At 39.8% G+C, this 72089-nt stretch overlaps 4 protein-coding genes across 27 annotated transcripts in view; 2 read left to right on the forward strand and 2 right to left on the reverse strand.

Annotated features, from left to right (window-relative positions):
- stum (stum, mechanosensory transduction mediator homolog) overlaps positions 1–1304 on the forward strand; it is a 13749-nt gene extending 12445 nt beyond the window's left edge. Inside the window, exon 5 of the mRNA XM_034900535.1 lies at positions 781–1304. Coding sequence (XP_034756426.1) covers positions 781–815 — 35 coding nt within the window. The 3' untranslated portion in view covers positions 816–1304. The remainder of the gene's footprint in view (positions 1–780) is intronic.
- A 5409-nt stretch (positions 1305–6713) lies between these two features.
- coq8aa (coenzyme Q8A, genome duplicate a) lies at positions 6714–25153 on the reverse strand. The gene is made up of 17 exons (XM_034900254.1): positions 24715–25153; positions 19791–19890; positions 19188–19270; positions 18806–19065; positions 18546–18711; positions 18358–18424; positions 15473–15550; positions 14231–14359; positions 13280–13365; positions 12945–13085; positions 12219–12300; positions 11928–12021; positions 10501–10642; positions 9744–9851; positions 9549–9614; positions 9139–9225; positions 6714–7476 (listed from the first exon to the last, which is right to left on the reverse strand). The coding sequence occupies exons 2-17, from the start codon at positions 19882–19884 to the stop codon at positions 7186–7188; spliced, it is 1974 nt and encodes a 657-aa protein (XP_034756145.1). The 5' UTR covers positions 19885–19890; positions 24715–25153; the 3' UTR covers positions 6714–7185.
- Positions 25154–28438: 3285 nt separating this feature from the next.
- Positions 28439–56948, reverse strand: itpkb (inositol-trisphosphate 3-kinase B). Of its 3 annotated transcripts, none has more exons than XM_034900243.1 (12): positions 56502–56948; positions 50953–51127; positions 50237–50399; positions 49285–49569; positions 47063–48022; positions 35690–35789; positions 35418–35455; positions 35118–35293; positions 33704–33908; positions 31908–32009; positions 31416–31487; positions 28439–30667 (listed from the first exon to the last, which is right to left on the reverse strand). In XM_034900243.1, exons 2-12 carry the CDS (start codon positions 50997–50999, stop codon positions 30458–30460), a joined length of 2358 nt encoding a protein of 785 aa, XP_034756134.1. In that variant the 5' UTR covers positions 51000–51127; positions 56502–56948; the 3' UTR covers positions 28439–30457. The 3 variants fall into 3 exon arrangements, with proteins under 3 accessions (XP_034756134.1, XP_034756135.1, XP_034756133.1); XM_034900244.1 differs by having other exon boundaries at positions 50237–50396; positions 50953–51139; XM_034900242.1 differs by having other exon boundaries at positions 50953–51139.
- A 7062-nt stretch (positions 56949–64010) lies between these two features.
- epb41l2 (erythrocyte membrane protein band 4.1 like 2) overlaps positions 64011–72089 on the forward strand; it is a 45568-nt gene continuing 37489 nt past the window's right edge. For 20 of the 22 annotated variants that reach the window (XM_034900656.1, XM_034900664.1, XM_034900676.1 and 17 more), the window contains exon 1: positions 65269–65496. The gene's annotated coding sequence lies outside the window, so the exon portion shown is untranslated. Of the gene's footprint in view, positions 64253–65267; positions 65497–72089 lie in introns of those variants that run through there. The other 2 variants (XM_034900657.1, XM_034900674.1) reach the window with 2 other exon arrangements.

Raw genomic sequence — 72089 nt, forward strand, 5'->3', positions numbered from 1 at the left:
TTGAAACTAACTGTTTACATGTTACATGTTTGCTCGGTAACAGTATTCTTCTTCCCTGCCTTGCTGGCGCATTGCTCAGTTTTTCTTGACGTGTAACACCCCCCCCCCCCCCCCCCCCCCCCCCCCCCCCCCCCCCCCCCCCCCCCCCCCCCCCCCCCTCCCCCCCCCACCTGATGATCAGTGGAAGCCTTGCTCCATAGTGCTGCTAGTAGTCAACAAATTTACAGAGTACCTTTAAACACACATTGTGAAGATTAATAGGAGGGATTCCTCTCCATGTTGCAGTTACAGGAGGACTTGTCCAACTACACCTGTCCGAGCCTGTTGATGCTTAGCAGAACACGATGACTGAGCCTACAACTGTGTGTTTTGTGAAGCTATTACACTTCTGTGTTTAGAAATGTTGGCTCATTAATAACAAGAGAAGTGTCTCATTTATCACTGATGGAGTTAGTTAATGGAGTTTCAAATCTATTTAAAACCATAATCCAAACCAGACTGGTGTTGTTTGACATTTGGGGGAAGCTGGGGGTGATGGCTTGCCAGCCAATGATTGAGAATTAGCTCTTAATGCTCCAGCCAAGCTCCTGTTAGCTTGTTGGCAACCTCTATGCTTTCATTTCTCTCAATTAAATGAAATGGAGAAAGGCAATTTCTTTCAAAAGTTCAAAAATGTTTAGTAAATGCATGTAGCGCCTTAAAACCCTCTTAACTGGGTCCAAAAAAGATTGTACAATCATGTCTACAAGCATCCAAAAGTCTGTCTCCTTTCTTCCTCAGGCTATAGAGACCAGGGTCTTCCTCAGGATGTCTGAGAGAAGTTGCCTATGTGTTTGCTGATGGATCACATGGACACTGGCTGCCAGTGGCATTTGTCTCTGTGATGACCTGTGGCTGTGTGTCTTTCAAATGCCGGACCAAAGAGAAGAGCAGAGACGTTCACATAAATCAGCCACACAGGGAAATAAAGAAGGAAAGAATCAGCTGACTGCTTCTGGTTGCACGCTGCTGATTGGTTGAGACCACATTTACATTTAAGTTTAAGGACAAGGAAAAAGAGACTAAATCTGTACAGTCACAAGAAAAACTGTGTTGTTGAGTAATTATAAGAGTGATCTTTTTTTATTTGATCTTTTTGATAAACACCATGACTCTGTTCAAAACCAGACTAAATGTTTCTTACATGCCAGGGTGGAGAAAAGGGAAAAGAAAGGAAGATATGTTGGCATGACTGTGTTAGAAAAATGAAGATATTTACTTATGAACTTTACTTCTGTATTTTTGCATACATAACAGGTTTTTCCTGCAGTTTTCACTGCCCCTGAATTGGCTGCAGGGGCACTTAAGGGTGGAGTTCTTCGCTAAGATAGGAATTTGTTTCACTTTAATCAACTTTCACAATGAAACATGTTCCATCTTCTCTGATGTGTTTCTGTTTACACACTATATCTGACAATTACTGAGCAATTACCTTTTTTTATCATTCAAGCCATGAATGTGGAGAAAAAACACTTTCACATGTGATCAAACTGTAAATGGATCTGACACTCAGTAGGTTTGAACTTAATTGTGGTGATAGATCAGCCTATAGTTATTGTAGCTACAATATTTTCCTTTCAGGTGATGTTTTTCTGTGATAGCAAACACAATCAGCGTCAGAGGGACATTACACATTATTAGAACATGCTTATCTAATCACCTTTCTGCCACCCTGTCTGCTCCTTATGGCCAAGATACAGTTGCTGTGATCGTATTTCACTTTGTGTCTGAGGCCCAATTGGTTGATAAGGATCATACATCCATGTAAAGTCAAAACTACACAAAGCAGATTAGATTGATATTAAAATCAGAAATATGTAGGTGTGTACAATGTGTACATATTAATGTGTACGTGAGATATTGGAAATGGAGGTTGGAGAATATATGATATGGCCTCAGTGTAACTGTGTATAACTGTGTGTAGTGTGGGAAGGTGTGTAGGTCGTAAGTAAAGATTGATTATTCTATTATGTACATGACTCTTATAAATATAAATATTTAACACAACTTGCCTTGGAACTGTCGATCCAAACAAAGCCGCTGCCATGATGCCACGTCAGCTTTCTTGTGGCTCACTTCACTGCAAAATATCAAGTCAAATATAGTAATGTATCAAGTTACAGAGCCTTTTAAAAAATAATAAAAGCTCAGCTTCAGACTCAACAGTAAAGGAAAGTGGGGCACTAATCAAAAATCCCCGTTTGTAGGACGCTCAGTTATTGATGAACAAACTGAACAAACTCTAACTCAGGCTATCTGACAATATGCTACTTAAAGTACAACTCTTCTAATATGGGACGGATTCAGCATATGATGAGTTTATGACACATTTATTATTCTGAAATCAAACATCATATTCACTGATTGTTTGGGATCCCTGTAGGTTTTAAATATCTTCATTATCTTATCCAAACGCCTTTATTTTAGTACTGTTGTATTTGGGATGACAACACCAATGTTTTTCTGTGTTTGTGTTGTACAGTGTCTGTGTGTGAGACAGATTCGGATGATGTCAGTAGTGGTGATGGTGTTGTTTGGGAATTTACAAATCTGAATCGTTGTTATTGGGACACTTTATTATTATGATGGTGTTGTGCTAGATATATTGTAGAACAAACATACTGCCATGTACAGTTTTTTTTATGCATGCATGCTTTGGTGTCAAGTCACTGTAACACACACACACACACACACACACACACAATTATAGCTTTATTCTGTGACTTTGGAACATTGGTTTTATTTGAAGTCGTTTGAGGTGACTTGCAATTAAAAAAAATGGTTTTAATCACTTGTGCCTGAATTGTGCGTGTTCTCAATTTTTTGGTCAATCAGTATTTTGAGGGATCCATGGGCAGATTATCTGGGGAAATTAAGGAATTATTGTCGCGGTTATTGTTTTTCATGGCAAAATCTCATACAAAGCCTCGAGCAGGATTCAATATCGGCACATTTCTAATGCAATTAAATTGTGTGTAAATTCATCAGACTCATTAATAATAAAAAATACACTTCTGAATGTGGCTAGAGACTATGACATGACAACTGTCAAAAGTTGTGCGAGCTGTGGTATGTTTGACATTTTTCTTTTGTTATACTTTTTTTTTTTTATTGCTTTCAAACTAGTTGCTCCTTCAGGACCTAGAGTGAACATGGAGAGCATTTCAGTGTCTCTCGAGCTCTATTGACAGATTAATCTGTTTAATCCCAATTTAATTTGCCACACGAAAAAGGTCCTTCAGTCGACCAATTTGTCTGAAAACTGATGTGACTGCTCAATGGATTGCTGTGGTCACCAGAGGGAAAAAATCCTGTGTGAATTTGATGATTCCGTGACTTTTCATCTGGCGTCACCACGTGGTTGACAAATGTAGTTTGGAGTAAGACGTCATAACTTTATTTTTGTTTGCAGGGTACATGACACAACATTTTTTTGTTAAAGGGGCTTCACTCGATATTCAGAACAATACATTTTTTTATGACTTTGAGTCTCATTTAATTTTGTGAGCTGACTGAATCACAAACACTACTACTTTCTACTGTAAGCGCTGCAATGCTCTCCCTTCTCTTCATTGCAGCCTCTATGGTTACAGGCCAGTGGTGATGCACAACGCGCTATAGGTAGTGTGTTTGGTACTGCCAGTTTGTTTTGTTTTGTCATTGTCAAAAAAATCGTGGCAGAGAATCGTGATATGATTTCTAAGCTAAAAATGGTGATTCCTCATTTTCCCGCGCAGATGTGTTGTGTTTCCTTTTAGTTTGTGTTGGCTTACTATTTTCTTTTCCCTTATGTCCCCCTGTACCTGTGTAAAGCGTCCTTGGGTTTCATTATTATTATTATTATTACGATTATTACGTCCATTGCCAAATGCTTTGGCTCGTTTAAAAGTAACAGTGATACCCGGTTTAGCTCACAATACATCCAAAGTAGGCTGTACATGCAACACATAAATGCAACAATTACTTTTTAACTTATTTTCTCATTGTAAATTAATGTTTTTCTTTCTGAGCTATATGTTATTGACAACTATAGGACCTCCCGGGAACGCCAACTCAGTAATCTACAGTCAATAAAGCCCGGTAAAGACAAGATCTTTATGCCAGCAGGTGTGGTAAAAACAATGTTGCTTTTGTCCAAAGCGGCTGCTAGACTCAAAAACAAACAAAGTTCCGTAAACCCACTTTAAAGGTTGTGAAAGTGTTTGCCTGGGCCCTCTCTCGCCACATAAGGATGTCTCAATGCTTGCTCTTTGTGCACATCGCCACTAACACTCCCTCCATCCTCTCTGTAGTGTAAACACAACCAAAGTTGAGTTGTTTCCATCTCGGCTCAGCAAGTTGCAATGTCAAAACACATTTAGCTCAAGATGTAATGCAGCGACAACACTGGAGAGAAACCCTTTCCCACCCGGGACCCAAACTGCAGTCGACATCCCAGCCTCGTTATAATCTACCGATATTCTAACTACACAATATATTTACAAGAAAGTCCCTTTTAAAGTATCTTGGGATCTGACCTCGTGGTTAAGATACTCTCTGAGATCTGGATGAGAGTCAAATGTGGTTCCTAAATACCAGTTTTAGAAAATGTATTCTGGGAAAACAGCAGATGGTATTTGACTGGAATTAATGAAATTGCATAAATCTCTTGGCAAGCTTATGCTTCCATAAGAACATTAAATCTTTGCAGTAAAAAATACATTTCATTAATGCTTTAGATCACGAAGTAAGCAGCCAATTCAGCCTTAAACATATAGTTTTACCCGGACGTGTTTCAGGTAGATAAGCACACGTCCTGCGGCTCTAGTTTTTAGACTCAAACGATCAACGTTATATAGCTTATATAATGAGCACCTATTGTCCACTGTTGCTTTGTGAAATCATTTCTCACTTACAGCTCTGCTTACCGGATATTGTTTTACTAAAGCAGAAATTACACTCCTACAGCGAGCTGAGTTTCATTGAATAATCTGGCTTGCTTTAGGCTGATAATGTTTTGTTGTTAATGTTATGTCAGTATTTCCAGAATCGATGGAGCTTCAGTCTACATGAAACAACAGCACCATGTGCTGGACACTGAGGTGAATCACACGAGACGGACACTGACGTCTTTCAGATCAGAGTAAAATGTGTTAACATGCAAAAAGTATCGTACGTATAATGGTCTACTTCGAGAAATAATAGGGGAAGGATGTGTCCATCTAAATGCACTCACGCTTAACCACTTACTTTCCTGTGCATGAGTACTATTATTTTGTGTGTGCGTGTGTGTGTTATCATTTCCCAGGCTCTCCTCCAATTTCCCCCATTGCTGGCCAAGACATTGCTAAATAAGGAAGACAAGCCCTCTCTCAGCCTCCCTCTACTGTAGTTTCTGTTTTTTTCTCTAGTCTAAACACGCATTACAACCTCTTAACCTACAGTACAGGATACATGACCAAAATCTGTGTTATATATACACTGAGATCTGTTTGTTCCCAACTACACACAATTTGATGTTTCTTCAAAGTGCTGCAGTCCTTTTGAACATGTTAAGATTACACACACACAAAACCACGCAGTGCCTCACGACAAGTATATCATAGATCAAACATTTACTCTGTTCATACAACATTTTTACTTTGAATTGAACATTTAAACCATCTTTTCACTGAGTTCTGATATGAAATATAAAGTTGAGATTTCCACTGGAAACTACAGGCACCTTGTGCAACAGATTTTTTTTTTCTCAATTTTTTCAGCTTTACACCATAGACCATAATAACTGTATTCACACAGCAGAGCAAAGTTTGACAGTCGCACACCAGCCAGGTGACGGAGGATTTAACACCCGAGAAGGTGTGAAGAGATTACACACTTGTGCGATATCAAAATGAGCTTCTTCCATCCAGGTAGTTCATTAGCATTCCTGACTAAGCACAAGTCCATGTACAGTATCTTTCTGTCAGACTTCTTACAGCAAGCAACATGGATCAATATGGTTTCATTTCTATATGTTTTCACAAACTGTAAAATCATGCTTTGAGAAAAAAAAAAAAAAAATCTGAGCTATAATGCTAACATGTTAAGAATCAACTGGAATTCACAAGCTAAATCCCAAATGGACAATGGTTGAAGACAAATCATCAGACGGGATGTAAAATGTACAGCTGAAGCTCTTTAGACTTTCATCCCCAGACCCAAACGGAGTAAAATCCCGCTTCAACCCAAGGTTCATTAACATTTACATATCCTGATAGTCATGTTAAATGTCACTTGAATCAGACTGATGGTTTGAATCCAAATTCTGCTAATAGAATGTTACCCTAAAAAGCTAAAAGCTATACAGCTAACAGCAACTGATATCTGAATTGCTACGCTGATACAGAAAATATACACAAGTTAAAAGTCAGCCTTTCTTGGGTGTAAATGCTGACAAATTCCATTTTGTCACATTTTCTACAAATGGATACGTCAACCTGAGCTTGATAACTTGGCAACATCTTAAACTATTGTCTATTGTCTAATCCAAACTGCTACATTTATTTAGCTGTCTACCTTTAGACCAATCCTTATTATTTATATCAGAAATACAATCTAATCAAACTTCCCAGACATCCTGGCCAATACTGTGTGACTCATACAGCCCATTTACTGTGTTCACTCCATTATTACGTGACTGTGTGTTTACATTTCATAAAGTTGGTACAGTTGGTTGGATTTTACAAAAGATCAACACAGCAATGCAAAACAAAAGAAAACGGAATAATAATCTTGAAAACTTCAGGAGAGATTAATTTCCAACCTTTTCACATGTTTCATGTTACAGCGGAACAACTTTATGCAAGGCTGTCTCTCTTCTTCCATCCACCTCAACCTTTCCAGTCTTTCCACTCAGGGCCATAGATAGAGTTATTTTTAATGCACTCCCGACGCCATGTTGCTGCTCCCTCTCAAACAAAGAAATGATGGCTGTAAGTACATACAAGTGCCTTTGAAAACAAAATCATCGCAGTGAGGTTCCCAAAACGGGAAAGATAACCTCGTGCTCGATGACTATTCAAGGGCATCTGCTTTGCTGTTGTGTGTGTCACCACTGGCTTGCGCTTTGCCATTGGCCCCAGGATCTGTCCATCAAATTGCCTGACACTTGGGATTGGCTAAGGCTTAGTCAGAGGGTGGTGTGCGGCCTTCCCAGTACTTCTGATATGCTTTTTGGAACATGTCCTTACATTGCAGCTTAGCATTCAGCCGGGAGCAGATGAGGAAAGAGCCGCCCATCTTACGGTGGAGTGAGTACGTCTCCTCGGGAGGGGGGGTGAGCCGGTGTTTGAGCATCACAGGGATGAGGTTGTGGATTCTCTTCGTGGTGGACTGGGAGCCAAATTCAAATGTGTCTGTGGAGGCGAAGGCCTCACCAAGGATCATCACCGCATCCACATGGGCAATTATCATTGCCTGGACACAGAAAGGAAAAAAAACATACTGCACACTTAGTTCCCACTAATGATCATGCTGTAGAGCAGAGACGGGCAACTGGAGACCCTTACTCCCACTCAGTGTGTTCAATTTCCAAACATCAATAAATTGTTAGTTTCACAGGTGTTTGGAGCAAGCGGTCCATTACATTCCAACTGTAATTATACTGTCCACCATTAGAGGGCGTTGCCTTGAAATAAAAGTGTTTTGCCAAGCAGTGACAATTCACGGCACAAATAGTAACATGAGCGGCCAAAAAAAGAAAAATGGACCAAGATGGGAAACAGATTATCTTTTTACGGAATTCAAAGGCAAACATATGTGCTTGTACTTCTCCTTAATGTTGGATGACAGAAATGTAAAGAGCCACTGACAGTTAAGTTACTATGAAGTGGACGAGGACTTATTAAAATTGGTGTTGTTGCATGACACTACAAAGGGCAAGGATGATTTTTAACGTGATTAATAGTATACGTGAGCATGGGGGCCTTGACAAGCTTTGAGCTGTTGTTAAGGATGGCGCGCCGTCACTGCAGAGAAGACACTGGATTTGCCAGGTTTACCGCGCATTCTGTGTATGCGGCTTTACATACACATGCAGTAAGAAAATAGGGAGTAAAAATGGTAAAAAAGTAAAACTACTATAAAATGAAACAGTAATAAAAATAAATAGACAGTAAGTAATTAGAAAAATGCAAATGTAATACAAAGAAAGCAAATGTGTTAAGAAATAGGCAAGGTAGAATCATAGTATGGTGTGTGAGAAAAAAATTGAAACGAGCAAAGAAGATTACTGGGCAAATTGTTACTACGCAAAGGTTAACTGAATGAAAAGTGTGATGTGGATCAACAGTAAAGGATCAGCAGTTAAACAGACTACTGTTGGAGATGTGCAGAAGGAAATGATAGTCATTTAAATGTAGGTTAGCAGTAGATTGTGGAACTTGTTAAAACGAGAAAATAGTTGTACCATTATTGAACGATGGTTTTTGTCATGGCACTAAAAGAAGGTCATATCACTCGGCAATGTGGCCGTCTTGTTTCTGTTTCAAGTTCATTCAATGAATTGCATTACTAAGTGCATTTGAATATGAAAAATACAAATGCAGGTTACATTGATATGATTATTGGTATATATTAGTTGTTTTCATTAATTTAGTAGCTACACTTGGCTAATTAAATGATAAGGGTTACAGTACTCTACTGGTGGACGTGCAATGTCACAATCTGGCCCTCAGGTAGTGAGGATAACATCTTTGTGGCCCGCTCTATCATCAATGTTACCCTTTCCTGCTGTAGTAACATGGGTCACTTTTATAAAATATTTCATATATTATATATATTATAGAGTATTTGGTACAGAACAAATGTTCTCAGATCGGTTTTACTTACTTGTGTAGCAAAACCAACAAACTTAATTTCAGACACTGACGGCTGAAATTTTAAGTGAAATCATCTAACGATGGATCAAACAACTTCAAAATCTACATCATCTCCATATATCGCTGCATATGTTGCTTTTACTACAACCACTGATGTATTTGTTTTTGAGTCTGGGTCTACTATGACCCATTTCTCCAGTGGCAATATGGTTTATGATGCAGTATATTCAGACAGACAGTCCACTAAAGAGAGATTTACCTTGGACTCATACCCGGTCAGGAACTTCATCTCAATAGATTTCTTCAGAACTCCCTCTCTGTCGCCCTCGGCAGCTGAACGGATTACCTACATCACAAACAGGTTACAATTGTTACCACCGTCACGTCAATGTCCTTCCCTCCATTTCTGTTATAATATTGTATGCATGGTAAATCAAAATCTGTATAATTGAAGTATTTTTAGTTCTGACATGACTGACGCAAGTAAGATAGTTAACTGCAAATTAAACCAGAGTACAAATGTCAAAATGTCTTTTCTGCCTAAAATCAAAACAAACAGCAAGGGTAGTGTACAGCAACTGAAGCTTTATGTTGATCTAGAATATAATATGGTCTATGAATTACGGTTAAAAATAAAATAAAAGTAAGAATGAGGCTGACAGATCTTACCTCTATGTAGGCATCAGTGAAACTCTGATCGAATCCTCTCGTGGCTCCAAAGTCCAACAGCGCCACCTAGAGACACAATCCAATGATCACTTGTAAATTGCATCACTCTCAAATCTCACTGTAAATTCCCTAGTATTATAAACTGTAATAGAGGTAACTATCGTAACGGTAGTATTGGCATTTAGACGGACTCACCCTGTGTGTCTGAGGATCATAGAAGAAGTTGGACCAGTTTGGGTCAGTCTGCATGTACCTGAACTCAAGCAGCTCTCTGAGGCACAACACCAAGATGTTCTCACAGATCTGAGACAGAAACAAACATGAGGATGTGAGGAAAACAGGGACTTGTGGGAGGAAATGAAAGGAGAGGCAGAAAAAAATGGGGTAAAAGTGGAAACAGGTGGGCTGGGAAACAAAGATATTATATTGACATCGATATATGAGACTAGATTTTGTCTCAGCTTATGGATATTGTAATATGATAGGACAACATAGGTGTTGTCTTTTCCTGGTTTTAAAGGCTGCATTACAGTAAAGTGATGTCATTTTCTGAAACTACTGGCTGTCTTATTTGCCTTTCCCCACTTAGTCATTGTATCCATATTATTGGGGATTATTTATTAAAACTCATTGTGTTAAAATTTAGTGAAAGCACCAATAATCACCTCTACGATATCGCGGCAATAGCCACATTGATGTATTTGGCAATTTTGATTTTTTTTCACATCGCTTAGCTCTACAGGTGGAGTCAGAAGCAGTTCCCCTTCCTTCCAGAGACCCATTTGTCTACGTAGTTATAGATTAGAAAGAAACTAGTTCTGTCTCCCACAAACACACACAAATCACACCATCTGAATACATTAATTAACTCTTTCCTACCCAGATAAATGCACACATTAGTCCGCTAAACCTCTATCCACCCCTTCTCTCTGTCTGGTTTGAAAATCTCTACCTCGTTCTTCAGCTCCTGTGGGAGGTTCTCAGCCTGGTCCAAGGGAAACCCGGGGACAAGCTCTGTGGTCAGGACATGGCTACTGCACAGCTCCTCTATCACCTCTGGCACATAGAAGAACGGGTTGTCCTTCAATAGCTCCCTGGTTCAGACAGACACATAAATCCAGTTTAAGTAGGCAGGTAGTCCATTTACAACACACATGCATGTGGCTGATCCCACTTTGAACCAAAAAGATGGAAATTTAACAATGCAAGGGAAAAAGCTAGTGATGAACCTGTAGATTTGAACCTGTCTTTGTAATTAAAGTGTAAAATTAGTCTCTCTACAGCTGTACTGCTTTGCTCCACATCCATTGCAATTATAATTAATTAAATCCTTAACATGAAAAAAATTAAGACTAAAAGCAGTCATATTTTCATCAGTTATAACTGAATGTGCAGTACTGTGCAAAAGTCTTAGGCAGGTTTGAAAAAAATGCTGTAAACTAAGAATGCTTTCAAAAATGTAAATGATTGTTTTTATCAATTTACAAAATGCAAAGTGAGCGGAAAAAAATAAATCTAAATTACATCAATATTTGGTGTTACTACCCTTTGCCTTCGAACCAGCATAAATTCTTTTTTGTACACTTGGAAAAAGTAGTGAAAAAAACACATCACGATTATTTCCCTTTGAAATCAAAAGATGTCCAGCAGTCAGTTGCAGTTTGCTTGCCAAAGGACTGCAGAGCGGTAAAATAATGAGTGTCTGCAGGCAACAGTGAAGCATGGTGGAGGTTCCTTGCAAGTTTGGGTCTACATTTCTGCAAATAGAGTTGGAGATTTGGTCAGGATTAATGGTGTCCTCAGTGCTGAGAAATACAGGCAGATACTTAACCATCATGCAATCCCATCAGGGAGGCGTATGATTGGCCCCAAATTTAATCTGCAGCAGGACATACAGCCAAGGTCAATAAGAACAGTCTTCAGTGTAAAGAAGAAAGAGATGTCTGGGAAGTGATGACATGGCCCCCACAGAGCCCTGATCTCAACATGAGGAGACAGATGGATTTGAAGAAGTCTACACAGAAGATCTGTGGTTAGTTGTCCAAGATGTCTGGAACAACGTACCGGCCAAGCTCCTTCAATAATTGTGTGCAAGATTCCCTAGGAGAATTGATGCTGTCTTGAAGGCAAAGGGCGGTCACACCAAATATTGATATGATTTAGATTCTTCTTCTGTTCATTCCTTGCATTTTGATAATTGATGAAATAACTATTAACACTTGAATTTTTGATAGTATTCTTAGTTTACAGCATTTTTTCATACCTGCCTAAAACCTTTTTACAGAAAGAAAAGTTGCAGTGGTGGTTAACAGTGTGGGCACTAACTTTCTGGACCGTGTCAAATATACTTTAACATACTGTATGCTACATAAGACTTACCGGAATTTCTTTGCACACTGGGCTTCTCTGATATAATCACACTCTAGTGCTAGCTCTCTTCTCATCACGTCTATCAGGTGCTCAGGAAACAGACCTACAGAGAGAAAGACACCACACACAGTATGATATACAGTGGTGTACAGAGAACAGGAGCAGATGGAGAAATGTAGAGTGAGGACACAGAGTGACGTTGAGTGCAGTTGTGCATGTGTGTTGTTTGTATAATAATTAGAAAGTGAAAAATGATTGAGTTTACATGCAGCATGCCGATTTTCGTTTTTTAATGTTTACCTTCAGGAAGGGCATTGCTCATACTCAACACTGCCATCAAGTTGTTGACATCACTGTTGATACTCTGAGCCACACCAGGGTACTGGGTACAAGCAAACAGAATAGTTTTTTTTTTTTTTTTTAAACAAGGATTATTTTTTTTGTGCAGTTTCTATCTCACTTTAAAATACTGTAATGACCCTGTGTCATGTTACGGGTAATCCAATGTTTTATGTATCTTTTTGGTACAATGTGACCCCATCTTTCACTGCGATTACAATTATTTTCTAGAAAGTATCATGAGATTATAATAATTCCACTGTATAATTAATTAACAATGACTTGTAAATCCTCCATAAAAAGAGAAAAAGAGAAAAGGAGCTGTGATAGTCCCTTTCACTCAAAAGCTGAAAAAAACCTACAACTACCAGAAAGCACTGCGACCGAGCCAGACCAATTACCCCACTGGTGGGTTACATAATGTTGAGCTCCTACATACACAGAATGGCAGCAATGTCGGAAACAGTAGGACATCCACTTCCTGTTAAACAAACTATTGTATTTTAGCCAAGTAGTGCACTAAAATGTTTATGAATAATGTAATAGTGACCAAACACGTCACAAGGTTTTTCTGCTGGCCATTGTTCATTCACATACTACAACATTATGATACAAAGTTGGCTGAATATCTGCAAAGCCCCCTTTAATTCATAATGTGCTGTGTTCCCATAAACGTTCACAGCGTACCTGGATTTTCATGGCCACCTCCCTGCCATCCTTCATCCTCGCCAGGTGAACCTGGCCAATGGACGCTGCTGCAAACGGACGCTCCTCAAACGACTCCAGCTTGTCTCTCCAGTTAGGACCCAAGTCATTGTTCAACGCTTTCTACAGACAGACACAAATAGTTGACATTTTTGCAGCTTTTCAAATTCAACTTGAAATCTTGTCATTAGAAAATGTCCATGTTATAGTTTTACACTGGTGGAATTACAGTGGGTTAATTTTAATATACTAATTAAATCATCAGTCAAAAATTTGTCAATATTAATTGCCAGTTAAAAGAAAGAAAAGGCCCTTACTGTCATTTGTTTGATGGGCATGAAGTCAGCACTCTGTCTTACTCGATCAAAGATCTTCGCGAGTTCTGGGTTGATGAATGCATCATCTGAAATACAGAAACACAGCTGAGTTTATCTAAATTGGACAGAAATACAGGTCAGCAAATTTCACAACCAACCAATCTGAATTCAATACGTTTCCAAGGGTTGTCAAACTGCTGTCATATATAGCTACTGTATACAAGCAAATGCCAATATTTTTACTCCAGGTACGGTCATTGGTTTTAGATGCCCATAAACTGCCAAACATAATATAGACAAAATGCACACTTTCAATATGGGTTCATAGCTATAAAACCCTTGACTAACAGACTAATTCAAACTAAATAACTAAGATCCCAGGTAAATACTACCAATAAGACTTCATGGCTAAAAGCTAACACTGTTCGGCAGCTACAAAGATTAATTTGGCTGACATTGCTGATGATATGAGCAATCCGTACTACAAACTTTGTTATCAGTATTGAAAAGGTTTTAGCCCCCTCAAGGTGAGTGTTATTTTGGACTGGTACTAAAGGGTACAATGGTTACAAGGTCAATCCACTGTGCTGAAAAGTGATTAGCCAACACTGGGCAGCCAATGTCCTTTTCTCGCTCCTATTACTGTTAAAGTTTCCAATTTGTTCTGATCTCAATTTATAAATGCCAAAAGGACAAAGGGGGGGGCGCTTTAGTTCCGATGCCTGATCTGGCCCTACGCTAGCTCTGTGCCAGGACGTTTCCTGCCACTGGCTTTCAACTCTTGAACTTAGTCTGGCTGCAAAACAAAAACCTGCATCAATTTAACATTTTCTTACATTAAAGAGCGTATAGAAAACAACCAACAGCTTACCGACACTACATCTGAGTCAATCTACCAGTCGTAAATGACAGCAAACTGTAAAACATGTATGGGTGTGTTTTTCCCCACACCTTGAATGCTGAGCATCTGTCCCAGTTTCAATGCAGCTCCTCTGACTTTACACAGGGTTCTGACAATGCGTTCAGCGTTGGCCTCTGACAGGAACGGGCTGGAGTCCAGAACGCCTTTTTTATTTTCACCTGCAGAAGCACAAAACAGAGGAACGGGATTTTATTAGTTTACGGTTCAGGTTTATGAACAACCAGTGCATGTGTTTACACACATGGCCCAGTAGTTGTTTGTGTCTGCGAGTATATATGTCAGTAGGTCATCAGGTAATATGTTTTAGTGAGTCTAGAGCTGCCTTCAGAGGCTTTAACAGAGATTTACCACACGCCCACACATAACCACAAACAGACGCACAAATTCAACAGATTCAGGGCTGTACACTGTTTTCGTTTTCTTTGGATCAGCAGGCTCACTGTGCAGAGCAGGAAAGTCTGTTTTGTTGACAGGTTGGTGTGAGGCGGTCTAAGTGCGCTCTGTTGGCAACATACAAAAGGTGTGTAGCATGTACCAACACGCATGAAGGATGGGTGCTTAAAAAATGACTCTAGCTTTTACAGTGGTGCTAGTCAACAGGGACCCAAATCTCATAATAAAACAGAAGCACAAACATCTGTCCTTGCAGGCACAAAACTCGAATAAGGCCTACAATAAACTTTACAATAACAGAGCATTTCCATTCTGCATTCTTCTGTTTACACATACATAGTACAATGCATTCAGAAAGAAGTAATAGAACAGTAACCTTCTATTTGCCGGTTCATTATCTCAACACAAAAACGGAATGTCTTGGTCTAAAAAAAAAAGGCCTAACAATAATGCAAAGCAAACATAGCTGTGTTTACATGTATAACTTAGCTGTTTAGTAAAAAGGTTAACTCTAGATACTGTGTGTAAGCAATAGGAACGGAAAAAAAGAAAAAGAAATCGATACAGCATATCATCAAATATTTTCTGTGGCAATACAAATCATTTCTTATATATGTGTTAACACTGACATGAACAAAGAGAAATATATATTTTTAAATAAAACATATGTTAACAAAGTTTCCTTTTAGGGGCATCATTTGAAATTGCAAAAAATTTGGTAAGTTGGAAAAAAGGTTATAAATTGCAATGTATATATGGCAATATGTTTAAAATCGCAATAGTATCGTATCGTGGCATAAGTGTTGTGATAATATCTTATCGGGAGGCGTCTATTGATTCCCACCCCTAGTAAGCAGCTGTGTGTTAGCCTGTGTTACCTGCTGCATCACTGTGTCTGCTCATGGTCTTCTTGGCAACTTCTGCCAGGGCTCCAAACCCCAAACTTACAGCTAGACCTGGTGGAAACACATACGCGGAACAATACAATGAACGTGAACTGGCTTAATATACAAACAACTGTTTGGACTGGTACATCAAACATTGTACGTTTTGCTGGTTGGGCTACTTGATATGCTGATCCACAGAACACATCACAGATTTTCAAGCGTTTTTAGGGTGCTTTGTTGTAATGGGCTATGGCGCATGTTTGCTTGCTTTATTTCTCTTTCAATTGCACTGGATCTAAGGTACCTTTCTGTACCAACACAATTATCACCAACACTGTTGCATGGCAATAATAGAAGTACCTAATCTAATCAAACAATGTAATAATGTAACAGAACATGTTGTAAAATGAGAGACATATTGAACATGTAAAATAAACAAAAGCACAGTCATGCTGTTGCGCTCTAAAATTGTCCTTTTAGTATAGTGGTATTGGTAGTCTGGTGCCTCGACAGGACCTTCACCATAAATCTCTACAAATATGTCAGCGTTCAGTAATGTCTGTTGCCTCTACAGAATTTGATTCCCATCAAAACAACATATGAAACTGAACATTCAAGAAATAAAACAAGGGCAAATAAGCACTTTGATCAACTTGGCAGTTTGCAATGACAGAACAGTAACAGCACCACTGCCAACCCAACAGAGCACATGGAAATCATATTAATCATTTTAACATTTAACCTTTGAAAAGGTTAGAGAGTTATTTTAGAAGATAATAAAAAGAGAAAAGCGAGCGAGTTAGGGGCAGTTTGTGAGCGAGTTCCTCCACGCCTGGTCTCCGTCTTACATAACTCAGCATTATATAATCAGTTTGTCAGCAGTCTCTGAAGCGACAAATCTGAGATCCAACGGTAGACGGTCAAATAAGGCCACAGCATGCTTCGGTGCCTTGTATACAAGTTGGCTGAGCATGTCTTCATTGGTAAATCTGTCATCACCTCTGCTGTTAAAGGCAGGACCAAAGTGTGTGTGTGTGTGTGTGTGTGTATAACCTTGTGTAACTTCATGTAGTATTATCTTACACAGGCTGACATGGTACAACTTACAAGCGTTAAAGACGATTCTTGTTTCTTTATTTGATATTCAGCACCAGAAGAACCTTAATATATAGTCCTGTGAAGGACAGTAACGGATGTCTAAGCAAGGGGGCTATAACTGCTGTTGTCTGGAAACAACAGATTTATGATGCTGTAAATTACTTTGCTGCTGCTTCTTCTTTCGCGTAAACTGACCAAAACCTGCATTCATTATCTTCACTTGCAGCTGTGAAGAAAACACCATAAGCTTGAGAAAAATAAATCACTTGAATAAGTTTGTCAACAAATGGAGCGGGAGAGTGAAGGACAGACAGAGGCCACATTCCTCCACCCCCTCCCCACCTTTCTCTGACACCTTCTAAATGTTACCACTGTCAACTCGGCTCTGCCTTTTGGGTCACATTGTGGCTCGCCTGTGTAAGTGCAGTTTATTTGGTATGAGTTGTGGCTAAATTCTGCTGCGTGTTATTTGTGTTGGCTTTCCAGTCTTTCTCATCAGAGTTTGTTTTCCCTCACTCTCTGCTTTTAGCTTCTCTGTCCACTGTTATGCCATCTGTTTACGCATCCATCGGAAATTAAGCGACTACAGAACTACAGTGCAAACTCTGATCTACCATGTTAAACTACGTCCGAGGCTAGTAGAGATTTTCAATGTGCTTGGCGATTTGTTTTGCCTGGATACTCTTATCGCTAAAAGAACATCCTGTTTAGATAGGACTTTGAGACTAGGAGACCCATATCTCTGTAAGTGCCTTTACCTGCCAGTGTGTCAAGATCACAATCAATATTTTTAAGTAGTGGCCGACATTTACATAAGATCAAAGATAATGACAAAATGCATGCCATAAACAGTTAAGTAAAAACCATGTAGCAATGTTTACAACTGCTTCAATTTTGTATTATCATTTTAAATTGTCTCTCATTTTTTGATATACTTTTACATCGATTGTCATTTTCATGTTAGAATATGTCAAAGACAATAGTCTTATAAAACAGGCACCATGGTCTAACAGAAGATTAACTAACGCACAACGACCTGCAAAACTCTCACATTTTTATTACAGCTGATGCTGTACTTACTCTCTCTCTCTCTCTCTCTCTCTCTCTCAGTCTGTAGCTGACTATCAAGGAGTTTAGTTATCTAGACAGGGACACATGTCCGTTAAAAACGGCTAGATATGCTTGATCTGTTGAGTGTTTGTGTAAGGTGCAGGTCCAGGATCTGATACTTGACAAACACTTATCTTAGTTACATTCCTATGTGTTATGTTTCCTCCTTTTCCTTTCAAAGCTAGTTGTTTGGAGTTTGTTGGCATTTAAATGCATCTGTACTTACTGTATATACAGTACATTCAGTGGTGTTTTCTTGACCTAATATCTGTATAGACTTTGAGAAAGACATGCAGTGCTGACAACAATTGAAGGGATGTGGTTTTTCCTACACCGATATTAGAGCGTTTTTAACTGACTTACTATCACAACTAAGAGGTTATATAAAATAGTCTCAAGAATCTGCGCTCTTCTGTGCATTTATAGAGGTTTCTGGTGGAGCGACATGTTTGCCCACTGAGTCCTGTTAATCAGCAAAAAGGACTTTGAATTCTAAAACCTTGATTACAAACCAGTTTGCCTTCTCTTTTCCTTGGATCTGACACACCGCATCTCCATATGCATGCTCACCAAAACCTTGCTCAGCGCTACGCAAGTATGTGTAAAAAGACAGAAACAGACGATGAATCAGCATATAGACAAAGCAACCAAGGGTCGTAATACTGCACCTCCAAAGTTAGCCAGTCTGCCGAGCCGAGTCACCGGAACTTTCCTCTCTCTGGCTCTCTCACTCAACTAAAGAAGACAGAATAGTAACAATACCTCTTTAAAAATGTCAATGTGAGTATGGAACATGTTTACATCAATGTCTAGGTGTGTTTGTGTTTAAAAATAGGAGCCGAGGAACAGGAATTACCATCTGTTTGTGTGATTTGATCTCAGCCTTTTTGCCCCGTCTTGCTTTCTCAATGTCTTCGGCCGTCAGCCCTCCAACTGTGGACGGGTCCTGATGGTAGCGCCTGAGCGGACTGATCTGATGCTGTCCCCACAAATGCCTGTTCAGACTGTGGTTGTAGAAATGTCTGTCCCACCCAAGACAAAAATGATTATTGTAATCCTCTAAACGGCAAAAATGTGTATACTGTAGATTGCAATTAAGTATGAGCATATTTATACCTGGTGTTTTGGTGATAAGATCTGGTGTGTCCACTAAACTGTTTGCTTGGATCTTTGTATCCCTCAAACAACGACTGTTTGATATGGCCCGCTCCTGATGCTGCGCTGTGATGGGCTGCGGCATCATCACTACTTCCAGTGTTATCTGCTGTGAAGTCTACACCTTCCTCCCTAAACTCTGAAGCTGCAAATGCACGGTCATCCTGAGGAAAGTCAATTTCGTACTCCAATGAAGAGGCCTGCTGCTGGCCAGTCAGCTCCTGGACAGACACATATGTGAAGACTCTTACAAAATGAAAACATACTCGTAGTGTTCTTTTGACATCAAAAGCGATATACAGTTCTTGCACAGCAATATTTACACCTACACACAGGCACACACCTGCATTTTCATCATAGCGGCAGACAGGCCTTGCTCAGCAGCCGATTGGACACTTTGGACTGCAGCACCCACTCCGGCGACCCCTGAGTTACAATTAAAAAAAAACTGTTATTAGCATTATTAGCACTTCAGTAGACTTCAAACTAACCACACAGCAACATTATTATGTTAGTGTGCAAAATAAGTGCCTGCCTCATAATAAAAATGAACGTCAGACTCAGTTTAAACTAAGCTAAATGCTATCTAGTCACAAGAACTTGATAGTTAGATCAACATCCCTGCTTACAAAAGTTTGGCTTATATATTTGTTGCCATTTAGTTGTTTAGCTTTATATTTTTACAGAATAATTTACTATAATGAAGTGAAAAACAGTGTTATGCATTTATTATAAATTGTTATTTAAAGCATTGCTTTATTATATAACTTTTTAAAAACACTAAATTTACAAAAATACTGTGTTATCAATATGCAAGTTAGCTAAAGGTTTTAATGCGGAAAACTGAATGCTAAAAAGTACTGTCTTCAAGACAAATGCTGAAAATGTTTTCCCATCGCATGACAATGTGTCCAATTAAGGAACTAAACAGGTATGTTGACCTCACCTGTTCCACTGCGCAGGGTGCTGCCCTGAGTCTCTACCACCGCCTGGCTCAACTTTGCCAAGCCTCGCATGAGTAACATCATATCGCCTGCCATGATGGACTAGAGACAGAGACAAGGACAGGAAAATACCGTTAGTTATGCTATGTCTCTTTCCAAACACAGTAGGCCTGGTAGCATTAAAAACTTTATACTGCTGTATATGTTCACTGACAAAGACAAAAATTAGGTCAGATATCCAAATGTGTAACAACAACTTGTCAGTAAAGATAAGGAGCACAGACAAAGGCAAACAAAACCTGTTGCAACACACATTTGCTGCCAAACAGAAACACGCACACTCACAAACACAGCCGTCAAATCTTGAGGTGACTTATACTTTGTCTAAAAATACTCATGACCTCCAATCCTTGTGTAAGCACCACACACACTTGAAAGGAAAGAGGTATATGGTGTGTATGCATGTGTGCTGTGCAGAAATGTGCATGTGGTACAAGGCTGTATGTGAAACTTGTGTCATTGGAAACTATGGGGGCGGAGTTTGAGAGTTGCTGGCTGTTGCCTGTTCCAGCTACTTCTGTGCATGAGTGAATGTGGGTGCACGTTTGATTCAAGTACAAGGTTGACAAGTCACCTCTCCCAAAATATCTGTGATTTACAGGACTGGGAAATGGTTGACATGGCTTTCTATTAAAAAAGCCCATCTTAAAATGTTCCACCATTTATTTCCAAGAATCGTCCAGTGTATCTTTTCATAGTTACAACAAGCTGAAACTATGGGCACATTAGACCAACTATCTTGAACTGTAACATGATAACACTTGTCAACAGATCTCAACATCCATTTAGGACGCGAGTAAAAGTAATCTATTTTATCTAAACAGTGCGCCATTTGCATTCCTCTCTGTTGCAATCGGCAATAGTCCAGAGTTGCAGGTGCTGTTTAGTGGGTGTGGCAACATGCTTCAACAAGGCTCAGCTGGGATCAAAGACAATGGCGCACGCACGCACGCACGCACGCACACGCCCAAGACGATACATAACAAAACGCATCTCAGTCTTTCTCTGCAACTTTGTACACTGTGCAAGGGTGGTAAAAAAAAAAGAAATAATTAACTGTTAATGTGTGTGCTTCATCTGACTATGTTGCTCTTCAGGTCAATTCCTCATGTCAAGCTGTATTCTTAAAACATGCGCAAACTTGTTAAGACTGTGCTCAACTGCTGTAATGTGATTGTTAATGACTGAACATCGGGGTGGCCTCTAGCTCACCCAGTAGGAGCGTTCGCCCCATGTTGGCTGAGTCCAGCAGCGGCCAGGGTTCAAATCCAACCTTTGGCCCTTTTCTGCGTGTCATCCCCTAGCTCTCAACCCCTTTAATGCCTATTGACTAGGCTAGCTAACAAAGGGAAAAAGCCTTAAAAAAATGATTGACCATTCATGTTGGCCACACCCAGGGCAGCAGCACTAAAGAGCTGTGTTGTACTTGTGCATGAGCCAGTTACCCATTTCAAGGTATTGAAAAAGTCACGGTGTCAAAAGCACAAACATTTTCTTTCATACCATTTGTAACGTATGAGCAATTTTTTGCTAGTTTTTTAGTCTTAAAAAACAGAAAGTGCAGTTTGTTCCTGTCCCTGCCAGTGTGTTTAAAATAAAATACATTGTGTTGAAATGGAGAAAAAAAAAATACCCTAATGCCATGAAACCGTGATATTTTTGCGGAATGTTATCATACTGTCAGAATCTCATACCGGCCAATACCTAGTTGTACTCTGGATAACTACATAGTGACTCAGCCCACACAACAAGAGGTGCAGTCTGCACTCGAGGGTCTCACCATTTAAGGCTTTATTCTCAGGGCTCATCTGTTCAACATCTAGACGCTCTCACCAACGCTGATTATTTAAAACAACAAAATATCTTTTAATCATGCAGAAGACACAGATTTAAATATCAATATCATCAATACAAACTCTGTTTAAGTGCCTGGAACAAATTAATGATTGGATGTGCCAAACCTTTTTTTTTACTTAAAAAAAACAGATATGATTATCTTTGGACCCAAATAAGAATGATTAAAAGTCTGTGCTTTGTTAACACCCAGATTACAGTATGGACTGCAGTAATGCTGCAGGTGTCAGCATGTTTGAAATATAAATACAAGACCAAAGACTGTTCCATGTATTTTATTGTCACAACAATTATCACGGTACAATGCTGAGTCAACAAAGCACTTGCAAGATCCTGCATGATTTTCTAGTGGGTTGGGAATTTAGGTAGGAAGTCTGTACTGAGGTAAACAAACCTCCCGGCACAAGCTGCACAGAGCAAATGGAAGAGGTTCAGCCTCGTTCTGCAGGCATGGCTAGACAACATACTAAAAATGTTACTTTAATCGATATGAATTTCTGCAGGAACTGGAAGAAATAAAGTTGCAAGGTCTAATACAATAGGTTAAAATATAGTTGTTTGCTAAATGTAAATCGAATGAGCAGCTGTGTTGTGTTTATTTACAAGCTGCTCTCTTCCTCTGCGTCGGTGCTAATAAGTAAACTATCAGAAACAGAGGAGAGGAAACTATGTACATTTTAAAACCTGAATACAAATGCAGCAGAGAGGAAAACTAAAAGGTCAATGTTGATGCCCAGTGGGTGAGAAGCCACTAGAAGGTGGCCTATTTGTGAAATCACAGCCTGCGATTACACATGGTAACAAACACATGCACCTAAGCCTCAGTTGTTGTCTGGTCTCCACAAGCTGTTGACTCACTGCTATGAAAATAACCAGGCATCGGAGCCTGAGTGTGTGTCTATATCTGAATGCTTTTGTTCAGTACACTCATGGCTGACCCGCAGCCTCCTGTCACTGTCCTTCGCCACTGATCATGAGCCAAAAGTGGAAAATATTTCCCCTAATACTGTGCTGTGGTAACCCACCACAGCTGCAGCTTCACCACCACTAACAAGGGATACATGAAGAAAGCCATGTTTCCTACGAGCCTACATTACAGAGCACAGGACAGTCTTTTATTTTTTTAAATTAAAAAGAATTAATGTGAACCTGTTCTAAAACCCAGACAAGGTACTGTTACATACGGTAGGTGTGCAGGATACAGAACGTCTGTGGCCTTCAGCAAAAAAGGAAAACTATCATTGTTTGTGATAAATGTGCCTGATAACATCTTATTAACTGTGACTTTTACAAAACACTGAAAGTATAATACTGTCACAGGCAGATGAGATTTATTTACATACGTTATTTGGCAAAAATAATTGTGACATTTAAAGTTTCATATTTGCCACAACAGAATGGAAATTATCAGTTAATTGTCTGATCATTATTGGATTTTTATTATTTGTTTTTGATGGATAGATTTAATGAACAAACTATGTAAATTAAATCACCTGGCATTTCTGTGCTTCAATTTCCTGCTTATTGACTGTCACAACGCTTTGCCAGACCATCCACATGCTGTGGAGCGTCTGGCTGGTCCACATAGCATTGTGGGATGGGACATAAACATGTTCTGCTTTATTCGCATTTCTATAAATTAATCAAAACCGTCTTGGCCGGTGCTACGCTCAAAACGGAGCCGCTGCAAAAAAGCCTCGGGATGGAACTTGTTATAGTCGAACATGTACGTTCAAAAGTTGTTTTAGTAGCGAGAGAAAACTTAGATTGGACAGATAGTCTAGCTAGCTGTCTCAATTTACCTTGCAGAGACCGGAGGAGTTAACCATAGTTGTCATAAATCCTTCAGAGTTTAAAATTCCAACACAAAGAAAGTGGAAGGAAACAGACATGCATCTGGTGTCATCCTGTCGCACCGGAGCGATGCTGTGGAATGTTGACAATAGACTACAACCATACTAATACATCTGTGAAATCAGTGTGCGTCAGACTAGTGACAACAGTAATGTTTAAATCTCTTACACTGCGGTGTAACTTTTATTTTCATATTTTGATCGTTTTTAAGTACTCTTTAATATTTTATAAAAAGCACTTTTAATTGCCCTGTTGCTGAAATGTGCTATACAAATAAAGCTGCCTTGCCTAGTATGGCAGATGTCATATTACACACTTCAAATTTAAGTAATTCATTCATATATTCTATACACATATGGAAATAATTGACACATGCATATGCTTAATTACTGTATGTAAGAGATATATGTTCACATAAAAAAAAGACTAGTCCCAAAGCCTATTTTATACATTAATAGTCCCTAGGTAGATTTTTCACACTCACCCTAAAAGACAAACTATTCAAAAGGTACATCAACTAGCTGACACATTTTCTAAATATCTGAATCAATGCAAATATTAGACTATGATTCAAGCTGCAGGGCAAAACACGTTCCTGTTGGGGTAAGGAGTAGCCAAACTTACAAATGGCGTCAACACGTTTAGAACAGGTTAGCTGGCTCCTCAGCATATTTCTTATTATAAACTTCTATAACACACCTCCAGCGCAGTACGGTAGGCTACTACAGTTTCACTTCAAGAGCGTTATGCCACAGAGCTAAATCATTTAAACCAATAAAGCTGGCCCATGTATAATCTGTGATTTAAACTTCCTCGTTGGCGCGTATAGCCACGACACAGCAATAACAAACGCGTGCCCCGCTGACAGTTGGTCATTATTCAAAAACAGTACAGCTCCTGAAATGTGCATATTATCAGAATAACCGACTGACTGAAAAATAAGAGCAGGTTATACTTCTCAGGTAACGGTACTTTAAAAAGTAAAATAAATCAGCTCTACCTGGCTAGGTAAAGTTTGCAGAAGTGGCAGAGGAGCCATAAAAGACAGGCACGTTAGCACGTTGCAGATAATGTGTTGTAGGGTGTCGAAGCTACAGGACTAGCCTAACTGCTACTTTAATTCGCATATTAATTAGTGATAGCATTTTAGATACTCACCAGCAGCTCTCGTGCGCGTTTGTTTCTCAAACTGAAGAGGCCAACGTTCTGACCGCTCTTTATTTAGTATGCATATAGCAGCACGTTCGCGTTGGCTCGCAGCAGGAGTTGCAGCTTGTTTGTGTCGCCCTCCTCTATGCTAGCTGCAGCTGCGTTTCTTCCAATTTGTCTCGCTCACTAACGCGCGAGGTCAAGCTTATTTACCAACTTCACAGAGCAACCAGAGCCGTGCGTTGACGCAACCCACTATCTAACGCGCTCACAGGCTCTTACATTGAGACAAACATACAAATTTTGCGCAACATTGATACAGTACACGTATGCATTTCACCGTATAATGTGTTTCTGCAGATCAGCCCTGTACTATCTCTCGCTTTCTTCCCTTCAGTCTCCACTTCTAACCATTAAATAACCTTCATATTAATCTGACCTAATTTAGCTTATCTCCACAAGTAAGCCCAACGAAGCACCGTACCTGCTTTGCTCAACTTTATGATTGCACGGTTCTGGTCTTTCTCCTCCCTCCCGCTCATCCTCTGCTCCTATTGGTCCTTGTCGTCTGTTGACAGTAGCTTGGGATTGAAACGCGGCTTTTCATTGGTCGAGCATGCAAGAAAAACAAAGTCTTTACTGCATCCCAAAGCCTGACGCTGTATCAAGAACAAAGATACTCTGCGGTCTCTGTAGAGAATCAATTCCAGATTTACAAGGGCCACACGGCCAATAAAAAGACACAAACCATAACCAAACGATAAATATAAAAATATGCGTTTTAAAATTAGCCTCTGCTGCAATCTGTTGTTGGTAGAAAAGCAACCTGACATTGCCCTGTTTGACTGTCACTAATCAATTAACAGAAGAAATGATAGCTTCAACAGTGTAAAAAATTGACAATTGAATACAATATCAGCAATAATAAAGAAGTTCAAATAATAACTGTAATATAATACTTTACTAATAACTGTAGTACAATGTACACATATAATGCACAACTGAAATAGATATAAATAATTACAAGTTATAAGCCATTTCCTTAGACAATAAAAATGTTTCTTTTATAATCCTGTCCTAATGCAAATTTGGGACTGGACTTTGACTTTGACTTTTTTGAGGTGAAGGTCTCCCTGCAGTGTCATTAAAGTGACAGCAGAGTGCGCCACAGATCCACACAGCATGCTGTTGTCATGTAAAGGAGCTTTTTACTTTTTCCCAGACTACATGAGCTCAATTGTCCTCCTGTCACACACAGGATCGAGATAAATGATCCTTCAGTCAAGGCTTAAAGATACTAAAACGTCTGTCATGTCGGGAAATATAGCTAATGCAAATAGTATATGTGTATGTCATTCTAGTTATAAAACAAAAAAAAGCACTTTAAAAAAAGCACAAAATAGGCAATAATAGGCTATCAATCAATAACCATCACCATACTCAACAGCCCTGTATCTGCTGTGGAATCCATCAGGTTTCTGGGATCCACTATATCCCAGGACCAGAAGTGGGAGCCCAACACAGACACCATCATCAAGAAGGCCCAGCAGAGGATGTACTTCCTGCGCCAGCTCAGAAAGCTCAGACTGCCTATGGAGCTGTTGATCCACTTCTACTCAGCCATCATCCAGTATGTCCTCTGCTCGTCCATCACTGTCTGGTTTGGATCTGCCACCAAAAAGGACAGGAGCAGACTACAACGGACAGTTAGGACAGCAGAAAAGATAATTGGTGCCAACCTGCCCTCCGTTCATGACTTATACTCTTCCAGAGTCAGGAAACGGGCAGGAACCATCACTGCAGACCCATCTCACCCCGGACACAACCTGTTCCAGCTTCTCCGTTCTGCCATCTCTCTGATGAACAGCTGACTTCTGACCCTCAGTGTCAGGTTCCATTCTGGTCAATAACCCAGTAACACTGTCTCTACAGCACCTTTTTACTGGTTCCACTTATTATTCCACTTATTTAGTATGTATTCATCATTCTCATATCTCACTTCTTATTTATTATTTACTATTTACTCATCATTCCCATTCTCATATCTCACTTTTTATTTGTTATTTATTAATCATTCTAATTCCCTATTCCAGAACATTTCATAATGTTCATATTGTTCATATTGTAATACAATAACATAATGCTATTTATCCCAGTACCCTTTACACTATGCTCCACATTTAAATAATTTGTATTGCTCTCTTCATTGCACTCATGTCTCTATATTGTTTAATTGTTTCTGTTTAGAGTATGTATATATTAGTGTGTTTATATTGTTTCTATTGTTATATTGTTATATGATGTTCCGAAGTAAAATTCCTCGTATGTGTCCTCATACCTGGCAAATAAAGCTGATTCTGATTCTGAGTGGCCAAAGAGTATACAAAATTGTAAATATCTTTCAAAATGTGACCAGTAGGAGCTGCATGTGCAAAAGACCCTCAACAGTTCTCCTTCCGCACCCCGCTCCATGAAAAAAATCTCATCTCAACAGTGTTTTCTCCACCCAAAACCTCTCTGCTCCTGAACATTGTAATTTCTTTCCCACGAGCTCCGGATGCTGCTGCTGTTGTGGACAGGTGTGATTTGAATGGCAAATGACCTCCATGCAACCACAGTAATGAATGTGGGCAAGCAGCAGCAGCAGCGGCAGCAGCAGCGTGGGGTCATTGTGTTTGCAGGTCGGGAACAGAGGTTGGGTCCTTCTAGCAGATCAAATACCCTGAGCCAGTTCGTTAGAAACCGTAGTTCCTACAAGTTTTAGTATGGATTAATCAAACCTTTGACTGACGCTTTGATATTTCTAGTTATTTGACGGATGGATGATGCTCAGACTTCTATTATAAGATCCCAGAAATGCAGGCGCCCGGATTGCTCAGTTAGTAGAGCGGGCGCCCATATATAGAGGTTTACTCCTCGACGCAGTGGGCCAGGGTTCGACTCTGACCTGCGGCCCTTTGCTGTATGTCACTCCCCTTCTCTCTCCCTTTTCACTTCTTCTGCTATCCTGTCAATAAAGGCCTAAAAATGCCCAAAAAATGAAATAATAAGAATCCCAGAAATTCACTGAAGTCACGCATGGAGCAGGATTTTACACACTTTTTTAAAGCAACAATCCAAATAATAAATACACAAGCCTGTATAAAAAAAACAACATAGTACCTACAGAACTAACAAACAACCCTATGTGCACATTGGGGAGCATATGCAAGCTAAAATGGTCGTCATAAAGGAAAAGTTTAACATTTTGGGAAAGGTGATACAACGCTCAAATCTGTCCTTTAAAAATGAAGCTACAGCCAGCACCTGGCTAGCTTTAGCTTAGCATAAAGACTGGAAACAGGGGAAAATAGCTAGCCTCTGGCCACGGGAAATAAAATCTGCTGAGCCATTATATTAAAGTTCACTAGTTCACATACCATTCAGTGTTTAATCAAAAAACTTGGTTTTGTTTCCCGGTCTCCCGTCTTCATGCTAAGCTAAGCTAACCAGCTGCTGGCCAATGCTTCATATTCAGCAAAGTGACATGAGAGTGGTATCCATCTTCCAAAGTAACTTTTGTCAAAACAGCCAATAAGCATAGGCTTTATTTTCCAAAATGTAAAACTATTTCTTTAAGAAGGCACTGCATGGAAAATAATATCAGTCCTTTCTGCGTCTAGTGTCACTGCAAACCTCAAACGAAAACCATGGTATTTTAAATTTGTCGTAGAGTGGAACAAACTACTAATGGAACTATTTTGATTTTATTCTTCATCAAGAACCTGTAACATTATGAGACATATTTTTTGCCACCTCCAGCCCAACCATTTTCAAAGTGAATGTTTGCATTCTCCATTAAAGTAAATGGGAATCATTATCTGAACATTATCAATCCTTTCTATAGTCATATCCAATGTTTTGAATAATGTCCAGAATGCCAATGACCTGGCCCACAGTTAGACTTCCACTCATCTTGTAACACATGCTTGAAGACAGAACCACATAACAGCCCAAAGTTCAAAATGCCACAGTATCCCATTAACAAAAAAAAACGCATAATATGTTATAAATAAAAACAGAATGAAATACAAATTATGCCCAAACTTTAAGAGGATAATAAACATGCACCCAAGACTACACACAGTAACTGACAGTTAAGACTAGGAGAAAAGTCCATCATAACATTTACAATAAGAACATATTTTCAGTTGTCTGACTTGGCTTTGTAATGTCAAGGCACTATATAGCTTAAATAAGATTGTTCATGGCTGTAAGTGTTCCACAGGATTCGAGTACACTAAAATAATGTTACAAAACTACATCAAACATAATAAATCTCATTGTAAATATGAGAACAATCCCAACAAAAGTGTGAATAGGGTGAGAAGTGTTTGGCCAGGGAAGTACTACCACAGTAAATATGTTACATATGAAACAAAGCCTTCCATAATATACTGAAACTACTGTGAGATGTATAATTTAGCTCCACATAGTTGCCAGTTATTGCCAGATTATTATGGGGCAAACATGGCTGCCACTGAAAACCTCTCTGACCAACCTACAGTATCTAAAGTGTGAATGGTTAAACAGAGGTTAAAAACAGCTAAAAGACTAGTTTTGTTTTCCACTGAAAAACACACTTAACTGTACAATCTCTAACAGTGGAAATGTAATCAAGTGCAGATTGTTTTTTAAAAGAAAGGGCAATGTGCTGAAGTTGTGGTCAAACTTATCAAACAGACAAAAAACTTCAATAACAATGAGTTCAGATAAGCTGAGGAGGAAATACAATCTAACTTGGACTGAATGGGGATACATCTAACAGATATGCACAGGAGTGTAACTGTTTAAAATTTATGAGAGCAGGGGTGTACCCAAATTAAGACATTTAATGCCAAATAAGTGAGTTTGAAAAGGCATTACGTTGAATTTATATGTGATTACAGCATCTTTCAAATTAGGCTAGCATCATGCACAAAATTATACCATTAGTGTCTTTTTGATATTACCACCAGGTGGCGCCAAAGTCAGAAATGTTCAAAATTCACACATATTGTTTGCTAAAAAACTACAGTGTCCAGCTGTTTTATAAAATTATTTAGTCTTTAAAAAAAATAAAACCGTATATGTGTAATCCATTATTTTTTCAGCTGGAACAAATGGTTTTGGGGCTGAAAACCACAGACAGGCTGGACAGATATAGAAAAACAAACTGTAACACATGATTCTTTTGGTCTTTTTATGGGATTTGTTTACAATAACAAAAAAATAATAATGATATCACCAGCCTTAGCCTTTACGTTTGCATTCAGAAATCTACATGGTTTTCGTTGTTAAGGGTAATTTCTTTAGTAAAAAAGTTGTCTTGCAGCTATAACGCATTTAAAAAAATACCTTCTTTTTTTCACAGGGATGGCTTTCTGGGAGACATAATGGAACTGAGCTATATTTAATATTTAAAGTTAAAAAGTTTGCTCTGAAAAAGGCCTATTACTGCCTGCCCATGAGGGTAGGATCAAGGATCGCATCAAAAGGGCTATGGGTGGGAAAGAGTATGACATTGAAATCCACTGTAGATGAATAGCAAGGCTGCATCCATGAATGGATACGGCCGGGCATTGTTTTGTGATGATGTGGTTTGGTGGATAAATGCCTGTGAAGGAATCCTGAGGAAGTCCAAAGTGTTCCCGAGAGAGAGGAAGAATGAATGGAAGTGGTTGATGTGTGTCCAAATGTTCAATTGTATTTTTTTTTTTAAAACCCTCAGACTTCAAGTCCCAGAGTTCACCATAGATAAAATGATGTCCACCAAACTATCAAGTCCAGAAAGGTAACCATCCTCTCTGTTGCCCTCTTGCCAGGACACTCGGTGGGTTAGTTCTTCCCCTTCAGGAAGAGGCGTGGTTTTCCCAAAGTCGATCATCCAGACTTTGGCCCGTCCCTTACTGTCGTGAACAAATAACAAGGAGCTGCCAATCACCTACAGAGACCCAGCAAGACAATGGGATGAATAAGAAAACAGGAAATAATTACTAAAACAGTTTCCTTTCTTTTTTTAATAAACATTACATGTTTGGGTCCCTCAAAAACATGATCTCACTTCCTGCTTTGTTACACCAACTTCTCATGTTTACTGGTATGTTTGTATGTATGTTCGTGTGTGTGTGTGTAGATGTGAAACTGAATGTGTGGTCAAGGCTTTTACCTATTGTGTCTGTGTGTGCGCTGGTGTGTTCGCTCAAGTGAGGCAGTGTCACTAAATTGTACTTATTCCTAAATCCATAAATTACAATATGAATATGTGACACAAATACATGGTAACCAGGACTGGAACAGTCTACACACAACACGGAAATTCACACATCCTGAAGTATTTTTCTGAAAGTTTGACTTGACTATGGCTGCAACTAACTTTTTATTTACTTTTATAGATGATTAATCAGTGAGTTGTTTTCTCAATTAAGTGATTAGTTGTTGGTTCTATGAAATCTTGCGTCAAATGTCATGATCATTATTTTCCAAAGCCCAAGATGACGTCCTGAAATGGCTTGTTATGTGCACCACTCAAAGACATTCTTTGTTTACTGTCATGGAGCTAGAACTAGAAGATATTCACATTTAAGAAGCTGAAATCAGAGTAGTTTTACTTTGTTGACTCAAAATGACTATCAAATTCGATTATTCGATCGATTATCAAAAGCACCACATAAACAGCAGTCTGTCTTTACCTCGTGGGTTTTGAAGAATGGGGAAATTTCCAGAGTGTCTCTTACTTCCTTCAGTCTGCTAAGATAACAGTTCTGGAAAAAAAAAAAGAAGCTTTTATTTATTTGTCCCCCCAGTTCTGCCCACTTCTGATTCAGCCAATTCTGTTGTCTGTACTAGAACTGGGCTGCTCATGGCGTCGTGGATGATCTGTTCTCAGCCCAGTCTGCGGCAAAGTAAAGATTAAAACATGCTTTTTTATGCTTTTAATTAAAACATGGAAGATGAAAAAACAAGCATAAACACGTACACAATGCTGTGACGTACTACAGTAATAGTGTGCATGTGTGTGTGTGTGTGTCGGTCAGTGGGTCATTCATCCTGCTTCAGGTCTGCTCTGCATTTTCAGACGGTAGACTGAAAAACTTGGGTGGGCATACATAAAATAAAAAACAGACATGTATTTTGTGGAAACATTAAAGCACAGATTTGTAGCAATCTTCAAACACACTCACCAGAATGTCCTTATTTCCTTTGACAAAGTCGTGGAAGGCCTCAATGACTTGCTCTCTCGTCTTTGTTTTCTTAAAATCTCTGTTCACCGTCCCGTCCTCCTTCTGCAGAGTAGAGGAGAGGAAACAATAAGGAAAGGAAGGACGGAGCAAAATATATTTTTAGAGATTTAGCCTGCAATTAAAGCAGGAAAGGGTCTTTGGTTTGGTTTCACTGATAAATGGCTATCCTGGTTTCCCAGAGTTGTTTGTTTTGTCTGTCAGTGTAAACCCTGAAATGTCCCATTGCATGAACATTTGACTTTATGAGGTTTTTAACATTAATATGCATTCCCCCAGCCTGCCTATGGTCCCCCAGTGGCTACAAATGGTGATAGGCCCTGGGTATCCTGCTCTGCCTTTGAGATGAAAGCAAAGATGGGCCGATCTGGAATTGTGCCCCTTATGAGGTCATAAGGTCACCTCCCCTTTCTCTGCTGTGTCCGTCCAAGGCCGAATTTCAGGAAAGAGACTTCAGATATGGTATTAAGGGTATAAGGTCTATGTGAAAGCATCCAAAAAGCACCATGGGACCTTTAAGATATTTGGTTTAAAAAATGACTGTAACAATTAATCGATAATCAAATTAGTTGGCCATTGATATTCTGTTGATCGGCTGATTGTGTTATCATTTCAGCCTTTACAGCTGTTGTATATGGGCCTGAGGGCATCGGGTAAACAGCAGTTCTGAAGTCGACAACGAATCAATGCACAGTTCTGTCTCTGGGGTCCCGGTAACAAGCTTTCAGTTATTTTCTATTATGAATGTTGAGTTAAAATATCAGCTCTCACGAAAAAGAACTAATCAAGAAAACTATTACAACATTCATAAAAATACAGAAAATCCTATAAACATTAATCTCCACCTTTGGGGATAGCAACGTGGAAGCACTAGTAGAGATAGTAGTGGGACAATAGTAGTATTAGTACTGGATTCATAGCATAAGTATCAGTAGCACATGTACAGTGGTAACAATAGTACAGCAAATAGCATCAGAATCAGTTCCAGAAGTTAGAGAATACATGAGTGTTTCTTATTCTGCTGGCTGCCAGGCAACAAGGCAATATTATTTGGAGACAAAATTATTTTCCCTTTATGGTCCAGGTCTGAGTACAGCTAGGTCTCTCTCTCTCTCTCTCTCTCTCTCTCTATCCCTCTCTATCTTTCAACACACTTAATTAATGCCACCCGCTGTTCACATACATAATAGCTTGCACAATCTAAATAATACACAAAGACAGACAGACACACTATTACAAAGGGTTAACAGAGGTTGACCTTAACATGAACTTCATGAAGTGCACATCCACACTTTATGTTTCTTCACACACGCACACACATATGTCTGTTTCTGGGGATAACCTTCAGTGTCATGGCAACAGACCACCGGGAGGCCATGGATGTCCTTATATAGCCACAACCCTCAAATAAAGACAGCAGAGACAGAGAGAACTGTGTGTGTATTTATGTGTGTATGTGTATGTGTATGTGTGTGTGTGTGTGTGTGTGTGGGTGTGTGTGTGTGTGTGTGTGTGTGTGTGTAGAACGTCAATGCCAGATGCCAAGGCATATAGAGCTGCCACGGACAGGCCTCATGTGCGACAAAGGATTTCATGAACAAACATATACTTCAGAGGAAGTTTCTGTTCAAAACAGGAAGCGAGATCATGCCCTTGAAGGACACACACACACACAAAATACTGGAAGAAAGGAGGGAAGTAAGGTCACACACACACACCTTTCTATTTGCGAGTCTTACCTTGACTCCCTCTATCCTAAATCCCAGGGTGGCTGTTGAGCTTATGGTCTCTCTCCACTGCATGTATCTGGGTTTGGTCACGGCTTTCTGGAGGTTTTCCTTTGGCGTAGCTGCCTCGGGATCAACCTCAACCATTTTCTGATACATGTCGGGTCTTGGGGAGGGTTTCTTACGAGCCTTAGTCAGCTCTTCCTCAAGGTAGGTCCTAAGAAAAAAAAACAGGTGGTGGATGGTGAAGAAGACAGAAAAGAAGGAAGGATGAGTGACAGACATGAGCACGGGGAGGAGGATGAGGTATAAATGAGCAGAGCGTGTGAAAGCAAAGGTGTGAAGAAGATGTCTCTTTGCAAACAGTAATACACAGCTGACATCTGTTACGAGTGCTGAGTTCTGGGAACACGGAGACATCGATAAAAAACAAGTCTGGCAAGGCAAGAAATGTGAGCAGTGAGACGGTCGTACAGGTTCTAAAGAAACCCAACTTATTTGGAAGATACAACAAAAAATCCTCACACAAACATCCATCACAGTTTACAGACACTGCTCAACTTTGGATTTTCCACAGTTTTTGTGTGCAATGACAAGTTATTACAGATATTTCAAGTGCTCACACTATGGCTTTCAACTCCAAATAAAGGGGGGGAATAATTGGGTTGGTTGGCCTACAGTATTTCATTTTGTTGTAACATTGTCGCCCTATTTCCACATTTCAACATTTATAAGACCCATGTTTAAAATCGAACACCTCTAATTGTCTCCTTGCAGATTAAAGAAACAGAAAAGTTTGTAGTTTGTTGTGTGTCTGTGAGAAATCACAGTAAAGTACATTAAAGGTAATTCATCATTGTTTTCTGAGGTTAAATGGCACTTTCAAAGACTGGGGGGCTTGAGTCGCACGACTTGACGCGAGTCTGACTCAGACAGAATACTTGAAAGGACTTGACTTTTTACTAATGTAATAGCCAGGTCTGTAATCTTTTTTTTTTCAAGGTATTGAGAAGTTGCGTTTTGTTTTTGGAACTTCGGAAGGGCCACCCTGCCAAGTTGCAAGGCAATCTTCCAAAGCGTTGCAGACCATCAAAAACAAACGTAGGAGGTAGCCTTCATGGAAGGGATCATACCCAAAATAGCAAAATTAAATTTAAGGAGTTTGTAGTCAATGCTTGTTGTAGGAAAAGAACAGTGGATTGCTACTCTAAAATTACAAACATGGGAACCACAACATCCAACTTCATTTCAAGCAACACAAACAAATGTCACGTGAATGTTTCTTTTTGCTACTGTTAACAATTCTTTTTTGAATGACTTGACTTGAGACCTGCTTGACTTATAGCAGGGACTCAACTTGACTTGCTTGATTCTCACCACACTTAAGACTTGTACCATGACCATGTTGTGCCATGTGTCTTCTCACCTCACTCCCATCTTACAGTCCATCACACACGGGAAGTCAAACTCAGCCAGCAGATCCTCCATCTGGTTGTATTTCTGTCCGTCCTTCTCGACGTCTCCATGGTAACCCGGGACGTACGGGCGCAGTACGTCCCTCATCAGGAGGGACAAACAGCGCTGCTCACATTCACAGTGTTTCTAAAGGATATCAACAACAAGTTATTGTAGTCATATACCCATGGCTACACTTTATCAGTGAAATGTGATAATATGTGATATCTGTGCAATGACAAAGAAGGTGTGATTGGTTGAAGCGTCTTACTTTTAATATGCGTCCGTTTGCTCCCGCCTTGAAGCTTCCTGTAAAGACACACTTTTACTGTGAAGCAGCTGCAGAAAGTATTAAGACAGTGATCGGCCCTGACCTCAAAGAACTAGCACCAGCCAAGACATACTAATATTTCGACACAATCTTCTTCAAAATAACAGCATTACTTTTACTCTTATTAACTTTGGCCTGCTGACCGTCAACATGAGGGTTATGAACCTGAGCGTGTTATTCTTATGAACCATGGTATTTGTATCTACACACACCTGCATGCCCAGCCAGTTGTATCCAGGGATATTTCTTCTTGAAGGACATGACAAACGGTGACCAGTGGACCATGTTCTTAATCTTCTTCCAAGACTTGTGCTACAAACACACACAACAGAATGATGTTTCACCACAATGTGCTTTTGAACCAGGAATTAACAACCGTATGCTCCTCCAGAATCTGCGGCCTGCCTGACTTTTATTTACTGTATAATCAGTGGCCTCGGGTTCACAGTGAACATGTTGGAACCAAACACTTTGTAAAATTAATTTGAGTCATTGTTTTCTGGTTATGTAAAGTATTTGGACCCTTTTAAAGACATGGCATACTGTATGATTACGGTATAAGGCAGAGTTTACCAACTCCATACAAACAATAAAAAAATGAATTTAGGAAACTCTTTGCAATGCTTAATCACCCAGATGGCAATGTGCAGTAAAATAACCCAGGAAAAAGATTACCAGTACTTTAAGCTCTGCTCTGAAACCTTTGGCTGATCCAGCACTTTTTTTGGCCATGAGCAAGTTTTTAAAACATTCAGTACATGCATGCACACACACAGCCACACACAGCCACGCACACACACACACACTGTGGGACATCCCTGACCCGAGGAAAGCCATCTTCAGTTTCTTTCTGCACTGTATCCCCGACTCTCTCTCTCTCTCTCTCTCTCTCTTTCTCTCTCTCTCTCTCTTCCTCTTTTAACTAAACTATGGAGGATCAAGCTGAGGTTTCCCCTGGTAACACACAACCAAACACACACACACACACACAAACACCCAAACAAAGTTTCTCCAAGGGCTCTCCTTAAGGCCAAGGATAAATTGAACTGTGGGACTCCTGCCACACACACACAAACCCATTGACAAACTAAGATAAATGCTGTCTTCAACACACAAACACACACAGTTATTTTCAACGTCAACCGTTTTCATCTCAGTGACTACAGACTGATTCAAGTTTAGTTCTCACTTTCTCCAGCTCTCCAGTCCAATTCTCTGTATTTTTGATGGAAAGACTTTCCTCCAACAAATACATAAATATCTCTGATAAACTCTCTGAAAGAACTGTCTGTTCCCTTTTATGTTTACTGGATAAGTACATGACAAATTAAAAGAAAAGAATTGTGTGAAATATTGAGATGAGCAAATACCCAATCCAAAAAATACTTTTTTTATTCTCCTAAATCAGCCTGTTCAAATCCATTCTCTGCATGTTGCAACACCACATTGAAGCTACAGTATAGCACACACAGTGAATATCATATTCAAACCAATGCCTAAATTATTATATCAGATGAAAAAACTGATGTCTTGTTCAGTGGGTTTAAACAATGCTTGGCTGTGCAACATTGTGACAGAGGTAAACGTGGATGCAGCAGCACTAAAAACTGAGAAAATTCTGAATGTGTTGTGAATTTCCCATAAATATTGTATATAATTGTATATACGATTTTATTGATTTTAATACCTTCATTTGACACTTGAATCCAGATACAGTAATATTATAATAGATGTAAAATCCACCCTTAATTGATCATATGTGATCAGTGATCTAGTGTATTATGCTATTTAGAATTAACTTCCCTATCCCACACAGGTGCAAAATATCTGTTAATGGTGGGATCTCACACAAAGAACATTTCCTCCTGTCTCCAACTACCGGGAGAAATAATATTATGCCTATAAAAGAGAGAAGAATAGAGATGAGAGGAGAGGATGGATAAGATAAGAGAGAAGCAGACCATAGAAGGAGAAATATAACCCATGTCACATAATCTGGACCTGATGAAAATTCATCAGCTGATAGCATGACTATCTATGGTTAGATGCAGGTGCGCACACACACACACACACACACACACACACACACACACACTCTCTTATCCCTCTCCCTCTCTGTCTGTCTAAGGAAGTCAAGAGTCACATGAAGGGTTCTTCTCTGCACCACTGAAAAAAACTTGCCCCCTACAAAAAGTAAAACACACACACACACATATACAGATCACATGGTGGAAACTAACTGCAGTGTAGGTCAGCTGAAATGTGTCTCAGAGATATCATGACCCTGTAATATTACAATACACATATTACAGTATTACAATATTGGGTTACACTCCACTTGAAGGTATCTACATAAGAGTGACATGACACTGTCATGAACCCTAACCATAACTTGTCATGACAAAACCAAATAACACTTACTAATACTAACAGAAGTGCTGTGTCATGAACATTTATGACTAGTTTTTAATGTTTATGACACGTTCATGACAGTGTCTTGTCACTCTTATGTAGATACCTTCAAGTAAAGTGTAACACAATATTGTTGGCATTTGCTTTTAGAGAGTGCAAGAACGTAAGTTTGATTGCAAAGCTCAATATTTTTAGAAGTCTACCGAATTGACTTCATGGATACAAATCCTTTGAAATGATTCTGTAACAAGCTTCAGCTGATATAGAAACCGAATGCTGTCTTTGTTATTTCAGATCAAAAGTGAGCAATTAAATATGGTTTCATGTAAGGGGATGTTATCCTGGAGGAAATAGGTAACATCCAGCAGCTTGTGCTGGAAATCTCCATGTGTTTATGTGTAGGTATGGCTAGAAACACAGTCACTGACAGTTTTCTTTGAATAAATAAAGGATGAAATCGATTATCATTTTCGATTATATTTTTATTTGCCTTCTGAGTCACTGTCATTAGATCCACAGTTTCATCAGCAGACAAAGGTGAAATTTATGGCTTCTAGTTTTAACAAAAAAATACAATACTGATTATGCTTTCAGACCATCAGTAAGGCACGGATCAGTCAAACTGAATGGTAATCCCCTCCTCATTTTTTCCACCATCTTAAGCCAGTTAGCAACACTGCACGAGTGTCAGGCAACAGCTTGGTAAGTAGCCAGGGTCTGGACTTTCTCTGTCAACTCAGACTGTCATCCTTCGCCCATGTTGCCCACTTACAGCTGGTGTGTGTGTTTGTGTGAGAAAGGTGCAGAGGGCAAGAGAGAGACAGAAAAGAGAAAGTCTGGACTAGCTCAAGTTTGAGTAATTCAAATGTCACAGTGTGTGGATGTAGGAGCTAGACGCATTAAGATGCATTCAGGAGGAGGACAGAAAAGGAGAAGTTTGAATTGTGTGTAATGCAGACAAAATAACTAGTACCAAGATTATTATTGCTCAATAAAATCTAACTTCAACAATGAAGCTGTCAAACATCCCCAAACAAGAACTAAATCAAAGTATAAAAAGCACTCTTTGACAGTAAATGCAAACCTGAAATAAAAGTAACACTGGCTGTATGGCTGGCAATACCTGCAGGTGGCTGGTGCGGAGGTGGATGATGGTAATTATAAAGATGGCTCCGACTGACACGACAACACTCCACACTGAAAACAGCCCTGCAGACCACATCATGGCCGATTGGCTTTCTGTCAAACAAACTGAAAAGACTTCAAATCTGTTCAGCTCTCCTGCAACACACCCAAACTCTCTGCTTTGAAAACTAAGCACGTCAGTCTAGAACATGCTCCTCTTTCTATGCCCCACAAGATTTACACGTGTGTGAATGTGTGTGTGTGTGTGCGTGCACAGGGATAAACAATTGTGCATCATTTGAGTGGCAAAACAGAGGACAAACATAATCTGGACATGCAAATCTCCACACAGGTTACAGCATTTGAAAGACACAGATGGAGCCCAGTGTGAGTGAGTGGGTGTGTTAAGTGTGAATGCACACTAAGTACTGGGAAAATGTAAGGGCTGCATGGCAAAAAAGCTAACTTTAGCCTTATTTATGTTTTTCTACTTATATACAACATGTTTGAGCATACATGTGTATGTGTAAAACCTGTGTGTGTTTGTCTCGAATGTGACTCTCCGTGTGCAAGTTTGTGACACGCAAAGATGGTGACAGAAGTTCCAACACAAGCAAAAACAAAACAAAAGGAAACATCCTAAACAGCAGCTCCCATGCACTCTATGTGGAACTACAATATACCTTCAGCCTGTAACTTCTGAATTTAAAGAAAAAAGAAAAACTGGCTTTAGATTCTTTTTGTAGTTTATTCAACAATCATTTCACAGCTGGCAGATGACTATCACCTTTTGCTAGTCTGTGAAAATAACATTTGCATGAATGTGTCTAAACGTGTGAAATGTAGATAACAAACGCTCATGGAAAGTCAAGTTTTGAAATGTGTGTGTTAACAGAGATGATTTGTGTAGAAAACTTTTTAAGAATGTAAATGAGTGTTTTGCACCAATTTCTTCAACAGTAACATTAGGATAGGAAAAACTAAACGAGCACAGCTAAAAAATAGCAGGAAACCATGTGTGAAAATCAACAAAGAACTGTAACCCTGCCTTTACAGCTGAATCCAGCTCGTAAATTAGAGCACTAAATATCCAATCAGAAATCAAGTGTTATTATCTAGTTAAAGACAATCAGGGGCAAATTGTTCTAAAGGGTGGCTCCCTCTTTGCTGTCATTTAGAGTTTTTAATCCTGATTAAAGTAATCATAATCCCGCAGTTTCTCTGTTTTATAAAGATAATCTTTTACACCTGTTCTCCTTTACATCATTTTAGTTGGTATATCCAAAAATCGATACTCCTACCTTTACAGAATACATTTGTAGCTATTCCTTTCCACACAGTATTAAACTAACTTTGACAGACTTGAAAATTCCCTTTCCTATATGATCCTTCTAACTTGGTATTCTCAGTGCCTGGGTTTTCGTGATTTTTATCATATCAGTGTGTGTTGACTGTCAATCATCGGACACACAGGAAGAAATGGATGTCTCTATCCCGAACTCTCCAGCTTCATGCGGTTTATTGAGTGCTTAATGGTCAGAAGCATGTCTTACCATTTAGGCACTTTTGGTTCTTTGGAAGGTAGCAACATTTTAAATGTATTGGTTGTAATGGCATTTTAAATGCCTAAAAGGTGCATTTTTTGCAATGAGCAAAGCTTGATATTAACCAGAAACTTTAAATTTTGCAAAACGTCCACTCTCTCTCTCTCTCTCTCTCTGTCTCTCTCTCTCTCTCTCTCTCTCTCTCTCTCGCTCTTGCTCTTGCTCTCTCTCTCTCTCTCTCTCTGCCTAAAACGTGCCTCAAAGTCAGCCTGTCTGTTGCTCAGCTGTCTGTTGACTCATTGCTCTCCCGCTGTCTCTCTGTCTCTCCTATCTCTTTCCCCAGAGCAGCTGGATGACATGAGGAGAGAAGGAAAAACAGTAAAGTTTCCATTGAGAGAGAGAGAGAGAGAGAGAGAGAGAGAGAGAGAGAGAGAGAGGGAGAAGGAGAGGAAATGGTAAGAGAAGGAACTTCTTGCAGACAGGAAGTGGGGGGGTTGCCGCTTGCCTCAGCGGCAGTATTTTCCACATCCGCCGCTGACTACAAACAAAAAAAGAAAGAAGAAAAAGGCCTTGCCCTCTGTAAACAACAGAGAGAGCACGGAGGAAAGAAAAAGAAGCAATGAGGCTAAGAGTTTCTATTGGCCCCTTGGCTATCTTCTAGAAATGTGCATCATGGTTTTCGACATCTGCAGATGTTTTAACACAACATACATTTGCACAAGTCAAATTCATTATTAAATATCACATATAGTATTGAAAAGGGTGTTACCAGAAACAATTTGCATTGACGTAAGGAAATTAAGAGATGTTTTCTTTTTACCAGGAGAACTAGGGTTACATAGGGCAACCACTGGGCAAGACCACTCATTTGCATTCAGGGAGGAATGAAAAGAGGCGGAAAGTGGTGAGAATGGTTAAAAAAAACCTTGGGGCAAAGGGTAACTCTGGGTTACAAATGTGTGCTGTGAAGAAGCAGGGGAAACACTGATGCATGCTGATGTTTTCAACAGAGAAGCACTGAGGAAACAACAAGGCTGATATCGCTCACCACAAGGTCCCCTTGCAGATACAAATATTGCAACTGTCTGAGTCTGCAAAGTTTAGACTGAGAGGCACACGCACAAATACACATCGCACTCAAGCACACGCAGATACAATTAAACTGCAGGGAGTGTGATGCAGCCTAAACAACGTGCATTAGATGCTTGGAGAGTGCATGACAAATCTCTTAGCAACCAGGGCAAGCCAGTGGAAAAACAGCTTTGCAAAATTGACCACAATATGAGGGCAAGAAAAAGGAACACCTAAAATAAAACGGAGGTTAGATGTTGTTGTGATGTGGCTGTTCAGTTATATCGTAACTTAATATTATAGTCTGATAAGACTTGTTTCCAAATTGAGGTCACTTTGTAACATTAAAGAGCACATCTGAATATAGATCCTCACCTCAGAAAAAACAATTTTATGTTTAAGGTTTTCTTCACTTGCGCACTTACAAGCAGAATAACATTACAACATGGTCATGTTAGTATGCAATTATCAAATCTGTCTCATGAAAACAGCACAGAAATAAACCAGAAAGTCTTGACAAATTCTATTGCTAATATAGCCATACCATTTAGAAACCCATGGATCTCCACTCTATGAGACGTACTATACATCGCTTGCACAAACACTTGCATTCATGTATCCCAGGAGGGTTTCCCCAGTGTGTCTCTGACAGCTCTGAAACCATGTGAAACCACACTTCACTTCTGCTCTGGATCCCATACTTGATACTCTTTCACCAAAAATGCCAGCTTAGGCAACTGCTGGCCGACCCAAATCCTTTATAGGCGGGGGGTGAGTTGAACATGCAGCTACTTCACACAGAAACACCAAATGCACAATTGACCGGTGTTTCCCCTCTCACAGTAAACCAAAAAAGCATGCACGCACACACACAAACAGTTGGACATGCACTCATAAACTTAGACTTACTCTCACACACATACACACACACACACACACACACACACACACACACACACACATACACACACAGCTGTGAGAGGGAAACTCGGTTTGACGTCATAGGGTTTCTAGGCAACCGGCCGCTGTGGTAGTGAAGATTTTCCACTGCAGTGCAAACAGTGTGTGTGTGTGTGTGTATGTGTGTGTGTGTGTGTGTGTGTGTGTGTGTGTGTGTGTGTGTGTGTGTTTGAGAGTTACTTGAGTTACAGTTACAGGACATAAAAATGACCTTTTGTCCAGTCCACCACAAAAACACTTTTTTTTGGTATTGGAAATGAGCTCACATTCACAGTTGAACAAACAAGTGTAGGTGAAGATTAATGTTTGGGTCAGTGTGTGACCACTTTTCAATCTTGAAAAAGGGATGTGAGTCGGTGTGACATTAGCTGCAGTAGGGCAGTTAGAGAAAACACTTTCTGTGTGTATACAGTATTTTTCTGTTCTGCAGACTATGTTATGTGTGCAGAGGGTGTGTCGGTGTTGGCTTATGTGAGCGTGTTTTTCACGTTAAGGGTGCAGTCTGCATTCCAAAAGACACATCTGTTTATTTAATGGATGCATAATTTTGAGAACCACAGGTGTATAAAAAATGTGTCCAAAATTGTAATTACAGTACGGACAGCATGAGTAACAGCACACCTTCTGCATCATTTATAATGAGTCCACTTCCGTTCTCTGTAGCTTCTTCTTCACTAGCTTTAGTTTCTTTCATCAATCTTTCTGAAAAGCTGAAGCATGATGCGGAGGTTTTCTGTATCTAACACAAGCGCAGCGCCCACTAAGTTTTGGCGGCAAGTTTATATTAAAAACTAATTGAAGCTGTAGAATTTAAAAAAAAAAAGTCCTGTTCAGTTATTTAGGGCTGTAACAAACAATTTAACTTTCATCTTTTAGATTATAAAATGCAATAAAAGCAGGGGAAAATATAAAATAACTAACCATAGTCCAAAGCAAAGACTTGAAAGTACACTTTTCTTTATCAATGCAACATTCTATCCCCAAAGACATTCAATCTATTGTGACATGAAACATATGATAGCAGAAAACTTCAAACGAGGAAGGCAGGAACCTGCAAATCTTAAGCATGTTGTTGAATACCAAAGTTGGTTTGAGATTAATCTTCTTTAGAAGATAACTAATCAACTGACTAATTGTTAAAACTATTAAAATAAGGTAATTACATAATGTATTAGCAAGTACACTTGCATGTAAGTTAGGCCTACTTGTTTATGCACATATTCATCAGTTTTATTACTATTGCCACATCGCTACATTTTGCGGTCAAACACTTTTTATTGTTTTACATCCTGTAATCGATTGAGTTTGTTTAAAACTACTCTGATGGGTGCAGTGCTGATGCTTAAAGACCAAATTACACATAACAGCAAACAGCAGGGTGTCACCTCACCAAAGATGTAACTCTGCTGCTGGCAGACTTTTCTCTTTTCATTCCCAAGAACTCAACAGCATTGTTGTAGAAGGGGAAAAAAAACAGATGCCAATCTATTGCAGGTGCCCGTTTGCTGCCAATTAAACACTGACAGTACATATGTACTTTCTAACCTTGGAAAGTTGCCCAACCGTCAAAAGATCAGCCAAGTAGGGTCTATATATGGCTCTGTTCAGATTCCAGCCTCTACCAGTTAAGCGTGTACGCTCTTTAAAAGCTGATGACCATAGCAGAGCAGATGTGTTTATACAGAAAATAAAAATGTCACGCTTACTTGGGTGAATAGCACAAAGAAGCATTAATGGATTAAATCTACTGGGGAGGATAAAATCAGTTGTCAGGATAAAGACACTGCAGAGCTCCTCAATACATAATGTAAACCTATAACTGTGATAAATGGATTCTGCAGAAAGCACTGGTCTTATTCTCATATTTTTGACAAAGCATGCATCAATCTTTCTCTGCAACTTTGGTGTGTATATAATATTACCAGAGCAACACTTATCTTCCGTGTATTTCCCAGAGTATGACTAATGTCCTTAAAGTGTTGTGTTTAATGTTATATGCCAAATAAAGTCAAGTCGCTCCTGCAATACATAGCCATGAGAAAAAGAGATGCATTTCCCTTGATGTCAAGACAACCTGGCTAATAATATAATAAGGTGAATATTGTACATTTGCTCTTGCGCTCTTTTTTTGTTGTCTTCCCTGTTCCGTCAGTCTTACGCTCACTCTGTTTCTCCTCTCTTCCTTTTCAGTATCACTCCTCTTCTCTCTGTCCCTCTCCTCTTTCCTACACACCTCCCACACAAGCAAGCATTCTTTATGTGTTTCTGCATGTTTGCCTCTTGCAAAAACACACCAGGTATCCTTAGAACTACAGATCAGGGGCTGTGACAGGCTGCAGATAAGAACATGAAGCACCCACATTTTTGACATCTTTGTGCTGTGATGGGGTGAATCCAGACTTTTAGTGGCAACTTTAAACCCCATTCTCAGTCAGCTAAAGCCTCAAGCAGGAGCTTCTGTCTCTTTGCCTGGATTAAGCAAAAAAAAAAAAAAACAACGTCCGGAAATATGCAAAGAGCAATACAAACACTATTCAAATCATCAGCCAAATTCATTTATACAAATACTGAAGAGAGAGCTGGGACATTGGTTTAGGGAGGGGTCAATTGATTAACCATGCGAGAAAACAGCATCCATCATTCAAAACCCGGAGTCTTGTAAATCATGACAAGATTATTAAAAAATGTTATCTCCAAAATATTTATGGAAATATGTGATGCCTTATTGATTGCAGGGTGAATGCACATTGCTTACTTTTTAAAGCTCATATATGATTCATGATAGTTAAACTGAGAAGAATTCAGTATGAGCCCAAATAAATATTTGTGTTAAGTCCTAAAAAAGGGACACTTGGGAGTGAGAGATTGTTTAAGAAACGGGTAAAACTCCTTGTTAAATTTTGTTTCTAAACAGAAGTGAACTGGCCCAATGAACTCATGCTGTCTAGAAATAAAAACACATCCACCCACCCACCCACCTACACACACACACACACACACACACACACACCTACAAACACACGCACGCACACACATACCCTAACAGGCCTCAGCCTCCTCTTTGAACAGCGCCCAAATGCAGGCAAAGCCTAAGTGTGTGTGACTGGCAAATTCTGTTCTATTCTTTTTCTCTGTCTTGCTCTCTCTCTTACACACACCCTCACATTACCTACACACTAATAAAATCCACACCTACACACACCTACACACACAAACACACACACACACACACACACACACACACACACAGGTCAGGGCACAGAGTTGGCTTTGTTAGTTTGAATGTCAACCAATACTCAGGCAGAGAGCTGTGGCCAATTTAACACAGGAGTACCCAGCAACGTGCATGGGCACATTCAAACAAACAACACACTCATACACATACACTAACATCCACACATTTTCAGGCACAAACGTGACAGAGATGTAACGTCAAGACACACACTTTCCCAGATCTGGCAAGATTATTTGCAAAATCACAAGTTCTGCACCAGTTAGCTTTTCAGTATTTCTTTATGACATTTGTTAAACTCCTACTTAAAGTTATCAGATATATCAAGGTTCCTACCATGAAATGTACAGGATTTTTTGTGTTCCTGTCTGACTTCCAATACAGCTGAACTTGCTATCAAAATTAGACTATACAACGTAGCATCAGAAAACTGAGAAGAGGTAAATGGATGCTGTGAATATGAAACCAGAGACCACAGCCATATAAAAGCTTTGTGAGCCTGTATAAAGGCTTTGAGCTTAATGCTAACATCAGCATGTTAACATGCTCACAATGACAATGCTAACATGCTGATGTTAATCAAGTACTATGTCTACAATCTTAGTTTAGCATGTTAGCAGGCTAACATTAGCTAATTAGTACTGTTCCAAATTTTGCGCTAATCTACTACAATCCAATTTATGTAATGGATGTTGCGATATTCCAAAGGATGGTTAAAATGTTTCCCCTGCTGGTGGAGTTAGAGGAAATGTCATGGGATTACCAAAGTCAGTAGCCTTCATGTTCTGGGGACCAAGCGTGTCTATACAAAATGTCACGGCAATCCATCAGATAGCTGTTGAGATACAGATACTGTACATGTTAGCCTGGACCAAAGTGGTGGTCCAACCTACAGGCTGACATTACCATTTATACAGCTGTGTCGTTGGATGGGTGACAATAGGTTGGTATATTCCTGTGAAGTGAAACAATCTCAGTAATCCCATGACTTTCCCAGATAAACTATTTTTCTCATTTTTCCTGTGTGACAATATTTGGCAATCTAGACAAATGCAGTTTCCAAAGGTCATAGGCATTTCAAACAAAACGTCTACTGAATTGCAAGAAGGTTGTAGATACACGCACACGCAGACACACACACACACACACACACACACACACACACACACACACACACACACACACACACACACACACACACACACACACACTAGCAGGCACTCTCACTTGGCTCTACTTACTGCTCTCTGTTGAGAAGTGAGGACTGCAGGGTTAAGAAGATGCTCTCCTTTCTCCGTATCACTAGAAATATCTTCTTCCGACTCTTCCCAAGACGAGGAGAAACCAGCCGAGGAGGCCGAGGAGGACGACAGCTTCCTGAGGGAGCGGGTGGATGAGTTTGTCCCAAAGGCAGGGCTAGAACTAGGGCTTGAGATGCAGCCTAGTCCCTGGTCTGAGTCAGGGCCTTCAGAATGAGGCTGGCTTTCCAAACCGTGGTCAGTTATTATGACTGCAGGGATGGAGGGAGAGTGGTTGGAGGTGGGATCGGTGTCCAGCAAACAAGGGGTGCTCTCACTGCTTTGCGCCTCAGGAAAAGCATTTGTTTCTGGGTTAACCTCCAACCTGTTAGTCTCTTTCTGAAGCAGCATCTCAAGACACAACCGGTCCTCTTTCACATCTCTCACTTCTCTCTCTGTCTGTTCTTTGTCTCCCGACATTTGTTTGTCCTCTACCTCCCCTCTGTCTTTTTCTCTCTCCTTTTCTCTCTGCCTTTCTCCTTCTTTCTCTTTGTCTGTTGTTGCATCTGGTTTTAATGTCTCAAGGGAACCTGGAACGACAAACGGTCCGTCTACTAAGGAAGTTTGCATTGTTGTTTCTGAATGGCGGCCATTTTGACCAATCAGTGTCTTGTTCTCAGTGTTGGTTTTAGTAGCACTGTTGTCCTTCTCATCATCTTTACTTCCTCCTTCTCTCCTTTCTACTTGCTTTGTGTCTTCCTCCCTTTCTCTTCCATTTTGGACAACAGAGGTAACTTTACTCTGTTGCGGGTGGGTCATTGAGCAGTCGAGGGCTGTGTTTTGTTGGCTGGTTTGGCTAGTTGATCGTCTTGGAGATCGAGGGCTGCGCTGGAGCTCAGTGTTTAGCACTTGTGCACGAATTCCAGAAATGTGGGCCTCGAAAATGCCCACTTTTCCCCTGACCTGGAAGACACAGAGAAATAAATCCAGCTACAGTTTGGTTTCCTTGGTCTAACTGGATACACATTTTGTTTGATGCATTTTTTTTTCATATTTGGTTTAGGTGCTTATCATTTCATAGGTGCACTGGTGTGAGACAGAAAGTCATATGATACTTACATTAATAAGAAAATTAAAAACAACTTTGGAGATGCCCAATATTTGGCATTAAACAGACTGAACTGTTTTGATGTATGACTGCATGCAGTCTGAAATGTGCATTGATTTCAACTAATTACAAAAAAGAACAAGATAACACAGTGTTGTAATGCATAGTGCACTACAACACTGCGTTATCTTGTTCTGTATTTATACTAAACCTGATTGTTATCTTAACCAATGCACTAATTTACATTTTACAAACATTCCAAAGCAGCACAAAAGTCACATGGTATCAAACTCAAATAGTGAAGAGATTACTGAGTTTATTTTCTGAGTTTAGGCATGATGATGGTAAAAAAACACTCAAATTAATTAGAGTAAGCATGAAACAGTATGAAACTGAAAAGCATTTTTTAAGATGAAAATATCAAAATACAAGCCCATTCTCATTATGACAGATTTTCTACCTTTGTTATTGTAAAAACATAAAAGAAAAAGATAAATCAGTCCAAACAATCACACACGTGTGGTTTACCACTTTTTATTTTTGGTCTGCTAAGCTTTCAAAGATTGAGTAATGCTGCCTATGCGTGAAAAGTGATTTGCTCTCTACGCGCCGCTAGGTAGGACGCAAAGCAAGTGGCAGAGAGCAAATGCACAGCACGAGTATTCGTTATCAAGGGTGGCAAGGAAGTTACTTTCCGATGCTAGGTAACAACATGCTTCGAAAGGTCAGCAGCTACTAGGTCAAAGTTAAAATAATTTAAACTTTAAGCGCAAAGCAAGAAATCCGAGCGGTGCACAACGCCAGGGGTAGCGCAGCGCATAGTTGGGCGGCACCGCCCTCCCCATAGGAAATCAGTGGAACGGCTGGCGCAAAGCGGTTTTCTATTTTGAGTGTAGGCAGCTTGACTATAGCATTTTGGTATCACTGAGTAGTTCTTACTGCCATTGTTCTGACTTGCCCAGACAGTTTAATATGAATCAGTAAATTCTTCATAGCTTGAATACATTGCTCTGTATTGCCTTAGTATTGCATCCCTAGATAAAGACAGATAGGGGTAGATTTAGTGGTTAAGAGCCAAACTCAAATAAACAAAGCAGAGAAGCACATGTGAAATCACCTCAACGTTTTGCAGCTCTCTGTGTATCTGCAGCAGCTGTGCCTGGCGTCTCCTATCCTCTCGCCTCTCTCCTCCTCCCGTCTCTCCTACCCTCTCCTCCTGCCCTTCTCCTTCCCCTCTCTCCTCAGCGCTGGCCGAGCTCAGTCGTCGGACCCGCTGGCCCACATTGACTCCTAGGAGCTCTGGGCTTCGAGGGGAGGGAGAGCGAGCACGAGGGGTGGAGCTGGGAGAAAGCGAGGATGAAGGAGGGAAGACAAAGGTTGGACCCAGGGATGGAGGGCTTGTCTAGGAGCAGACACACAACACAGGATTAAGGGGGCTCCAAAAATGACTAATTAATATCAATTGATGTTAATGTTGCGGTTCAGAGAAAATGGTCTGTAGTTATTTAGCAACATCTTTCAAAAACTACCAACACAACCAAAAGCAGTTATTTATTTTCTTACAGAATCACGTAAATGCTAAAACCTAATGAAGCAGTAGCACGTATTAGACAAGAGTTGCTATATCTTTTTAAAGTTTTATAACATCACCCATCATAAGCTACTGTTCATACCAGACCAAGTAAGGCTGTAGCAGAAAAAATTCACACTAAGCTGGGTCTTTTATTCTCCAGTCAATCACTTTTCACCTTTATTTAACCAAAAAGGTCCCATTGAGATACAATATCTCTTCTGCCAAAGGGTCCTGGTCAAGATTGGCAGCCAAAAAAAATTTCATGTACAATAAGTACATAGAGGGACAGATTGAATCCCAGAAAAAGCAAACCAAAACACAACAACAGACACATAACATCCAGTCATCAGAGGCAAAGGGAATCATGGCAAACCATGGCACCTGTTGAAAGCAATAACTTTGTTCTGTAAGAACAGGTTCAGTATGCCTTGCAGCTCATTCCAAGTTTGCGATGTGTGAAAGGAAAAGGCAGATTGGATGATTGCAGTTGAGATACCTTAGGGCTGGTTGGGCTGTAGATACCTCCACCCGGTATTCCCCCGCCCAACTGACAGTAGGTGCTCCGATCTGGAACTGGCAACACAGGTCGACCGACCGGACTGGTTCTAGTTCGAGAGGTGGTACTAGAGGAGCCTGGTTGGGTGTGAAACTGATTACTGCTGTAGAGAGGAGAGAAAAGGAGAGGGTTGGTTGGTTTGTTACAGTAGACTATAACTATTGTATTATACAGTAAATGTTGCCTCTTGGTGCTTCTTCACAGAAAAAATATACCCAGAAATGTTAGACTGTAGTAGACCATATACCTAAGCACAAAGACAAAAAAGTTGCATTGTAATGCAAAAGTTACATTAACCTGTCATCTGATCATAACATTATATGTTCATAGTGTGAAGCTCCAAAAGCTTAGATTACAGACAAAAAGAAATAGAAAAATGACTTGCCGAATAGATTGAACAGATATTTATGCACACAATATGTTCCTGTAAATCATTAAAATCTTGCAGAATGACTTCATCAATTGTTTCATAATGCATTATAAATAAAAAAGTAATCTAGTCCAGTCAAACAGGTTGTCAACAGCAAGAAACCATACCAACCAAACATGTTTTAACTTAAGTATGCATTTCCTCTACATCTCTCCAAAAAACAACGTAGTCTGAAACGTTAAAAGCCTGGCCTACACTGTGAAAGAAAAAAGAAAAAAGCACTGACCTGTTCATGACTCCAAGGCCATTCAGGTTCAGGGCAGAGGCTGCCATCCCCGCGGCCAGACCAAGGGCTTTAAATGCTGGGTACACATCTGACAATCTCCCCTGAAGCTGCAGGGAGGCCTGGAGAACAGCTTTCAGTGTTTCCTCTGCATTCAGTCAGCACACTGCGAGAAAAACTGCACCCGCCTCTGAAAAAGGGAAAAGGTTTAAGTTTATCTTGCTGTGTGCTGTCTTTCTAATTATGAAAAATCAGAGACATTCTTATGGAAGAAAAATATAAAGAGCTCTTTTTAAAAAAGGACAGACACTGGAAATTAAATTTTCCATTACTGGAAAGCCATCCCTAACTGCGTCATGGACAAAGAAGATAATTCATGTAGTCCTGTCGGAATAAATGAAATCATTGTTTCTGCCGGGATTAAAACTAAAAGAGAGAAAGTGAAAGAGGATCAAGATAAAATTGGAAGAAAATAAGCAAGAAATAATTTGCCCTATCTCCTGTTCATATTTGATGGAAACTGAGATTTTTGTAATGCTTATTTGAATCAAACAGCTGTTTTATCACAATGTTAGTATAACCCTCCTCAAAATTATGCAAATAGTATAATCAACATCAGAATGGCTTTAGAACCCCTCTTAGGGTTTCATATAGTTAGCTGTATAAACCTTTCCATGCTCTTGTTTCATAGCTGTATCCAACACGTCTTTGTTATAAAAAGGGGCAGCAACATGATGGCCAAAGTTTAGCTTGACCAAACTGTGACAATAATTTGCTCCCTGCAGCACCACACTGTTTGTTTGAAATGTGCTTCTTTTAGGTAACATTCTTTCAGGGAGAAAATATGAGAGGCACATGGAAAAAGGCAAAAAGATGGAGATTTAGAGAAACATGCCAAAAGGGAAAATGAGAAAGGGCAGGAGGTAGAGAGAGAGAGGCAAATACAGATTAAAAATTAAACACAGATGGTAGGAAAAGGCAACAGTTCAGCTGTGGAATCTCTCCGACGTGTAGAGACCAGCGGCGGCTGCTGGTCTTTCAAAGATCATTTTCAGCCGACATCATCCAAAATGTCCATTTATTTATAATAATATAATAATAATATAATAGTATATTATATAATAATTAATCGTAATTATTATTATAATTATAATCATTAAAATGTATACTATCTATGAGATGGTTTCATCAAGAGGCATGGCCGCGGTCTATTTTCTTTGTCACAGCACTTCCAGTCAGCCAGCTAACTTTGTCTCAGAGAGCTGAAAAGACCGTTGCCCTATCTTTTGCACTAAATCAATCTTAAATGTTGATCTGCCCTGCTGTTTAATTGTAAGTTTCTCCCCATGAGGAAGAATTTCTAATGCCAAAATCAGATCAACAATAATAGTATTGTCTGCCATTGTTTGCAGTTTGCTAGCTGGCTAGCAAACCTACGACACTAGCCTAGGCTACTGTATTAACAAATGGACGAACAATCTAACGTATCGATACTAAACTCGAAGGAGGAAATGTGGGGATTAGATTAAACTGAAACAGGAAATGGGGTGTATAATTGTACTAGCTGTATGATGAAAATTGGCTAGCAGTTTCGGCAAGTAAATACCAAGATATAGGTATAGGCTTGAATAGCGTTGGTGGCTTTTTACAGTCCATAACTGATGTCAATCAAAAGGAGATGCAGTCTTTCGACAGACCCTCCAATCAGCATGCAGAAGCCCGGAGTCCAGGCGGGCCAACTCCATTCACCCGCAGATTATCCCATCACCCTCTAGTTTCGAAGCACTGGAAAAAATTGTTCAAAGCTAGCCTGGATGACATTAGCCTTTAGCCCCGCCCACAACATGTGAGGTTGGGAAGTTCGGTCTGGACTTGATCGGTTGTGAAGCAACTATGCTCCAACCAGAGCTGTTCGTACCTATTAAATTGTAAGGGCGGGCTTTGTACAATGATGGACAGATGATCAAGAGTAACATAGAAAGAAGCCTTGAGGACCCAAAAGCCGTCTTTCTAGCTCCTGCAGAGAAAGTTAGATGGACAAACTTGGGCTCCACTCAAAATACAGCACAACCCAGTTGTCAATCATCATTTTAGTGCTTTATGTGGTTAGGTTTACACTCTGAACAGAGCAGTTAGAGTATTGTGTCCTTCTTTAAACAGGTAGTGAAAACTGAAATAAGCCACGCAAAGAAGTGTCACTGGCATTTGATGCACGGTGGTCAAACTTCACTACACTTGCAATTTCCCAATGGCACATTTGTGGATTGTGTTTCAACTTATACAGTCAAAGATCATTGTCCACAACGCCAGCACAGGATTCAGACAGAGTGATGATCCAGAGCTGGCTGACTTACCGTCTGCTTTGTATACTGTCAGACAAGCATGCACAAGAAACAACATGTCTGGACTATAAGCAAATCACTTTTTTTATTATGAAATTTCTAATGCTATGTCATCATTTTACACAGGAATTAAGGAGAATTAAGGGATAGGGGAGCTGAAAAAAAAGAAAAAAAGGGCTAGAACTGGGATGTGTAATGCTATTAATATTGTGCCTTTATCAATAAAAAAATTGATAAAAAATAAGGAAGTGATGAGAATTTAGAATTCCTATCGGGTCTTTTTTTCTTTCATACTTCAGCAAACTGGCAGTTAAATGAGACACGTGTGTTGAAGAGAATCACATGGTATATTTTTTGCAACACCATGTAAACACTTCTCGCTGAACCAACTTGAGCTCCAACATCTAGTAAACAAATGTTTTTTCAGTCCAGTTCATTCAAGCATTCCAGCATTCTTGTCGTGCTGAGCTGCCAAAACGGTCTTGGGATGTGATTGCAGTTAAGTTAAGACATCAGGTCATGAACTACGGGGTAAACATGGGATTTCCTTGTTGGGGAGTGACGCAGTTTGAGAGAGGCAGTAGACTATCTTCGTGGCTGGTCTCTACAGTAGTATGCTAACCACCGGTGCAGCTTTTTTCACACTGTATAATCACTTCTATCTGCATATTGGACTGCTTATTATTCCCCTAAGTTTCAGTGAAAACAACACACGATTCAGGCCTAGAGTAGATTAAGAGAGAGCAAGAGTGAGCTAAGGAGACAAGGAAAAAAAGAGAGAGAGAGAGAGATAGAGAGAGGAAGAAAGAAGGGCAATGAAGGAAGGAGAGGTGTTTATAGGCTATTTTGGTTTAGTTGTCTATTCTGAATCGTTCATGCAGAAGTAGCGTCTTTACTTTCAGTGAAACGGCTCAGTTGCTGTAATGACGCAGCACTGGGCATCAAGAACCACTTTCACACTGCATGGTGCACATGGTTAGCTGAATCCCAAAGACTTTCTATTCTTCTTTGTCCTAAAGGACAGCGCTGGCTCGGCTTCTCTAAATTCTTTGCTTGCCAAAAGGTCTGATTCCCCCACTGGGGATCAACAAGGTTTTCATAAAAAAAAAAAAAAAAAGTCTGTGTTCATTCAACTCTTGGTCAATCTATCATTTAAAAGACAAAATGCCTTCACCGTAGGACTACACATAGCAGAGAACATCCACTGCACCCTACTGGCTTCAAAACAAATGCGGCATATATGTTGAGAGAAAACATTCAGCAGAAAGTATGCTAGAGTATCCATCACTATCTTAACAAGCCAAACATTTTTAAGACATCGTATTAGTACTTAACAACAGCCATGAAGCAGGATAGTGACACAAACCACGGCTCTGACTATGGCTTTGCACTGTGCTCATACGCCATAACGATCATAAAAAATACAACCTTTAGCACTCTAAAATTTAAACAACAAATACTGGTTGTGATGAATCTGATACAACCGCACATGTAAACTACCTCCGAGTGCTGTCTGTGTTTCGGCGCGGCCTAATGTCAGATTGAGTGGGACTGCATGAGTATTCAAATTGTCCACTTGCCTACACAAGTGGGCAATAAACCCACGTACAGAATGCTAAAAGCAACTCAGCTGAGAAAAAGTTAGAAAGATGCTGATGCTGTTTGTTCCTTGAAATTGAAAAGCAGAGGGCCAGCAAGATAAGGCAATATGGCAGTATAATAGAATGTGATGATATATACAGATATTTTGCCATGCTGTTTATACTAATGAGCTATATTTCATTTCTCTGGGTGTATTAGATCATTGTGGGTAATGTTACACATCAATGAGCAATTTTTATATGATTTTTGCAGAAATGTTGGGTATTTAACGCTAGATTGGTCATTGACATCTGTCATTTAATCCACATTTCCCCTGTGGGACTTCAATTTGATTTACTTTACCACAATCAGTATTGCAATCTAAAATTATACTACTACTATACTATAGACCTTCTCCTAGCTGATGGAATACTCAAAGCAGAGAAGCGCCCATGTTTCCCAAGTCCATCGACAAAAAAATGATCAGCCACTATTTTGATAATTGATTCATCGTTAAAGTAATTTTTTACGCACAAAATTGACAGTTCCATCTTCTCCAGTAGAAGCATATGTTGTTTTTCTCTGATATCAATGTTAACTGGATATCTTTGGGTTTTGGATCAAATAAACTGACATTTGGAAAAATGTGGTGACCATTATTCGCTATCATCAGACATTTTATAGACCAAATAACAAATCAATTCATGGACAAAATAATTGGCAGATGGATCAATAATGAAAAAATAATCATTAGTTTCAGAAGTGACCTTTCAGTCTAATGATGTAACGCTAATATTATAACACAGGGATTCATTATGGTCTCATCTCGCATTTGGTTGCAAGTTAATAAAATCATGAATTATGCCCCATGTCTGACAATTCTATTGCTCACTCCTCTTTTTTTATGAATGAACAATGATGTACAAAAGAAAACACAGTGGTAGTTGTAACAGCAGCTTTGTACAAAATATGGAAAAACCTGAGTTTCAGTCATTTGGATGCCAATATTTAACTTTCAGTTCTTTAGCATAAATAACCTTTTTGACATACACTTGTTCAAAGTTAAACATGCATGGATTTTGGTAAGGTATTTTAAATGATCCGGCTTTACATCCAACATTACTTTTTTTGTTACTTTAGTATTTCTCATTTGTCCTGCCCCTGCTAGAAGGTGGGATGTGCACACAATTACTTTAAAAAAATCATGTCCAGACTTATCTTAGTCACATTATGGTTGAAAATGACTTTATACTGTTTATTTTATTAATATATGTAGGCTAGTGCTGTATTACAATGGAAAGCAAATGGAATTTAAAAATAAGTTCATCTGTCATCAATAAGCATATATTAAGAAGTAAATACATAAGAAGAAGACATGCTTTTGAAGTAGGACACACGTGTAATTAAAAATGGAAGATACAGGATCAAATTGTATAAAAAATAATTAAATTGTTTGGGTCCCACATTTCCCCACCACTGAACTATAGGCCTATAATCCTGAAAACTCTCACTGTTACCTCTGCAGCTACACTAGAGGTGGGTGTATTAAAGTGTAATAAACTCTCTCCAACAACAATAATCTCCGCTGATGGAGGTCCTGACATGACAGCGGGCTCTGTGTTGTCTTACCTCCGCGCTGCCCCGTCCTCTCCAAGGCTTCTCCGGGACACTTGTATCGGTCTGAGTAATACTTCAGCCAGACACCAACACGTCGAGGATGACTCTTCTCTGTCTGTGTGTCTGACACTTGGATACAAAACATACAAAGTCGCGTCTCTTTGTGCACCAAACCAGCCTATCATCTGCTCCTCTTGTGTTGTTTTTGGTTTCTTCCATAAAACGAACTTGTTCGACGCTGCTGCCGGTGCTTTTTCGCTTCTTTCGCCTTTTCAGCAAACAAAAATACTCCTCCACAGTAAATAAAAAAAGGATATTTCAAAGTGTCTTTGTCCCTGTGGTTATTCCTCTCACAGTTTGCTCTCGGGAGACATAGTTTTCTTTGGAGGTTTCTGTTGTCATGCGTGAAGCTCCAGCCCTCTGTGCTCGTAGTAAAGCGCTGTTTCTCTGCGAGTTTGAAGCCGGAAGCGACTTGACAATATCTCTCTCTCTCTCTCTCTCTCTCTCTCTCTCTCTCTCTCTCTCTCTCTCTCTCTCTCTCTCTCTCTCTGTCTGTTTGCTGAAACGATAGAAAAGTTTGAAGTTGCAAGTCTGTACACGCACGTGCAGTACAGGGAAACCCTCAGATAGCCAAACACGTCCAGCGCGTGGGAAACTTAAACAGAAGGGCCAGCACTCAAAAAGTGAAAATACTACTTTAACTGCCCATTATATGTAGCCTGCTTTTCCGGTACCTAAGTACATTACACAGTAATGCATCAACTTATGGGTAGGCTACAGGCTATTTATCTAGTAATATGAAAGCATTCTGCATAATGAGTAGACCTTGACTCTACTTTTGGTATTCTAAGCATATTTTGATGCTAATACTAATGTAAAATTACCAGTACCATAATGTAGCCTTGTAAGGACTTGTAACAGAGTATTGTCTACTGTAGTATTGCTACTTTACAGTAGCTCACAGATCCGAGTAGGATACTTCTATTAATCATGCTTCCCCATTGTAAATAAAGTAAAATAAAACATACTTCATTACAAGTAGAAGTAGTTGTCAGCTAAATTTACTTTTGAAGTTAATATAGACTAAGTATCAAAAAGAGTAGGTCTACTCATTATGCAGAAAGGCCACCTTCAGTGTGTTGTATTAGTACATGGCCTGTTGTGTTGTTGGAGCATCAATACCAAAGCATCAACATGTAACACCATTTTAATGTTGTAGCAGGTTGTGGAAAAGCTAGTACAAGTACAGCAGTTGAGTATACGTACTCATCACAACTACAAGAATGTATTAAAAAACAACACCTGACCCGCACATTATCACTCTCTGTACACTATATAGCATAAACTAAAAGCTACTAACTAGACTATACAACTGCACTAGTATAATTAAAGCACTGTCTTGCTGAGGGGCCCTGTGTAAAAATCCTGTTTTAATACCTTTAATTTCCCAATTGATGTTATTATGATATTGTGCATATTAAATAAATTAATGTGTTTAAAGGTCCCATGGCATGAAAATGTAATTTTATGAGGTTTTTTAACATTCATATGCATTCCCCCTGTCTTCCTATGGCCCCCCAGGGGCTAGAAATGGCGATAGGTGTTAACCAAGCCCTGGGTATCCTGCTCTGAACTTGATCAAATGAAAGCTCAGGGGGGCCGATCTGGAATCTTGCTCCTTATGAGGTCATAAGGAGCATGGTTACCTCCCCTTTCTCTGCTTTGCCCGCCCAGAGAATTTGGCCAGTCCATGAGAGAGGGACACATCATGGCTTTCAAACAAGCAAAGTGGCATTTTGTCAAAGCTACACCCCCACCCTCAACCTTGCAAAAAAAAAAAGAAATGGAACGTCCTAAGGAAAGCTTATTGTGGCTGTAATTCTGTGGCTTATTGTGGCTGTAATTCTGCACCAAGGCTGAATTTTGGGAAAGAGACTTCAGCTATGGTATTAGGGGACCACTAAGGTCTATATAAAAGCATCAAAAGAGCACCATGTCATTGGACCTAAATGCTCACTTTCAAACCTTGACATTTAAGCAAAAAAAAGATTTTTTTTAATAAGAACAAGTACAAACTCAGTTGTTGTATCGTGAATCGTCTGAATAACAATACATTTCCCCTAAAAGCTACTAAAGCAGGCAACAAGGGTTACAACTGAGGTACCTGTGTGTGTTTTTGTCCATGTGTCCACAAATGAATAGCTGTACTATTATACTATAGCTGTACAGAGTTTGGCTGGAAATTGTTTTGGAAGGCCACATAAAGGGACTTTGGCCTCAAAGAGGTCCGGGTGCACCATCGGATAACTCAGGAGGGTGAGTTATGGCTTTGCCCAGGCTGTATTTATCAGGGGTGGAGAAATGTTGACCACAGGTGTGGATGCAGGTCTCAGATTCAAGGAACACTTTAAGGATAGACACACCTGTTCAATAGTGTGTACTGTAGATATGCGGAATACTGATTGCTCTTGTGGTCCCCCTTTTTTTTAAAGGATGATAAGTATCCTTATTGGGAAATCACATTGCAATTTGCTCGGGAAACTACCATAGACTGTGTGGTAACTACAGTAGATATTAAAATCCCAGAATGAAGATTCAATCCTGGTTGTGGAAGTTGCCATGGATACTGGAGGATGAGATTCTTTCCAGTGTCACAGGAAACATTCACATCAAGTTTGTCTGAGACATGCGGGGGCAGAATCTGCAGTTTGCTGGAAGAATCTGTTGAGCTCCTCCTCAACATCTAAGATGATTTAGAATAAAACGGATAAGAAGCTAAAAGTAAAGTAAAACTGGTAACACCACCCAGCTGGAGAAAACAGCATTCCACAGCTTTCATATTTGACAAAACATGCACATGTGTGTTGAGGCATTGGGAATAATGTTTTTTTCTTCTCACAATGTGATGTAAGAAATTGAAGTGTAGTGATGTAAGGCAGCCAAAGAAGTGTCAACCCCTTTTAAAGTAATCATTTTAATTTAACATTAATGTTCTTAAAGGTTCCATGGCATGACAATTTTACTCATGAGGTTCCCCCAGTGACTAGAAATGGCGACAGGTGTAAACCGAGCCCTGGATATCCTGCTCTGCCTTTGAGAAAATGAAAGCTCAGATGGGTCAATCTGGAAACTTTCCCCTTATGACCTCATAAGCCCCCACCCTCTCCTCCTCAAAAGCTCAAAAGCTACAGATTCAGAAATGGCACATACTAAGGAAAACTCATTGTGGGACTGGCTCTAGTGGCTGTAATCCTGCACCAAGGCTGAATTTTGGGAAAGAGACTTCAGCTATGGTAATAGGGGACCACTAAGGTCTATATAAAAGAGACTTCAGATACAGTATTAGGGGACCACTAAGGTCTATCTAAAAGAGACTTCAGATACAGAATTATGGGACTGCTAAGGTCTATCTAAAAGAGACTTCAGATACAGAATTATGGGACTGCTAAGGTCTATATAAAAGAGACTTCAGATACAGTATTAGGGGACCACTAAGGTCTATCTAAAAGAGACTTCAGATACAGAATTATGGGACCGCTAAGGTCTATATAAAAGAGACTTTAGATACGGTATTAGGGGACCACTAAGGTCTATATAAAAGAGACTTCAGATACAGTACCTTTAAGATTTAATTCCATCCCATTTTAAGTCAGTAACATGGACATTCCTATGACATAATCAGCTATAGTATTTAGCTGTGCTGAGACATGTTTCCAGCTCTCTTGGTATGAAATACACAAAATTCCTCCCATTGTTTTTCTGGGAAGGCTACAGTTAGACTGTTTGACTTTGTACAGAGTGCAAAAGAATGAAAAAAAACAATACAAGGCCACATCCAGAGGTCTACCACTTTAGGATGACAAGGCTCTTCTCACAGGCAAATTAATACCAATCTTTATTTATCTTTTTAAAAGATAATCTGCTTCACTATTTTTTTCACATTCACCACACTTGGTCACAAATACTGAAGCTACTTTGGAAGCGAAATCTGACACCCCCCCCCCCCCCCCCCCCCCCCCCCCCCCCCCCCCCCCTTTTTCTTTTTCACCCTAGTAATGTAAAGAGGAGCTGCTGTCCCCTAGTGGTCTCTAAGGGGTCATTATAGGCTGTCAGAGAGGCTACTCTTCTTCACCACTGCACAGGGCTTTTGGAAAATTGAGCTAAAATGTTATGTGAAGAAACAGAAAGAAAGTGTGATAAATCTTCATTACGTTTTCCAATTAGAGATCAACTTTACACAATTGCAAATACCATACAAAACATATAGTGGTATGAGATCAGTACCAGGACACAATCTGTACAGCAAGTACGGCTCACAAAGTTACTCCCTCCTTTTGAGTTAGTGCTTCATTTATTTGCAATGTGCATTATGGTTCAGACTACGATGCTCACATGCAATTTTCTAATTAATTAACGTGGAACACATGACAATTGAGCCCTTGTGAGAGGCAGTTTATAGTACTGTGTGTGGGTGTGAGGTGCTAGGCAGTTCACACCCACACATGTTATTATCCAAAACAAACACAAACTTCTGAGTGTCTTTTATCTTTCTTAAGGCAAGACACACCTATGACTGTGTACTCAACACACACAGACACACACACACACACGCGCCCCCACACAGCGACACTACTGTATGCACCAAAACGTACACCCATTGATACGTGTGAAAGAACAACATTGTAACAAATTTAACGTATGTTTTTAGTGTCAATTTAAATTCTAATACCCTGTCCTCCTGCCTGATAAGGTAGCGATGCCACCCATCGGTGCACTCTGCAAAAAGCTCTCTCGATACATTCATTGACTTCTCTTCTCTCAATGTACTGCATTCTTTATGTTCCTGTCCATCAGGTTGTTTCACTTTAATACATTCCTTCTCTCGCTTCCTCAGTTGACACCTGATCGGCAGTTTAGAGTTACAACTAACACCACAAAGACAAGTAAGAGGAAGAAAGAGAGGGGAGACGGGAGCTGGTGGTTAGAGAGAGAGAGAGAGAGAGAAAGAGAGAGAGAGAGCACTTGTTCAGTGTCTTGGTAATTGTGTGACACACACACAAAGATAGGGCGAGCAAGATAAGTGGACTCCTACAAGGAAATGCTCAGTCCAATCGAGCAGCTTGTTGCAGCTGATTATCTATTGGTTGTCAGGTAACGTTCATGTTTGGCGTGTGTGTTGTACTAGTTTATGTATTTAGCAGGGGTTAACAGTGAGTACTGGTCTTCATGGTGGGTGTTTGTGTATATGTCTTTGTATCAAAGCATACTGCAGGCAACAATGCAGTATGACAATTTTATAACTGAGTTCAGAAAATAGCGCAGACATTGGCTGTATCCATAGGATTATACAAAATACCACTTAGTTTGCAGTTTTGATGTTTATTGACAGCGAATAGCAGAAAAATTACTAAACTTCACTGTTCACCACACATGGTGGTTATGGTAAAGTATGTGGTAAGAGTTTTGGTCTATTTCTGTTAAACAAGATTACGTTTCCCGCCAGCATTGCGGAACATATTACATAACAACATTTATGTGTTATTTGCTTCTACATCTTGTGGTTTGGATGGGTATTATTGGCCCAGAGTATAAAGAAACTTTTGGAAATCACTTTGCCACACCTTCAACTTAACTTAGTAAATAACTTATAAACTTTATAAATAACTTTAACTTGATAAATTAAATACAAAATAGACTTCATTCAAGTGAACTGGCCTATGGGCTGGGATGATGTGGTAGTATTCATGTATAGAAGAGTAGTCTAATTGCACTTTAATGAAGTGTGCTGAGTTCTTATGGAGCACATGGAATGTTCAGGCTGTGTGTTCACTTATACTACAATACTACACTAAAGACTACTCTTTAGCTAATAGGACAGAGAAGCTTTAATGACAAGGAAAATACATGCATTGAACACTGCTTAAAAGCTAAAAACGGGAGACAGTGAATATAAAACACTACAATTTTGGTATCCTAATTGCAAACCACTGTAGCCTTAAAATCTATGAACAATACACACCAATCTCTAAGATCTCACATCATAAAGCTCAGACTATTGATGAAGTACTATTTATATTCCAATCAGGAATAACTTAACTATAATCTTTGAAAGAGTGCTACATGTAAACATATTGAACTTTAAATGAAATAAGTCACTTATTCACTACAATCAACGTACAATATTACAAAGAATTAAGCAGGCGTTCAATTACTATGTACCCACTGAATGGAAAGTTTCTTAAACCAGGGTGCAGGTTTGAATGATTTTGCTGTTCTCAGGTCAGGGCAGAAGAATGACTGAGCAAAATGCGACCGCTCCATCAGCATGGAGTCTTGGCAGGACTATAGTTGGTCCAGTGGGCAATGTTTTGGTGTCCAGATGGCTGTCAGGGTAATTCCCGCTCAGAAGGGCTCGCCACTAATCCTCCAGAGAATCTGCACTGGCTTCTGCCATGCCTGCATGAAAAACCGCACAGCTAGCCTACTGTAGCTCACATTGTAGGACACTGTTTTTCTTGTGTTATGCTTGTCGACACTCGCATGATCTGTTGATTTACAGCCAGGAATCTGCAAGTCGATCAGTTCCACACTGTGTGGCTAAGCGTTCAGCATAAGGCAAAGAGGTAACTGCTGTGTGTGCTTAGACTTAGCATAGGCGAGTGAGAGAGAGAGAGAGAGAGACTTAGAGAGAGACAGAGAGAGAGACTTAGAGAGAGACAGAGAGAGAGAGAGAGAGAGAGAGAGACAGAGAGATACCTTAGGTAAAAGATAAGGTCAGGCTGATTAGGTGTGGAGTCAAAGCTTAATCTCAGTGTGTGAACTATTTCTGCAATATGGGACCTCTGACAAGCAGGTACACTTTTTGGACTTTATTGCCTTTTTTTTTTATTCCAGTAGAACTCTGGATCAACATGCAAGAGTAGCCATGTATTTTCGTCCCTAGTGTCTTAGTTGTAACCTTGTCAGTGCTCTAAATGTCATATCTTATGAATGGATGGTAAAATAAAAAAGCAGGAGAACTCAGTAAACCATCAGAAACTCGTTGACTGTGTGTTCTCTCAGGTTTTGCTTTAGAAAATGGTTTCACATTTTCAGTGTGCTTTTACCCTCTAGGCCCCCTGTGTTGATTTCATTATGATCCAAACTGAGACTGATAAAGGTCAAGCTGTTCTGTGTGCATCCTCCTCCTCAGTAAATTGCAATTCAATTCATGGACTGGTGAGGCCAAAGGGTGAAAGTCTTCAGGGACACAACAGAGGGAGGAGTCCTTAATTCACTCAGCCCTGTATTGTTTGTTTGACTACATGTTCCAGTGTGGGTGTGATCCTGTCATTCTCCAAACATGTGGATGTTATGTCGATAGAATTAGACTGATAGCAGACTATTTGCTGTCACACCAGAGAGGAGATCTGCTGCGTGTTGTCTTTTTTCCTCATGACTCGTCTGGATGCTCAGAGTCACGGGTGGACAGGAATCAGCTGTGTCATTTTTTTCTCTTCCTAATGTAGGGATTGTGTAACTGTAACATCCTACAATCTTTTGTATCTGTGTAATGTTATTGAATGAAATGCAACTAATTCTGAAGAATGTAACCGTAGCGGATGCATCTTAGAAATAATCTAATTTTATTAGAAAATAAACATGTAAATGTTCCTGAAGTTTAAAGAAATGTCTGATTTTCTGTTCTCCATTCCTCTGTTTGTGTGTGCACACTCTACTGGCCTGCTGTGCTGCTCTGCTGGATCCATGCTACTCTACTAATGGTGAGTTCACTAAAACACACCCTACATGCTGCAAAATGGATTATTTCTGCTATTGACAGTTTTTGTGATAACATATTTTAATTACGATTATTAGTAGCCTATTAAACTTACTCAACTATCTCTTATAGTTGTTTGTATTTCTATACATTGATGTTGTTCTTATGTGGTTGTTAACTCCTCCTCTTTGTAGATGTGAAATCTTCACGTTGCCTTACGCTATAAGCCAATTACTTGAGCTTCTGTAATCTGAGGGTGTTGGTGTATACAGTAGTTAATGTGTGTGTGTGTGTGTGTGTGTGTGTGTGTGTGTGTGTGTGTGTGTGTGTGTGAGAGAGAGAGATAGAGAGAATATGTTGAAGAAAGAGAGTAACTGAGTGTCGAACAAGTATATCAACACAATCAAATAATCAATGATTGTGTCCATCATCATCAAAGATTTTAAGTGTGAATTTTTAACAGATGATTATCAGTTGCTATTTTTTTAACAATTTTATACTTTGTACATATATTTTCCTTGGTGCTCAGAAAATAAAACCCACCTGTGCTGTGATTTACAAAACACCAATTATCAATATTCATATTACTGAACTGCATTGGTTCTCAAATGCAAGGGTTGTACATTATCCGTAAATGTGTCTATTTGCTTTTTATTTTTATTTCTGAACTGGCTGAGAAAAAAATGGTTAGCAAAGTCAAAGCAAAGGAGATGAGTTTCATCAACTTCTATCTATAAATTATATAAGTGAAGTTGAAAAAAGCTCGAAAAAAGGGCAAAGATACACAAATTTTCCATTAAAAACTAAACTAAAAATAAAAAAGTTTATTCACCTTTTCAATTGGAACAACCGTGATCTAAAAATTCTGAATTTAAATTTTTTAGAAAAAATAAAATAAAAACAATGATCACCATATTGCAGTGATGCTATTTGTCCTCTAGAGGGAGCTGCCACGTTAGCACTGCCACATCTGCACCGAACGTCCCTCCCTACGCGAATGGACAGTGCGGGCCACCAATCACATCTCAGGATTTAACACAGTGACATATCTGTGCCAATGAGAGACCGCTAAAAGATGTTTTTCACTGTATGGGGCGGGTCTGCTTTGAGCCCTAGCCAGATTTTCGGTGTGTAGTGGAGATTTTGGAGGCTGAGAGAGTGGGACTTACGGTATTTTTTGGAGGAGAACACAGTGAGAGGCCACGTTTTGGAAAAGTTTCCCACACTCATCGTTGAAAATCATAACAGGTAACGTTTGATTTCACCACCTTTTAAATCACGTGATTTAACGCTATACATTGGCGACTGCGGCTCCAATGCCTTTTGGGTATCTAGCGTTTTTAATGTCGATTTTGTTGCCGTGTGTTGCTAGGTGTTACGTTAGGTGCACAACCTGCACTAAAAACCCCAGTAACCTGAAGCAGTTTTCGAAATGGTCACGCAAACCGCACACTGCCCAATTAAATCTGTTATGTGGAGTCGCAGTCATACCTTCGATATAAGGCTTTTCATGGCGACTATCTTCTTTGCATCATCTAAACTACTTTTGATTCTAAACTAATGTTACTTTCATGTCCCGCTTCATCTCGCCCGGATGGGTTTTATGTGGTTAGCATGAGAGGTTTCGTGGGGACACTTAACGTTAGATTAGGTAAAACCACCGTAAATTAAATTTTTACGTAATATCCATTTTCTTAATGAATAGACCCCGGTACGTTGCTGTTGGTGTTGGTGTGTGTATTTCCTGGTGTAACTAGGTGAATCCTACCGCTATGTCACGTTAACGGCGAGTTAACGTTGGCGGTTTCTTCTTCTAATCATGCTAACGCACTCGCTACGTTTGACCGTTCAGACATCCGTCATAGTTTTTGTGGGACAACTCATGAAACGCTGAGGTAACAAGTAACGTTAATAGCTGGTTGTTTTGAAGTTATCAAGCTTTTGAGAACAACTACAATATTTAATTTAAAAGACGTTTTTCTGTCGTTGTCGTGTGTCCGTGTCCTTGTGTAAACGCTGCGCTTCCTGTTTTAGCAGTAACGTTAGCAACACTGGGACACGTTTTACTGTTATAAAGGCAGTCGTTTCATTTTTGTTTCTGGAAAGTGGTCCACACAGATGTCTAGGAAAGACAGTCCCATTTGGCTACTGAATTCCAAAGGGTTTATGTCCCTGGTGGGACAGTGGCAACCGAGATATTCAGAGCATCCACCCGAATTAGGAATTAACAGTATTTGTGGAATGGTGTTACCCATTAACATTTAGTCTGTTGTGTACCTTATTGATTATTTCAAAGATACTAAAAAGGTTGAGCACATCCCATACCAATTTATCAGAGCCAAACCCGATGTGGTAAAGCCTTTAGTTTGACTATAATCCAGAAAAATTGGTATTTAATTTCTAAACCTGTTTTACTTGATAAGTGGCTAAAATTGGCTCTAATTCGACCATGTAACTAGAAGATGATGTTAACCCTTAACCATACCATGTGTGGAACAGTTCTGCAGGAAAGTATGGATTTTATAATCTAGTTAAGAATTGTTTCAATTTTGATATGTCTACCTTTGCACCTCCACAGTTTCTGTCATACTCTTACCTCTATTTGTCTGCAGACAGAACTGTGTGTACTTAACGTGTGTATATGTATTTTCCAGAAAGAGTATCAGAAGTCATGCTTTGCTTGACAGATGACATGTTTTCTAATAGTTCACAGGCAAATAAGCGGTCTGACAGACACACTGGACTGAGCTTGGATTGTGATGACGTGTCAGAAGTCCTTGGCAATTGGCAAACATATCTATTACATCAAAATGATTCAATTTTGAGGAACTAAATCAACGTATGTATGCTGCCATAGTCAGATTTAATGCAGCGTGTGTCCAATTACTCATTATTTTAATCAGCACAACTCGGCTCTGGCGCCTCCTCTGAGGGAAAGGAAGGTAGGTTAGACAGAAATGGAGGACATCAGGGCAGGGACAATGTCATCTGCAGTGGTGATGGATGTGGGACTTTGGAACTAGGAACATGTCTATTAATACTTTATTGATGTCATTGCATTGGGTTGTTTTTTGTGAAAAATTAATATAAAAAAAATATATACACATAACTGATTTTTTCCGCTCCATGATAACTCATCTTTATTTTTACCACCTAAACCTCTCTAAGAGCCCAGTGCAAACCCTGCGGAAATGAACAAGTTACATAACAGAGTCATCATCCATCCATCTAGCCAAACAGCCAGCCAGCTACAGTACATTAATGAAAGAGTGCCAGGCGCCCTCTCTGCAAAGTCGTAACAGCAGTTGAACATTGCATGCTTCACAAAGGTATTATTTTCTGCAGTGATATTGTGTTACAGGTGTTCAGGTTGTTTAGCACAGTGACACATGTAGGGGCGTTTGGAATCAAGAACAAGAAAATCCACCTAATGTAGGTTAAAGTTATCATGATGCGTATAAAATAATATGCATAGGAACATTTTCTACTCGGTTCAAGGTAAACGTTTTTAAAATCTCAATTAGGGAAATTTGGGTGGTCAAGATGAGGATACACAAAACAGCCGTCATGAAAATAGATATGAAACAAATATTCAATATTCAACATAGCGTAAGCAGGAAGGACTCTTGGTTTGGTGAGTTATTAGGGAAATCCAGAAGTGAGCATGTCTGTCACTGTGTGTACAGTCTATCTATAAGCATCAGCGCCATGTCCAATCTCAGAGTCTCAGGACGTGCAGAACAGTGGCCGCTCTGTCTAACCCACTAATGAGAAGCCTTAATTGGGTGTTCTGGTGGGAGAATCTGCTCATTAAAGGAAGCTGGAACTAAGTCTGGGTTAGCTATGTGTGCATGATTTTTTTTTTTTTCCTCCTCCCTCTCAATACCGCATTTGTTGGGCAAAACCTTGTAGTTTTTGGTCATTTTGGCATCCGTGTATTTTATGGAAATATTTTATATGTATTTACATTGGCTTGGTTCTTTCCATTATCACAAAACGTAGGTGTCAGAGCTCTAGAAATTGAATCAGAAGAATTGGTAAAATCTTGGAAACAGGCGTCGGCTATTATAATTTGTCTCCTGTAGGTATCCAGCTTGCGCTGTGGAAGAAACAACTAAGGGGACAGTACAACTGAGTCATGCTTCTTTTATGTTCAAAATTGAAAACTTTGATTTGTTGTCACACTGCCGCATTGGTTTAAGGAAAACTCAATAATGCACATACAGTACTCTGTACTTGTTTTTGTTTCTCACTCTCGAATGGGTGCAAGGGCAGGTTGGACAGACACAGGGAGACAAAAACAGGAAACTAGAGAAAGAAAAGGATAAAGGTGGGAATACGGACAGCAGAGAGGAAGTTAGAAGAGTTGGACACAAGAGGAGAACGAGAGACTGAGTGAGAGCGACAGAGAGTGAGAGATATTGCTTAACCATTCGGAAAGGCTTTGGGAACGTGTGTGTGTGTGTGTGTGTGTGTGTGTTCGAGTGTGTGCATGTACTCTGTCGTGTGTGTGTTCGTGTGTGCATGTTGTGTGTGTTTGTGTTTTCATCCTGACCCAGTCGGTTCAACAGGAGCAACACATGTCACATCAACTCAGACACAGCGATAGCCCCTCTGTCACATGGGATTGAGTACTGACTGTTTTTAGAAAAGAAGCATATAGAGAAACTTAATTCTCCTTGAGGCTGGCACACGTTTCCTTCTGAACGAGATTGATTACAGTGTGGATTATTATCTTCATCTTCTTGTCTATCAAGGTGCCTTAACACTGTAAGTCCAAATCAAATTTCAAAGCATTCATTTTCACCTCACAACAATTACTAAAGGGGGACATATTTTACAGTGTAGCAGTCGGCCGTGACCGGCGGGTGTTAGCCTCCAGCTTCCAGAGCCGCTCGGCCAGCGGCCACCACCCGACGGGCATTCATGCAGAGAAGATCCGAGCGGCACGGCTGAATGGAAACTGCACTGCAATGTTCGGCTTATTCCAACCACAGAGACAGTGAGGGAAGAACGGCGGGGGAGAGAGGATGAGGGTGGGCAGAGTGAAAGGGGGATAGAGATGTAGAGAACGTGTGTGATGGAGGGGACACAAAGGGAGAGGGAGGGAGTGTAGTTTCTCTGGGTACTTTTGGGCTAAATGCCTCAAAAAAGTAAATGTGATTACTAGAATGTAGATGGCAAAACACTTTATTGTAGCCTTTAAAGTTGAGAATAGATGTTATCCTAACTGTGTTGTGCTAACGAGCTTAATCTAATTAAACAGAATAGAGTTTAGTATGTTTGAGGAGATTAGTCTATTTGTCTAGTTTAACAAGAAGGCCTATTAGAGGAGAATAGAAAATCCTTGTGTTGAAGGGTAACCTTTTACATCAGAGAAGGCTGCATAAAGAGAGGGCTGACTGCCTTCACCAGCAAGTGACCAGCTCTGAAAGAAGCGATAGAATAAAAAACAGAGGGAGAGTGTGGGCCCGTGGCTTTGGCAGTGGGCCAAATACAGTTAAAAACAGATTAATCAGCATAGGGTCACATTCTCCCGGAGAGAGGCAGAGCATGGCAGGACGGGGTGCAGCCTTCATCTTTTAAAGGCCACGTCTTTGTGAGCAACAGGAGGAAATGTTGGCACGCAGGTTTATATCTGCAGGAAAAAAAAGACTAAAGACGGCTTCCAATAACTGTTTAAATCGATCAATCAGTTTGCCGATAAAATGATAGAACACAGTGACACATTTTAAATGTAGTCGTTTACTGATTGGTGACTGAGGGATCCTTTTTTAATAATTTCTTTCATTTAACCATTCATGCGTTAACTTCATTCACCGTGTGTTGACTATTCATTCGTTGGTTCATACATTCGGGCTGTCACACGAGTCGGGACGGGAGGAGGTGGGATATCGGCGCAGAGCGATAAAGTAGAAGGGATGAGGGGAGGAAACGGAAGTGAGAGGAGTGTCTGGGGCAACAGGGTTGAGATGGAGTGCAGACCATCTAACATGTTGTCATTAGTAGCCTTTGAGCAGCTCTGGAGTTTGTAAAACATCTGGGAATGTGTCTGTGAATGCGGGGGGGGGGGCAGAAAGCAGGGTCAATAGACAGTTTTACCCCACAGGTCAAAGAATAGAGAATACCTATTAAAGATAATACCTATTAAATGACAGACGTTAGTTAACTAGGAGAGGGAGGTGTAACTTGGGTTCTGTGTGTGTGTGTGTGTGTGTGTGTGTGTGTGTGTGTGTGTGTGTTCCTTACCCACAAATATTCAGAGAGAACACATGATTGTACGGATGTTTTGCACTCTGTCACTTCCTGTTTTTTTATGTTGACAGGTTCTTAATGAGATACTGTGATGTATGTGTGGCTAAAAATTAGCATTGAAGACAAAGATAGAGATTAACCGAGCAAAACAGGGGGATGTCGGGTTTGAAGTTGCCCTCTTTGCCACACTTCCTGTTTCCTGGTTAGGGGTCAGGGGTCATGTGTCTGGGATTAACTGATACTATGCGCCTAAATAATCTGTCTGGTCATGTCATTGACCAAAGCTGGTTGCTGCAACATATTTCAGATAATGACGTGCGAGGGTCCGGACTTTAGAGGCGACGTGTCCTCACAGTAATTGAGAAAAACAGGATGATGTTCACTAAATGAGGACATTTGATGGTATTCACAAGGGGAATGGCTAATCTTAGACAACGGGGTTAAGGTTAGTAGTTAGAAAATGGTGTGTGCGTGTGTGTGCATGTGTGTGTGCGTGTGTGTGTGCGTGTGTGTGTGTGTGTGTGTGTCTTCTGACATTTCTCCTGACATCGTGACGTGCTTCTCTGATTAATCGCTGGGAAGCTAATATAAGATGCAATCGATCCATCAATCAGCTGCAGAGCTGAATCAAACGGATCCCAATGCCTAATTACTAATTATTAAATATGTGCCCTTAACTGTGGGATGTGCTGCCACCTGTTTAGTTGTTGTGTCCTATTAGTGATATTAGTCTGGATATTGCTTGTTTATTAACAGATTTTGAAAGCTCCCCATCTATCTGTGCCAGAGGAGTAGGATGTTTACTTCGTGTGTATAGACTGGCTTCACCAGGCAGCTGTAACAGTGAGCATCGCTGGCTATGATTGCATTTGTTTTGCCTAAGCACCTGTTGTTACAACCCTCTATGGGACTTACGTTGCCATAGTAACACCACACCCACTGCTACTCTCTGGAGAGACCACGTCAAGCTTTTTTTTTTCACCACAAGTTGCGCTGTCTTTCTTTCTCTTTCACTTGTTCCCTCTTTCTCTCCTCCCAGATAATGCCTGCTTTCTTCCTCTCTTTTTTCCCATCTTTTTCACTACATCTCCCCCCCCCCCCACACACACACACACACACACTGCAAACTGTATCTCTTCTCATGTGCACTTGTGGGACCCACCCATACTTTCTCACACACACACACACACACACACACACACACGCACACGCACTCTCTTGCTCTCACACAATCATTCACACAGACAGGGCTCTTGCGCCTGACTGCTTTAATCGTTGAATAGGGGAGTTTAGCAGCTAACAATAGTCGTTATGAGCTTACCCATTACACACACACACACACACACAAAGAAAGAAAGAGACTTATATCGCTAGAAGATAGAGTTCATAAAAATATCTTGGTATTATTTAATCTAGTTGTTGTAGGCTAATTGCTAGTACATTACTTTTTTTCATCCAACACTTCCCACAAATGTGTTTCACAGTTTTTACCAACATTGCCAAGTTTATTGATAGAATTTGGTTCCACTTTGCAATAAAAGCATTAGCGAAATCGCAAAACATATCATCCATACATATCATAAAAG

The sequence above is a fragment of the Etheostoma cragini genome, chromosome 18 (genome assembly GCF_013103735.1).
Source record: "Etheostoma cragini isolate CJK2018 chromosome 18, CSU_Ecrag_1.0, whole genome shotgun sequence".
Taxonomy (NCBI): domain Eukaryota; kingdom Metazoa; phylum Chordata; class Actinopteri; order Perciformes; family Percidae; genus Etheostoma; species Etheostoma cragini.

What these genes read in the sequence shown, in the direction of transcription:
- itpkb (XM_034900243.1), bottom strand. Translation starts at nt 50,999, where the DNA reads ATGGCAGCCTCTGCCCTGAACCTGAATGGCCTTGGAGTCATGAACAG. An exon ending in ACAGCCCAACCAGCCCTAAG is followed by an intron (nt 49,570 to 50,236) that starts GTATCTCAACTG and finishes GTCTGCTCCTAG; the next exon opens with ACAAGCCCTCCATCCCTGGG. An exon ending in GACTGTAAGATGGGAGTGAG is followed by an intron (nt 33,909 to 35,117) that starts GTGAGAAGACAC and finishes TTTTTTTCTTAG; the next exon opens with GACCTACCTTGAGGAAGAGC.
- coq8aa (XM_034900254.1), bottom strand. Translation starts at nt 19,884, where the DNA reads ATGGCAGGCGATATGATGTTACTCATGCGAGGCTTGGCAAAGTTGAGC. An exon ending in CACAGGAGCTGAAGAACGAG is followed by an intron (nt 9,852 to 10,500) that starts GTAGAGATTTTC and finishes TTTCTGTCTCAG; the next exon opens with ATCTGTGAGAACATCTTGGT. An exon ending in ATGATCCTCAGACACACAGG is followed by an intron (nt 9,615 to 9,743) that starts GTGAGTCCGTCT and finishes TTGTGTCTCTAG; the next exon opens with GTGGCGCTGTTGGACTTTGG.